We start from the raw sequence: 70,849 nt of genomic DNA, 5'->3' as shown, positions 1-70,849 counted from the left end.
ATCTACTCCTGAAATCATTGTTGCACTATATGGTAACTAATTTGGATATAAATTTTTAAAAATTAAAAAAAAAAGCTAAACTCACCAACGTAATCTTGAGAAAGAAGAACAAAGCTGGAGCTATCAACAATCCCAGATTTCAAGATATACAAAAAGCTGTAGTAATCAAAACAGTATGATACTAGCATAAAAATAGACACATAGATCAATAGACAGAATAGAAAACCCAGAAATAAACCCATGCTTGTATGTTCAGTTAATCCATGACAAAGGAGGAAAGAATATACAATGGGGAAAAGACGTCTTTTTAACAAATGATGTTGGGAAAACTAGACAGTCACATGCAAAAGAATAAAACTGGACTACTTTCTTATACCATACACAAAACTAAATTCAAAATAGATTAAACACCTACATGTGAGACCTGAAACCATAAAACCCCTAAAAGAAAACATAGGCAGTGATCTCTTGGATGTCAGCCTTCGCAACATATTTATCGATATGTTGGCAAAAGAAACAAAGCAAATTAAATTATTGGGACTACACAAAATTAAAAAAAAAAAAACTTTTGCATAGCAAAGGAAACCATCAACAACAGAAAGGCAACCTAGTGAATATATATACACACATATGTATAAACTAAACAACTCAACACCAAAAAAAAAAATTTGACTCAAAAATGGGCAGAAGACCTGAACAAACATTTTTCCAAAGACAGACAGATGGCCAACAGACATGCAAGAAGGTGCTCAGCAAGGCTAATCAGGGAAATGAAGACAAAACCACGGTGAGATATTACCTGACGTCAATCGGAATGACTAGTGTCAAAAGGACAAGAAACAACAAGTGTTGAGAGGATGTGGAGAAAAAGAAAATCTTGTGCATTGTTGGTAGGAATGTAAACTTGTACAGCCATTGTGGGTTGGAGATTCTTCAAAAATTATTGGGCATTTACCCAAAAAAGGCAAAAATGCTCATCTGAAAAGATATATGCACCCCTATGTTAATTGCAGCATTAATTTACAACAGCCACCGTATAGAAGCAACCTAAGTTTCCATCGATAGATGAATGGACAAGCAAGTTGTGGTATATATATAATATATATAATATTCTATATAGAATAGAATATTACTCAGCCACTAAAAAATAATGAGATTTTGCCATTTGCAACAACATGGAGGCCTAGAGGGTATTACGTTAAGTGAAACAAGTCAGAGAAAGACAAATACCATATGATGTCACTTATCCGTACAATCTAAAAACCAAAGCAAATGAACCACAAAAAGCAAACAGACTCTTAAACACAGAGAGTGAACTGGTGGTTGCCAGAGGGAAAGCGGGTTGGGGGATGGATGAAAGAGCTAGAGGACATTAGGAGGTACGAACTTCAGTCATAAAATAAGTCACAGAGATGGCAAAGTACAGCATAGGGAATGTAGTCAATACTATTGTAATATAATACTGACAGATGGTGACTACACTTATCGCGAGCACTAAGTAATGCACAGACTTGCCAAATCAATATATTGTACACTTGAAACGTAATACAACATGGTGTGTCAATTATACCTCAAAAAAATAAGTTAAAAATATTTTAAACCTCAAACTCATAAATTTAGTAAATAAGATTACATTAAGTATTGAAAATTGACTGGAAATGTGTATAAATGGATAAACACCCCAAGTATTTCAGTTAAAATAATTTGTTTACTATGTTAGTTTCTCTCAAATGTCTTTAATATAACGAATATACAAAGCAGTAAAATTATCTTTAAAATTGTTATATTTGCATAAAAATAAATTCATACCAAAAACCCATATCTATTTTTTCATTATATCTGTGTATATTATTATTGGGGTTTTTTTTTGGTACAGTCTCAGGTTTGCAAAATCATTTAATCAACAAAGTAAAAGAAAATCACTATTTCAGACCCAGCACAATAGCTGAGATTATACACTTGGAGTTCTTGGCCAGAGATTTGACACCAATGCTGTGGATTTGAGGTTCTTGGTCATTGCTCAAGGAATTAAAACCTGGATCATGTGACCCAGTACAAAGCATACCCCAAGAAGAGTCAGCTCAGGTGTACAGGGTAAGGCCCTTTTCAAGAGTTCTGCTATGTCAATGGAGAACCCACTGGTATATCAATTTAGTAAATCATATAAGTCCTCGACTTCTTTCCAGTTTCATCCTTACCCAAACTTTTTATCATACCTGCCTGCAACATTTTATTACTCAATTTGGATAGATAAATACTGGAACATATACCCAGATTTCAATCTCTTTACTTCCTGATTGAAATAAATATAGTTGTGCAAGATCGTATATTCCATTGCTTTAGCAATCACCATTATTTCAACTGGGCAAGGCAGCAAGTGAGGATATTAATGGAGTACAGTTCAGTGAAAGCATAAGTATTAGCCTCCTAGGACTGCCATAACAAAGTATCACAAACTGGGCTGCTTATTTGTATCACAGTTCTGAAGGCTCAAAGTCCAAAATCAAGGTGTCAGCAGAGTCATGCTGTCTCTGACGCCTTTAGGGAAGGATCTTCCTTGACTCTTCCTAATTTCTGCTGGTTTCCTGGCCATCTTTGGCATTCTATGACTTGTAAGTGTATCATTCCATCCTCACGTGGAATTCTCCCTGTGTTTCTGTATCTATCCACACATGGCATTCTCTTTATAAGAATACCAGTCATTAGATTAGAGGCCCATCCTGCTCCGGCATGACCCCCTCTTAACTAATTATACCTGCAATGACTTTATCTCCAAACAAGTTCACATTCTGAGGAACCGGAGGTTAGGATTTCAATATGCCCTTTTTACAAAGAAACAATTCAAACCATAAGCCATGGAAGAATCAATATATTGAGGATCCTGGTCACGTTACGCAGAGTTTCTCAACCTTGGCAGTATTGACAGTGGGGACTGGATAATGTTTGGCTGCGGAGGGCTGTCTTGTGCATTGTAGAATGTTTGGCAGAAATCCTGGCTTCTATCTGGTAAATGTTAATAGCATTTAGCATCCAGCTGTGACAACCATACATGTCTTCAAACATTTCCATGTGTCTCCTAGGGTTGGGGTTGAGGGTCAAAAGTGCCTTTGGTCCAGAACAACAGGTAGAGACTAAAGAAAACCACAGATAAAGGTTAGCTGGAGTTGGAGTACTTGAGGAAATAAACAGGAAAAATAGGGAGGTTGCCTTACAGCAGTGAAAAGTGTGAAATGAGATCATGAATGAGTAGAAGTTTCTGTGAGAACAACAATTAGAACATGGGCATAGAAGTAAGTGCGTGAGGTAGGGTGAGGACTAGGATTAGGCTAGTGGAGGGGAAGAGGCAAAGGAATTGAAACACCATCTATGCACATATCACCAAAAATTATGACAGAAGTAGTTTTGGAGATGATAGCAGTTAGTCAGGACTAACATCGTCAAGAAATAAAGATGACCTGGGAAGCTGGGTGACTGTAAGAAAGAGGAGGGGATAGTAAATTATTTGAAGATTTGAGATTCAAAGAAAGGGCTTTTCATGGAGTCAGAAAGGAAAATGGCCTAGAAGTGTCATAAAGGGGCAAAAAAAGTGCCTCCTCATGCCATAACTAGGTACAACCAAACCCCTGCAGGGGCTGCAGGACTCTGTCCTCAGGGGAGCATGGGTTCAGTTATCGCAAAAGATGAACGGAAACATTTAGAAAAAATGTTCAAATAGATAAAGGGAATTAAGAGATATAAACCTGCAGTTATAAAATAGGTAGGTCACAGATGAAAAGTACACCATAAAGAATATAGTCATTAACATTGTAATAACATTATATGGTAACCACACTTAACCATGGTGAGCACTGAGTAATGTATAGAATTGTTCAATCAATATGTTGTGCACCTGAAACTAATATAATATTGTATATAAATTATACTCCAAGCAATAATGTAAAAAAAAAGATAGAAAAAGTTGTGAACACAAGGGAGTTTGCTGATGACTGGCCCTGAATTCCAGGGAATAGAGGCGAAGGATTTCAGGATTTAGGGGTTGGTGGGAGACAGAGTCAGGAAAGGGACCACAGTGCCTGGAGGAATGAGCGCTTTCCTGGGCTTCTTGTAGTGACTGCCATAAACAGGGATAAAGACAAGTTAGATAGTGGTGACAAAGATCGTGTTCTTGAGAAATGTGGGGCGTGAGGTCCTGTGAGGAGTACATAAATGTTTAGGACTTCCTCTTGATCCCTGAGAATGGATATTCAGCATCATTGCTCACAAGGCTCTGACTGGCAGCTCTCAGGAAAGCTTCTGCTTCTTCAGGGAGTCATTTCCATAGCAAGACAGAGAAAAATGAGCTTGGGCTTTGGAGCCTGCTCACCTGGGTTTGTATCCCAGCTCTGCTACTAAGAAAGAGGAGTGACTTTTGTCTCATTGATCTCAGCCTCCATGTGTTTGTCTGTCTTCATTAGCCCCCAGAAGTTGATCGTGTCCATATAATCACCTGGTTACAGGAGGATCTCAACAAGTTATCTGAAATTTCCTAGGGAGAAGGATAGGTGTGTTGGTCAAAAAATGACAGGCACACTTGGATTTTTAACCAAAAAATTACCAAAATAGATGCTAAAAAATATCTGCTGAGTTGTGTGGGTATTAATAACTCAGTCATACTTTAATTCAAGTTTTTCACATCTTCAATTAACACACAAGAAGAAATACATCTAATGCCCTGACCCAGAATTCAGACCCATGAGCATCTAGCCTTATCACATGTGATACATTCTAACAATTTCCTTTTTTGCCCCCATTGTTTCAAAGAGAAACAACTTAAGTCCATTTCATGATCCCAAATGTGAAGCAACTTTAATGTATTTCACATTTACTGAGCACCTTCTATGTGCCTAGTTCTGATGGCCACTGGAGATAAGAAAAATAAGATGTAAATTTTGTTCCACAGGACAGTGAAGAAAAAATATTAATTACTATACTAAAAACTAAAATATAAATCTATAAAAGTGCTATGGGATCTTAGTCTGGGAAATCTGAGAACATTCTTCAAGAGGAGCGGAGCACTTAAACTGTGTCTTGAAGGGGAAGCAGGATTTGTTTAGACAAAGAAAATATACCGTGAAGACTTACATTCTGTTCCAAATGGTTGTTCCAAATTACAGGGTTTGGGATTACATAAACAGCACTTTACCACTTTTCCCAGTCTTGGAATTGTGGGAGAAATATTTTGTTTATGTGGAATTATCTTGTTGTTGGCTACCTAATTGTAGCCCCACTAGCAATCCTCCAAATGGAAACCCAGGAGACAGTAGACTTGACCAAAGAAATGACAAATTAAAGAGCATTCTGGAAGTATACTGTAGCATATGCCAGGAGAGGCACACTCTAAGAGGGTGAGATCTAATCTGCCCGCAGGCATCATTCATCATTTTGTGCTAGAGTCTATGGGAAAGTCTGTTCCTCTGCAAATGAGGAAAGTATCAGATGAATCCACTTCAGGGACATGGTTGCACAGTTATGAAGCTCTGCCAGGTATTCCCAATCTATTTGCCAGGCATGGTCGACATTGGCTTCTTCCTGCCCTGGAAACTAACCTTCCTGTTTGGATCTAACTGTATTATTTTTAACCCAACCAGGGATTTTGGACAATGATGTGAGTAAAATCTGGGGATTTCTGAGAAGTGATTCCAGAAAACTGTAATCAGAAATATGTAAATCTGAGGGAAGAAAAGTGTAAAGGAGTCTTAAACCCTTTCCTCCTGGCCATTCAACCTCGAAACCACTACTCCAATTTCCAGAGGCCCATGATTTCATAACTTAGCCTCTCACAATCTCAAACAATTCCAATAATTAGAAAGTTCTTTTTTTTTGTTTTGTTTTAAACTTTCAACTTATTCTGGTTCTGCTTTCTGGATCTCTGTATTATCTTCCTAGGGCCATCGTAACAAATTACCACAAATTTTATGGCTTTAAACAACAGAAACATATTCTTTACCAGTTCTGGAAGATAGAAGTCCAAAATCAAGGTTGTCCACATGGCTTACCCCCTCTGAAGGCTCTATGGGCAATTGGTCATTTGCCTTGTCTAGTTTTTGGTGGCTCCAGGCCTTCCTTGGCTTGATGTCACAGCACTCAAATCTTTTCTTCCATGGTCACATTACTTTTCCTCTGGGGTGTGTCTTACAAAGACACTTTTCATTGGACTTAGGGCATCCTGTGGAAATCCAGGATGATTTCATCTCAATGTCATTATTTTAAATTACATCTGCACAGACTTATTTTCAGAGAAGATAACATTCTGAGGTTATAGGGATTAAGGTTTATACCTCATTACTCTACAAAAGAGTGAAGTGAACTATTTAATAACTCCAAAGACTGAAATGCTAAAACAGTACCATTTTGTAGGGTTGTTGTGCCGGGAAACATAGCAAAGAACTCAAATAGTGTTAGCTCGTTTTATTATCATTATTTTATAGTACTTTGAAATTTTCAATGTGTAACCGGTGACTCACTTGATATAATCCTCATAATCTCATAGTAAGCAGGTATTGTATCAGGAGACCCAAACTTGACAATAGTTGCCTCATATTGCCACCATATTAGTTTAAGGATAAATTTTTGTTGGCACCTCTTCTTCCCCCAAATGACTTGAAACAGTTTCAACATGCATATACTTAAAAGGTAGGAAATTGAGAAAATCAGAACCAAGTAAAAGGTAAGCACTCATATCAACCCTAATGGTAAATTTAATTCCATTAACTGAGTCTCATATTTGTCTCTTACAAAAAACATTAACAGTGGCTTTTCTGGATGACGGGATCATGGGTTAATTTTTTTATGTCTCTCTTTTCCTTGTTTTTGCTCCTTGGGTATTTTACAACTTTTCTATCATGGGCATGTAATATTTATTATTTTCATAATTGGAAAGTGACTTCTTAATTGGACTTTGCCTTCTTGATAGTCAAGGTAAAAAGGGGAAATCAGTCATTTAGATAATTAGAATCCGAGAGGAGGTAGTAGGTCAATTCCTTCGGGGAAAGTAACAGTTTTTCTAGTACTGGCTTTTACTCAAAACACTAGGTCATACAATGCCCTCATTTCTCACAAATACCTGAAAATGCTTCTTGCAGCCTTGTTCAAAAACAGCAGAAGCTGTAAGTGATATTGTAATGGCCTAAGTTTATGTGGTCTGAGAAGACATGCCCAGTAAAAGAACTATGTGTCCTTAGTCAATTACTCCTAAAGATCGCTGTGAAATGAGCCCATGAGCAAGTAGAAAGGCATGATTCCTGGATCTGGTTCATCAGCACTGAGTTTGGAAGTGTGCTCCGAGCTGGCTGTAACAGCTTTGACTATCTGAGGATGATAAATAAAATATGTGTTTAAAGTTTTGTAATAATACTGTATTAGGATTATATTTTCGTTGATAAAGGCCTAGGGTAATGGAATTCAAGGTTATTGACTGGAAAGATTTTATTTGGAAGACGCATGAAAAGGAGGCAGGAGATGACTAGATTGTGAACATAGAAGAGAGAATGTGCTCACTTATATGAAAGGCCACTCTCAAGCAGCCAGTTAATCGCAAAGTTGGAGCTCAGTTCTTTGTTTTAAAGTTTGAATTAAGAGATTTTCAAACAATACACAAAACTAGAGAGAAGAATGTAACAAACCTCAGTTTCAACACTGACCAACATGCGGCCAGTCTCGTTCCCTCTCGTCCGTATCCAAGACATCCTACCATTACACATGTAATCAAAATATAAACTGAATTATAATAAGCGCATTTCTAAATTTTATTTCCCCTTCGTGACATTACTTCATATTTCACAAGTTGCTTTCAATACACACAGATAGGTTCATTTTCCTGTCATTAAGGGTTAAATTCCTCCAGAAAAAGGATATTTTTGGTGCCTCCCTCTGTAACTATCTCTGGGGACTCAGTGCGGCGGAGCAGCTGGAACAGTACTTGATAAATGCTACCCGCTTTGAGATACGTGCTGATCACCAGAAACGCAACTAGCAGAAGGAAGTATGTAAAATAATAAAAAGAAATGCAATGCCACTTCCTAATAATTGTATGGTCAGAAAGTAATCTATACTTGGAGCGCCTGGGTGGCTGAGTCAGTTAAGTGTCTGGCTCTTGATTTTAGCTCAGGTCATGATCTCAAGGTTGCGAGATCCAGCCTTGAGGTAGGCTTTACACTGACAGTGCTGAGCCCCCTTGGGATCCTCTTTCTCTCTCTGCCCCTCCCCCACTCGTGCCCTCGCGCTTTCTCTCTCTTTCTCAAAATAAACTTAAAAAAGAGAGAACGTATTCTACACTTAATTGTTCTAAAAACCTATTATCACGAACTTCGTCCGATGACATCATTACCTCCATCCCTTTCTTCAAAATGCTAAGCCAAGCGCTTGAATGTGAAATCATTTGTTTTTTTTCTATTCATCTTTCACCGCTGTTGAAATGTTCTCTCTGAAACATTTACCTTTTGAAACTTGATGAAAGTGAATGTAAATTCAAGTCTGGCTTGTAAGTGTTCACTTCATAAGTGACTCTTGGTTTTCTTTGTTTGTTTTAATGTTTATTCATTTTGGAGAGACAGAGAGAGACACAGAATGAGCGAGGGAGGGGCAGAGAGAGAGGGAGACACAGAATCCAAAGCAGGCTCTGGGCTCTGAGTTGTCAGCACAGAGCCCAACATGGGGCTCCAACTCATGAATTGTGAGATCATGACCTGAGCTGAAGTCGGTCGCTTAGCCGACTGAGCCACTCAGGCGCCCCTCTTTGTTTGTTCTTAACCTGATATATATAAACTTTCCTCTCCCTACCCAAGAATGTGCCACCCTCCCACCATTGTCTAGATCCAAGGCAAAAAATATGTTTGCTGAAAGCAATTCAGACTGTGTCAGCCAAGGGAAAGAATTCTCCAGAATTTAAGTGTAAAATCAGAACTGTGTGTAATATCTATCAAGCCAGATGTTTACCTGCTCACTGTGAGAGAAATTGGAAGTACATCAAAAACCAGTGATAGGAACAGCTTTGAACCACATGCAGAAAGAGGCAGTTCAGGAAAATTTTGGGTTCCAGTAAGCCCTGACCTCCTGAAGCTATATTTAAACTTAGGAAATGTTTTTTCTTGGCTGAGTCAGTGCCCCTAACCAGCTTCTATCAGGCCGCAGAAGAGTCTTGCCTGAGCTATGTTGGGAATTTCTACTCCCTCTTTCTTTCCTCTCTCCTGATAAAGGAATGAGTCTTAAGAATTTTCAGTGAGCCACTTGAAATCTCCAGGCCTCAGTTTCCCCATCTCTGAAATCACTTCTAATACTGACTTTTTGTGATTCCTACTCAGTCTTTTGTACAGAGACTCACAGGATGCTGTGTCCCTTTGTATACGGCAGGAAGTTTCAACTCACCCAGAAGCATATGCCAATCAACTCCTGAGATGTTAGGTCTCAAACTGTTGCTGTTATTTTTTATACAACTTGGTGGCTTCTGATGATACTTTGGCGCTAGAACCTGGCCAAGTCAAAAATATTCAAACACAACTTGACAAACATGGAGTTCCCTTGGGGACTACGTTCGGCCTTTGTAAATTAAAGCTAGCTTTAAGATGAAGCAGAGAGAAGCATCTTCTCTCCCCAGGCGGTTCCTACCATGTCTAGGTCGCTGTGGAACCGGCTTGGCTTTCAGAAACCCATGGGGACAAATGGAAAGAGGGAATACAATTCTAGGATCTCTTTTAAGCTATGTGAGTTCTTTGGAACCTTGCAAGTGCTGGCAAGGTCCTTCTGTCACGACACAGTAGCAGATCTGGTGAAGGAACATTAAGTCTAGGGGGGCAATTCAGGGATGTCAATCTGGGCATCCTCTGTAAGCGTTTAGGTGGGCTCTTTGCCATCTCTGATGGAGGGTCCTGGCTGTTAATACCCTGGAGCAAGATGGAAAAACTGTAGTCAGAAAGCCAACACCCCTTCCCTCCTCCACCACCGCCACCTCCTTCTGCTGCTCCTGGTCCCGTTTGTGTGCTTATGCAGTGTGAACCTGGTACCTCTTTTGTGCAGTGGCAGCTGAGGAGACTCCAGTGCTCAGCACGGCCAACAAAAAGCCCAGGAAGTAGCCAAGACTGAGAACAAGAATCGTATTCATTTAAAGGTTGTGGGGCAGGATGGTTCTGTGGTGACATTTAAGATTAAGAGGCCCACAGCACTTAGCCAACTAGTGAAAGCCTCTTGGGAATGCCAGGGTTTGTCAGTGAGGCAGATCAGACACCGTTCAGATATACTGCGTCTATCGGCTCTAAATCCATTATGCTTGTCCCCAGGCTTCATGACCGCCAATTTCTAAAAGGCCTTTTCCTGCTGTCTTGGCCAATCCTGCTTTCCCATAGGGCAGGAGGGATGTTCCAGTGCAAAGTCGTTTGAACTACTCCTCCCTCCCAAAATATATTAGCATAAAGTTAATTTGTCCAAAAACTATTTGTCGACCACCTGTCTGTACTAGGTGCTAGAAAAGAGCAAGCAAGCAAGCAAGCAGATAAAAATCTCCGCTCACCGTCATGAAGCTTACCATATAATGGGAGAAGACGGATAATAAATGAAATAAATAAAGCCCAGCGTGTGCTAGATGGTGGTGTGTGCAGTGGAGACAAATAAAAAGGAGAACGAGATAAAGAGCATTTGTTGGAGAAATCTTCAGATTGTGGCAATCTTGAGAAGAACATTCCAGGCAGAAAAAAAGAGTAGGTGCCAGAGTCCTGTGGCAGAAGCATGCCTGAACAGTGGTGAAATAGTAAGGAGGCTAGTGTAGCTGGCAGGGCATTATCAGGAGAAAGAGGGGTAGATGATTTCAGGGAGTTATCAGGGGGGCCAATCATGGACAGCCTTATAGCCCACGTAAAGACCTTGGCTTCTACTCTAAATAACACCGGAAGTATTTGGACATTTTGTGCAGAATGACATGATTTGTATTGACCCCTATTTTCAAACAGTTCTGAGAATAGACTGAACAGGGGAGAGAGCAGAGCAAGGAGACTAACAAGAAAGCTGCAACAACAGTCTAGGAGACAGTGGTGGTTTGGGGCCAGATGGTAGGAGTTGGACTCTGAATATCTTGGTAGAATAAACAGAATATGCTTATAAATAAAGTGTGGGCTGAATCACGGGGTGAGAGGAGGGGAGAGAGGGCACTGGGCAAGACGCCTGGCCTTCTCAGTTGAGTTTCAGTCCATCTCACATTTACAATGTTACCTGAGCAAAGTCACTGAAAAGCTTGGGGCCTCATTTTTCACCTCTAGAACAATGGCTTTAGCTCCTTCTTGACCACAGGAGTCTCAAATGTATGTGACATCTGTGCAAAAGCAGACTTTCTTAGAAATGAATCACAGTTCTGTGTGACCTCATGCAAGTTCATTAGCCTGAGCAACTGAGGTGGGGAGGCTGTGGTCAAATCTGAAATATCTTGGGAGCAACTATAAAAACCCAAACCCAAGAGATATTACAGTTGTGAGGAATTAATTTAGGGATGTTTACTTTTCAAAAGCTAAATCTCTTTCTTGGTAGGCTAAGGATAGCCAAAGAAGAAAGTCTGTTCAAGGAAACTGTTGTTGTTGTTTTTAACTCATAAGGGGTTTTCTGATTTAATTTTTTTTAATGAGAGAGCACAAGCGGGGCAAGGGCAGAGAGAGAGGGAGACGCAGAATCTGAAGCAGATTCCAAGCTGTCAGCACAGAGCCCGATGCGGGGCTCGAACTCACAAACCATGAGATCATGACCCAAGCCAAAGTCGGACGCTTAACCGACTGAGCCACCCAGGCACCCCTCAAGGAAGCTGTTTTAACCAAAGCTTTATGATCCTTAGTTACTGTATGGATTTTGTATTCTTTGAACCTGTATTTATAAATGTTACCTCGTTGGTGATTAATACATTTTTACATCCTCCCCCAAATTCTCATCTTCAGTTTTAGTTTTATTTTAAACCCAAAAGGCTTCTTTTGCTTTCCCCTATCTCTGAACAGGTTTATCACCACCTTGGAATTTTTCTAAATTTTTACCAACAAGAGAACTATGTGACTGAGTTATTCTAAATGACTCAAGTGCTTACAACTTTCCCAGCATTACTTAAGCATACAAAGCCCAAGCTGCCTCTTTCCAATTCACAAATTCAGAAAAAGCACTCCTAATTGAAACTTTCAGGATAAGTATGGGATGTTGGAGAGCTCCTCCCAGGGGTGACCAGGCAGGAATCAGAGGGCAAGACAGGTGTTCCACATGCATCGGCCTTCTCAGCCACGTGCTCTGGGCTACCCCTTCCTCCTCCTGTCTTCATTGGCTATGACCTTCCTGGGGTTTTTTCCATCACAGCCTACTAGTCTAAGTCCAAGTCCCTCAATATCCTCCAAGGTAACTGATAAGCCACTTTATAAGCCAATTTAATTGAATTACATGGGTACCTTGCTTTATTTCACTTCACAGATACTGTGTTTTTTACAAATTGAAAGTTTGGGGCAACCCTTCCTCACGCAAGTCCATGGGTGTCTTTTTTCCAGAAGCATTTTGTCATTCATGTGTCTGTGTCACATTTTGGTAATTCTTGCAATATTTCAAACGTTTTCATTATTATTCTATTTGTTAGGTGATCTGTGATCAGTGAGTATGACTCGATGAAAGCTCAGAGGATGGTTAGCACTTTTTAGCAATAAAGTATTCTTTAACTGAGATATGCGCATTGTTTTTCAGACATAACGTTAATGCACACTTAATAGATTACAGTATAGTGTCAATGTAACTTTTATAGGTACTGGGAAAACAAGAAATTCATCTGAGCCCTTTTTTAATGATATTTGCTTTTTTGCAGAGGTCTGAAACCAAACCACAATATCTCTGAGGTACTCCTGGATTAGTTACAAAGAAGGATTCGTCCTAGGGTTCTCTGCACTAAGTTATGATGAAATAATAAAATGTTTAGGCACTGTGAAGATACCTGTTTAACAAGGAGTTTCCTTGGGAAAGACTCACAAAATCTTCTCATCAGATGGTCTCCTTCTTTGCATATACTTTACAGGATCAGTCTTTAATATTGTCCCTGAGACCATTTCAGGGGGCCCACAAGGTCAAAACTATTGTCACCATCATACAAAAACATCATTTGCCTATTTCACTTTCATTCTCTCAAATGTGCTGTGGAATTTTCCAGAAGCTACACGATGTGTAATGTTGACATCATTCTGATGGCTAATAGAATACATGCTTGTATATTTTTTTCAAATATGTAAGTTTTAATTTCAAATGTGGTTAACATTGGCAAACACTTCTCTTTACCAGAAAGTTCTTTGGGGTCCTCAATGTTTTTAGGGATGGTCTAAATTTTTGAGAACCGCTGCTTTAGCTCTCCTGCCTGATCTGGCAGTTGAGATACAAAGATACAGTAACGCAACAGAACGAGAGGCAGGGTGGTGGCTCCTATTAAATTCAAAACTGTGTAAGCCAATCAGTTTGCAAAGGTTGGTGTCAAAAGCAAAATCAAAAGAGCACATGCAAGGAAGTGCTCCAAAATTGACCATATCACATCAAATGGACACAGTTACCAAACTGACAGAGCTCCCTCTGGCTAGATCAGGGATATCTGATTTGTGACTTTGTGACTAATCAGAAATGTTAGTGGCATCTTCTAGTGGGTGAGAGATAGATGGGAGGGGAGGGTTTCACACACAGAGGGAAAGTATAAAGATTATCACTAATGTCTACCACAGTCCCCAAGAGTATCATGAACCAAATATTTAGCCTGGACACTTTTACGTTTAACCATTCAGTATTTTAATACAAATATATGAAATAATACAGAATTAAATAACACATGAAAAGCTTAAATATACAAATATCCAATTCAACAGTGAAAACAAGTTACGTTTTAGTCATGGAGTAGAGAGAAGAAAGCAGGCAATACTGAAAAAGTCACTAATTTGGTCTTGTGAGTAATAAGAGTTCAAAATTGTTCCACTAGTTCGAAAAATCTATTTAGGGGTCACGTGGGTGGCTCAGTTGGTTGAGTGTCTGACTCTTGATTTCAGCTTGGGTCATGATCCTAGGGTGGTGGGCATGAAGCCTGCTTGAGCTTCTCTCTCTCTCTATCTCTCTGTCTCTCTCTCTGTCCCATCCCCCCTCAAAATAAATAAATAAAAAGGAAAGGAAAGGAAAGGGAAATATATTTAGACCAAAGGGATCTATAAACCCATACATGCCTTCTCTGCTATTATGAGAAGTTAACTCATGAGAAAAGAAGACAGGAGAGAAAAGCATTTGAATTGACTGACTGTTATTTACAAAACTTCCTAAATGCCTATTCTTATCATATGTTTTCATTACACAAGTTTGAATTCACAACGACTAAAATAGGACTGACATCTTATGAGTCAAATGGGACAGGAAATGCACACTTTTTTAAATATGCGAGCTGTTGGACTAACAATACTTATTCTTCTATAAAAATAGATAAGTAAAGTTAAGGTTGCCGATGTTATTTTGCAATAAATTCAGTCCCACATTCATTGTGGTAAACGTCACAAAAGAACATGAAGTATAGCAGTGAAACCAAGGACTTTAGAAAGACCAGCTATTAACAATGCAGTGAAGAAACACGTGAAAAAACAGACTCATGGACCTAAGAACAATATGGAAGAAGAGAAGGAACATCAACAGAAAGGTTAATTGTAGTCTCAGAAAAGTTCTTTGGTCCTCAACACCTTTCTGTATTCTCCTTTCTCTTTTTCATTTCATTATTCATTTTCTTTCCTGGAATTACATCAGTTTTTAGAGCAGAATGGCAAATTATCTGGTCCAACTTCTTAATTTTCTGGATGCAGATGTGGAAGCTCATTGAGATAAAGTGATGAACGTGGGGCTGCCATCAGCTGGAGCCAGAGTCAGTCTCTGAGTTGTGGCTACTGATCCAGAGTCCATTCAACAGGACAACACTGCCCTACTTCACAAAATCAAGTCCTACAACAGACTTGAGAGGTGAAATGACTTCCTTTTGGAACACTCACCAGCACTGGGTCGCTTACATGGCAGAAGGAAATCTTGAAATTCTTAAGTCTTTTACCCCTACCTCTTTTGTTCTTGGAGAATGACCCTTTTCCTCCTGCCTTTCACATGAATCAGATTCAAGTAGACCAGGACATAATATTCAGGGTTCTGTGTGAGTCTTCTACGGCTCTAGATAAAAGAAAGAACAAGATATTAACTTCAAACATGTATAATTTCTATACATAGTGGTATATATTTCTATAAATAACAAAAGGGTCACTAAACACAGAATACTCCTGTGCATATTTAATTGGCAAAGATAAGGACATTTCTTGATCCAATGTGACACAAGGACACTGTGACTCTTTAAAAGGACATAGGTAGGGACTCCTGGGAGGCTCAGTCGGTTAAGTGACTGACTTTGGCTCAGGTCATGATCTTACAGTTCATGCATTTGAGCCTCGTATCGGTCTCTCTGCTGTCAAAATAGAGCCAGCTTCAGATCCTCTGTCCATCTCTCTCTCCATGCCCTTCCCCCACTGTCTCAAAAATAAACATTAAAAAAAATGTAATTGCTTAAAAATAAAAGGACAGGTAATTCTAGGAAAAAATGTTCTGCAGAATCACTTAAGACTACAAGTGAAAAAAACATTAAAGAATTCCAAATGATCTGGGGCACCTGGGTGGCTCGGTCGGTTAGGCGTCTGACTTCAGCTCAGGTCATGATCTCTCAGTTCGTGAGTTCGAGCCCTGTGTTGGGCTCTGTGCTGACAGCTCAGAGCCTGGGGCCTGCTTCGGACTCTTGGTCTCCCTCTCTCTCTGCCCTCCCCCACTCAAGCTCTCTCTCTCTTTCTCTCTCTCTCTCTCAAAAATAAATAAACATAGAAAAAAAACCTTTTTTTTAAAGAATTTCAAATGATCTATGTGTATTTTATTTATAAGACCTTGAGCTTTGCTTCCTGTGGATATTAACTTGCTAGACATTGGGTGGCATTCATGTGTCACAAAGAAGACACATGGAGGGCCTTTCAAGGGCTATCAGATTTCTAGCACATAAACTGAAAGGATGTGAGCCTCACCTCAAGGTGTGTAGTTAGTGAAGTAAAAGGCCTAGGATTTTATCTTGGTGCCACCTCTCATTCTCTATGTAAATCGTAAGTAACTCTTCACCAGAAACTGCAATGTTTTAAACTTGCCAATATGCCCAGTATCCACTATCTGTGGTAAAAGACGTAAAGCAGCTCAGGCAAGAATGTCCGGGCTTAAGATTCTGTTAGCCAATGACTCTGTAATCAGATCATGCCCTGCCATTTTTTGATACGATGGATGGCATCTGCACCCATTGGAGTGTAAACTTTTGTAGAAAAATCAGTTGGAAGGCAAGATTTCTCCCGGCAGTATTGACCTAAGCAGTTCAGTAAAGGTTGCTTAACACTTCTCTCATAAAAAGTGCCACATCTCTTCTGCTTGGAGCTCTGAGGAAACTGGAGTAGGGGTAAGGAGCACCCCCGCCCCCACAACCACTCTGCATTAGGGAGACATAGGTACAATTATTACACAAAGCAAAGATTTGCATTTGTTTTTGGAAACAAATATTTTTTGTACTGCCCTTACAACTAATCACTATTTCACCATCAAAATTATTGAGCACTTCTGGTATTTGATATAGTACTAAGCGTAAAATAAGAGAAAGCGACATGATTCCACTGAGGACACAGTGTTTCATTAACACCTCCATTGTTATCAATGGAAAGACAGCCTATTTAAAGGTCAGGTTATTATGAAGTGAAGTGAAAGAATTCAAGGTAATTATACAGATAATGTTGGTGAAGGAAAAACCACTTTGTTACAAAATAGCTGGATGATTTGAAGAAAAAGTGAAGTTTGGAATAGGCATTTCCTACGGTTGTGTAAATTTTTTACTGTTTTCCACTTATACTTTGACTCAATCAAACAAAAGAAAACTGCTACTCAAACATTTCAAAAAGTGAGATGATTATCTGTTCAGATCTGCCCCCACGTGAGGTTTTTGTTACTGAGAAGCATGTAATCATTGGTGGGTTGACTAACGAGAAATAAGAGGTTATTTTCAATCCCAAATTTAACTTCATTGTAGTATATGTGGAAGGGAAAAAATTATGACCTCAATTGGGTTTTAATAGAATATTATAGAATAGGGGAAATTTTCCCTAGGAAATTTTATTTTTTTTCACTTTCTATTTCAGTAATAAAGCACTACATTCATGAAAGAAAATAAAAGGGATTTTTTTTTTGAAAACCTATCAGTCTATTATTATCTGATTGTTGTAGTCTCATGGGAAGTAATTGTGATCTGATCCTATCAGGAATGGAACAAAGAGAAACTGCCTCTAACTCACCATACCTTCAGAGGACAACTTTCCTGGTGAAAAGAACAATATTCTCTCTGGCGTTAAACAGGATCACAAGAAAAATAGATCCTAATTTGTACAAAAATAACATCATCATTACAGATTACCCCTCTATCCTGAAACTGTAAGTTTGCTGTGCTTTTGTGAGCAATGAATAAGTGATTTTGGTCTAAAATACGCTTTTTTGTTGCGTTTGTTATGGACCTAACAAAGAGTCAAACCTTACTTAACTAGATTTGTCTTACCACCCAGCAGCTTCTCAGAGATGATTTCTTTGCCCACATTCAACTAGTACAAGAATTAATTCATCCTTTCTCTCCTCTTTCTTTCTCCATGAACTATGAACACACACACACACACACACACACACACACACACACACACATTTAGTTCCCCCTCTTCACTTCCTTATTTCTGAACAGTTGCCATTTTTTCCAGTAACCGGGTCCAGAAATTTGGTGTCATTTTTGACTGATCATCATGTTCCCCTGCCCATCCAAAAGTTTTATGTTTTCAAATGATGGAAAGCAGAAGAGAAAAGGAAAACCCAAAGCAAGGGTAGGAAAAAAGTAGGAAGCAAATGTAGCAGGACTGTTCACTTTCATCACAAATTGATAATCAAAATTTGTTACTTAAAGAAATTTTAAACGTCAGTATCTCCGATGGTTTTCATCCCTTTCTGCTAACTTTTTGTATAACTTAAGTTTTGGTCCTGAGTGTTTAAGTCTCCAGCATAACAAACACTTGGTTTTACTAGCTATTTCAGTGTATGGGACCTATTAACATTTTTGAAACCCACAAAACAATTCAGCCACCCAAAATATGTCACTTCGCATTCAGTGTAATTAACTGAGTTGGCCATATGTCATGAAGATATCATCAGTAAATAGCAATTCTAGTGCTTACAAAATCCTAGAGAGGTGCAAGTGCTTATTTCATAAATGAGAAAAGCCTGGGTACAAAGATAAGCTGACTCCCTTTGCTTCAGGAATTGGAAAAGGCCTTGAACAATTCTTTTTCCCAGAAAACCTAAGACTTAATGAACAAAGGACAATTATTCTTCAAATGCCCCATTCTAGTGGAATTTACCTTGGGCTTGAATAGATTGCATTATAAGATTCTTGTCCAACAGGGACTTTTTAAAACAAATTTGAACACTTCATACTTTTTTTCTTCGTACTTTCCAAAAGAATACAGCAGTAACAGCAAGCTAAGACTAAAATAAATGCAACCCAATAGTGCCTTTCAAGTCAGAACTCCAGGGTATCACAGCTGGAAGAACATTCTGGCAGAGGTCAGGAGACCAAGGCCACGGTTCTCGTCCTAAACCTGTTGTTAACTAGCTGTGTGACCTTAGGAAAAAAGTCAATTTTCCTCTCTGGCTTCAGTTCCTAACTGGAAAAACGAAACGTTTGGATAGAGTCAAACAGCCTTCTGCCTTTGACATTCTGCGGAGCACTAATGAATTCTATGGGCTTATGTTTATATGCAATAAAATTATCTAATATGTAATCCCCTCTCCCCACAGAACACATTCTTTTGACTACTTTTGCAAAGGGGTCACTGGCACTGAAGATTTGTTGTTTTTTTATAAAATGACATTAATCTGGTGTTTATATAAGGTTTATGCAAAATTAAGTGTTTGAAAAACCTAGCACATGATAGCTCATGAGACATAAAAGAAAAAGGGGGAAAAGTAGCACTTAAGTGAAGTTTTTAATAGAAATTTAAAATAACACTCTAAACCAACATTTTCTTCCTTCCCTTACAGTTATCTGAGATGGTGAAAACTCCCATATCAGCCTTTCACCCTTGGAAATCCCCATCAACATGCCATAAACTGCAGCTTTGCATTAACTTTAATAAATTATGCACTGTCTTCAGAAAACAAAAAAATTTAATTCTCTTTCTAGCTGACTCCTCTTGTTTTACAGCGTCTCATTTTATAATATCTCACAATGCTTTAGACTCAGCATTTATGAGGTACTGAAATTACAATAAGAAAAGGAGAATTGAAAACATCACTTTCAAAATCTATCCTTCCACCCAGCCAGCCAGCCATCCACCCATCCATTCATCCACTGATTCATTCACTATTTTAATGATCATCTATTGAGCACCTAATAATATACATAAGATGTTGTGATAGATGTTGTAGGGGACAGAGAGAAAATGTGCAGTCTATAAGGACAGAATGACATAATGTAGTTAGAAGGTTGCCTATATGTTGCCTATAGTGTTTGAGACATAGTAAAAGTATAACAGAGAAAATACTATTTAATTAGTGAGTATATTGGATAATTTCAAAGTCTGTTACATGGAGTAGCTGGCCCTGGGGAGCGCTGTAAAAAGAAAAGAGATTGTCCTTCTCAGTAATAATGGAAGAACATAGTGTGGACGCTGAGACTTCTCTCCCTGGTTTTGCCATCAGCTGATTCAACAATGGTTGGATCAACATTTTCCACATTTCCACTCATCAACCCTTATTCTCAAGTTACAAATAATTAGCCTAAATGATCTTAGGAAACAAAAAGCAGAAGCATCCAGTTTTAACGTCCAATTGCAAGAAAATGATGCTGACGTGTTCTAAAATACCAGAAACATTTAGGTATTTTGGAAACAGCGAACAAAACACATTGTTGCCACCCCTTATTTACATCTTCACGCAACCCCCCCCAAATTGCTATTAAAAAGTCATTTGTTTCCTTCTGTGTATTTCTTGTGATCACTCACCTCGGTCTTGGTTCCGACGACGTTTCCAGTATAATAAGATTGAGATTAAGACCAGGAGAATGACCAGGGAAACAATACTTAACAATAGTGGAACTGAAAACCAAAAGCCTATAGATGTTGAGGGGGGAAAAAGGAGACACAAAGTCATAAGAAGCTGTTGAGGCAAAAAAGGATAGAGAAACAGTTGTGATTAGTTTTTCCTAGAACTGAGTTTAAAATGAAAACTACCCTTAAATATATACCTATTGAAGTTTACATTCATGGCTTTATATTATTTCGATAGCATTTAGTTAACAATAATCTAACCACACGATTTATGTGGTTGCTATCTCTGAAGACCTTTGAATGTGTGGTTTCATTTAGTCCTCAAAACAGCCCAAGAGTTAGGTATTATTATTATTATCTCACATATACAAACAACAACAATAGAACAAAAAACTGAGGCTGAGAGAAGTTAAGCAAGCCCAGAATCAGAGTAGTAAGCAGCAGAACCAGGGCTCGGTCAGAGATTGGTTTGCCTCTAAAGTGCATATTCTTTGCCTTACGGTCCGTGAAAGTCATGTATTTATTGAGGGCGCTTTGGAAAATACAGAGTAATAGAAAGAAAAAAAAATCATGCATCTCATGATTCCGATCCCAGGAGTAACTCATCTCAATGCTTTTACTGTATGTCTTCTAATCTGCATCTTTGTTATTAAAGCTCTTTCCACCGGCCAACAAACAAAGTTCCTCAGCATCACTCTGCAATACAAAGACGGGAGGAAGAGCCTCCTGATTTGGGAGTTTCCAGCATCTTCCCCATACTTCCGTAAAGGGATTTGTTACATCATAATTGAATCGGGCACCTTCAGACAGAGATGTGTCTAAGTTCAACAGTTTCTGTGCTTGACACATGCTCGAAGCACGGGAGACTTTTAGTAAGCATTTGCAGAACAAACAAACATTACAGAGATGATGTTCACACATTATACACGACATAAGTCGATTTTAGCATTCTTGGGAAAGAAGACCAGTTCCTTTTCAACTTCTTGTTTTTCAGGGAAATTGACCCTTTGCCTTGGCTGAAAATGAGGATCTCTTCACAAGTATCCAAATCTAACACTGCATATCTTTTGACCAAATTTACCTAAATGTCGACTTTTTGATTCGTCTGTTTTTTACAAGGACCCCAAAAATGACTACAGGAAATTTTGCTTAGAGGCCACCACGCCAGTAAGGCATACACAGGAAAAAGTTTTTCCAAGCTCTGTTGCTTAAAATCCTCCCTGAAAAAAAAAAAATCAAAACCCATCAATACCTTTTCAGGACGCTTATTACAGACAGCCTCATCCAGAGTTGGTGCCTCAGAACCACAGAGAGAAAGAAAACCGTGACTATTCGCAAAGTGTCTTGCCTCTAAAATGGCCACTCCCTTCATTCTCCCACCCATAACCTTTACTTCTTGTATCCATGAGACCCAGAGATAGCAGTTTAGAGAATAACACAAGAAAGCAAAAGGGGTTTTGAACAGGAGGCAGTTTGTTTCAAAGGGGTGAGGAAAACACCTTCCGATAGGTCTCTTTCTTAAAGCCTCTGTTGCCCCTTTTCCACAGTGTAGATTACCAAAGCCTTTATTGGAGAGGTCACTTCTTCCAGGAAATCTCCTTGATCCCTCCAGATTGAGCTGATGTCCCTCCTCCCCGCCCTCAATCCTCTCAGGGTGCACCGTAGCTTTCTTATTGAAGCATTTAACACGCAGTTTTGTAACTGCCCATTCTGTATTCCCAGCAAACCAGAAGCTTTCTGAGCAAAGGGACTGAGCCTTGCTTGCTGTCACATTTCAACAGTCCCAAAGCCTGGCACAGAACAGATACTCAGTAAATGTCAGCAGTGTGGAAAAATAAATGAATGGATGGATCTCAGCAAAAGCATTTGGTATGTGGGCAACATACCACATTTACCAAAGTAAGATTGGCTTTATTGGCTTCCTCAACCCTGTTTTTCTTTCCCCACTTATGCCATTCTCTCTCTTACTAGCTCCTTTGCTAAGAAACCAACAGGCTCGCAAAACATTCACCACCTTCCAGGTTGTGACACATCTTTGCCCACCTTCTCTTACCTTTGTCCAAAGTTTGCCTGACGCTGGTCATAGTCCCCAGGTGTAGCACCTGGCAGATTACCTCCTTCCCCACCTGGCTCTTGGGGTCTTTGACCTGGAGGACACTCGTGACAGACGTGGTCCCATTGGGGTGTGAGAGAATCTCAGTACTGTTTTCAATTCCTGACCCAGAGACCTTCCAGGAGATCACAGGGGCTGGGCGGGCATTGGCAGAGCAAGTGATATTTACGTGGTCTTCGAAAAATTTATAGTGAAGGAACACTGTGGGCTGTACTGGGACAAAAAAAAAAATGATGGTCTGCCATCAGTTAAGCACCACATTCTCCTCAGAGGATGAAGGAAGATCTGTACAGAAAGACACTGGGGGCTCAAGACATAAGATGGCACATCCAACCCAAACTGGGGCATCTCAGTTCTTCCTGTGTCTAATTCTCTGGCCGGCAGGATGGAAACTGGCCTAGTACAACCCTGCAACAAGAAAAATCCTCTCTGTCGTTTCTCTGCAGGGGAATTAGCTGAATGGATAAAGGGCATCTTCTTTCCCATACAGTCCAAAGCTTAATTATTCTGTTCTCTTTTTCCACGGGCAATGCAGCACCTCTGCCTTCTTCTGGGTATCCCTCTCATAGTCTGACAATAGTCACCAATCAGCACTTCCATACAGGTAGCTTGCACTTCTCAGAAGTACCAGGGCAGTTTCAGAACAGAGAGCCCGTAGAGGGGCTGCTGCTTAGGCATGGCCTTTCTCTGCTTGGAGCTGGACCAGGGAATGAGATGCATGGAGGAGACTTGGAAAGTCCCTGCTTGGAATATCCATAAAAAATGTAAATTAGAAATTCACATGCCCATAACTAGAAAATCACAGAATGACAGTTGGAAAGACCTTGGAGATCACCTGAATGGAGTTAAAACAACTAGTTAATGAGAAAAGGATATTATTTTAGTCCAGCTGTAATCCTGTTCCCTTCCAAAAGTCCCTTGACTGATGAATTCATTGCCATCATATATTTTTCAATGTGCAGTTTATCTCTGCTGAGCAAATGCAGTTTTGCTTTCCTGTGGTTGCTTCAGAGCCCTCAAGATAATTAAAGGGCAGTAACTAAATGAAAGCCTGGTCTGTGCTTAGAGGTTCAAGAGGTGGGAGGGTGACAGTGGGCTGGAGGAAATGGGGCCAAAGGGCTGTGGCTTTTTCCAAAGAGTACCCAGATACTAATGTCAAGGGGCACTGGGGGAAGACAGATAAAAGTGAGGGAAGATGAGTAGGGTTGACATGGTGAGACTGGGTGGCAAGGTGCTCTGGTATATCCAAGGATGACTTAGATGAAGGCTGTAAGGTGTAGCTGGAAAGGGTCAGAATGGAAAAGAATGGGGTTACTACCCGGAAGACTCAGGGGAGTGTGGTTTTCAGGCAAAAACTATTACAAAATATTAAGGGTAAAGTATAGGGGGGAGGAGAAGAAGAAGAAGAAGAAGAAGAAGGAAGAGGAGGAGAAGAAGGAAGAAGGAAGAAGAAGGAAGAGGGAAGAAGGAGGAAGAAGGAGGAGGAGGAGGAGGTGAGGAAGAGGAGGAAGAAGTGGAAGGGAGAGGAGAAGGAGGAGGATGGAGGGAGAAGGGGAACAAGAAAAAGTAACAGAAATGAGAATGACACAAGAAGGAAAAAGATGAAAAGTGATGAGGAAGGGGGAAGGAAGGAAGGAAGGAAGGAAGGAAGGAAGAAGGGAAGGAGGAGAGAGAAAAAAGGAAAGGAAAGAAGGAAGAAAGATTGGAGGCGAGGGGAGAGGAAAAAAGGGTACAAAGAGACAGAACAGAAGACATAGAATCAAGAAGAAAATCTGACATAAGATTCTGCAGAGAGGATTCATTGTAGGCAAAAATAAGTGAAATATATATATATATATATATATATATATATATATATATATATATTTTTTTTTTTTTTTTTTTTTTTTTTTTTTTTTTGGTGTTGCCATATGTCCCTTGCACTCTTGTCTACTGAGCATCCTCTTACCCCAGGTCCAATATTCTTAGTTCAAACTCTCACTTTAACATTCCTGATAACTATGTCTAAATTTGTCTTTTCCCTTCTAAACCTACCACCAACTGTGCTATGCTCCAAAGTTATGCCTCATTCCCACTTCTAAATTCTTGATCTCAGTTATGTGTCAAAGGAGAGGAATCTTGTCAAACTAACCCTATTGGATTGTAAAAGAATGCTTATTATCCAGTTAAATCTCTAGTTGGCCTCAGGTATGAAAGGCCTCTATGGTACATCCCCTTTCAATCCCAAGAGAACTACATTAAGCCAAAATGAGAGGTACCACATAACTGGCTTCAGGTTATCCCAATCTGGCTCTTTCCTTAGATCCAAAAATGTTTATGCTGTTAGGGACTTTACAGATAATCTATTTTATACTTATTGTGTAGATAAAAAAAACTCTGCTTCAGAGAGTGGACGGGACTCTTTCAGGGTCACATGATTGCTAATGGCAAAGCCAGGTCAGAATCATATCACTACTTAGAAGAACCCCATTATCCTCACCATCGTCCTTAATTTACCCTTGTTGACAACACAATTCCTCAGAGCAAAGAGAACTCCAGGCAGAGATTCAATGTGGCCCCACGAACTCTCCCAATAACCATAACTACGTTATGGTAGACATGAGAGGCTAAGTATCTTCTCATAAACCTTTCTGAGGTTAAGATCCTGAAAAATTAGGCACCACCACCATGTTCCAAACATTCTTGAAAACAACATTTCTAGCCAGAGACAATGTATTATCAGAGATTCTCACCAGAGAGGGTGAGGCAGGCTTTTCCTGAGATCTTCCCGGAACCAAAAGTATTGAAGAGGCACTTGTAACACCCTTCATCCTCCAGGGTGGTATTCCAGAACGTAATGGTTGAGTTCTTGAGTTCCAGCTGGGTGATGTTTATCTTGTCCTTATAGGCAGGCTGGACTACAACCCCATGGTTCTTGCTGAAGGTGACCATGTTTTCTGGGCTTACAGCCTTGATTTTCTGCCATGTCACAATCAAGACTTCCTCGGAATTTTGCAGAGAGCATCTTAAGGAAGCAGGTGTGTTCAGCAGCTCTTCTTCATCTTGGGTCACCACTTTTATCATAGAATCATAAAAGAACATTTATATTTTAAAATTTAATACATACAAGTACACATTTTTCTGATTAAAAATGCATGTTCAAAGTTAAATATAGAAAACATAGGGGAAAATGCTGGAGGAAAGGGGATAGTGGAGAAGAAGGGGGATCTGGATTTTCCTTGTCCTTCAAACATAGCCTTATTGAGGTCAGAATACTTGGAACACCCAGGAAATAGATCTGCGGAGCGACAGAAGGATCTCCATGGTTGGAAGGAGACAGCCTGGCAGGATGCATGTGTGTGTGAGTTGTGGGAGATAAAATAGTGCTGTTATGGAGAAGTGAGAACCCCTTCTGTGAAGAGACAAAAGGGAAACAAAGAGGGGTTGTGAAAGCACAGCAGTGAGTTAGCACAAGAGGAAAACCTCTCTGGACCATGGACTAGGGAGCGAAAAGTACTGAGTGTACTAGTTTGTTTTTTCAGTCTTTGGAGGTGAAACTCTCAGGTTCTGGAAGTGCACGAGTTTCTTTGGAGCAGAGCTGTGGCACGCAATCCTGGGGAGGAGGGAGCTGGTCCCAGAGTGCACAGCATGATGTAGTGATCTTTGGGGCACAATGGAAAAGAACAATCCCCTTCCTGGACTACTTTAGAAAGAGAGTTTATTGCCTCCTCAAGGACAAAAGACCCCGCAGGTGTGAGCCAAAGGTCTTTCATCAGCCAGGTGGAAAGGCTCTACTCTGGAGCAGGAGAGCAGATCACTGTCACGCCAGTCCTTTAAGACTTTGGGTTTTGAATCCCAACTGAGTGCCAAGGAGAAGGCACAGAATTGTGGCGCAGGGCAAGCTGACCACCCTCGCTATTCTGTGAGGACTGCCTGAACAGCGTGGGTTGAGATCCCTAGTTGAGATCCCAATCTGAGACCCCTAGATTGGGAGGACATCCTTTTTTCCCCCTAACAACAATGCGGTGGGACTTCAGAGAGCAGCACAGCTGCCCCCAGTGGAGGCTGGACACACTTACACCTAACCCCTCCTCTCCATGCCTAGCAACTGCTTATTTACTGAAACAAGACTGACCCAACACAGCCGGCCTTGCCTCCAGACCAGCACAGCCACCCCCCAAACACACACCAACAGACAACTCTGGGTTTCTTTTTTCATTTTTTTCATCCCTCTTCTTTTTTTCTTTTGGAATCAGGCTCAGACTTTCTGATTTGTTTTTTGTCATTTCTTATTACATATTTTTTATTTGTTTTTTTAAATCCTTTTCTTTTTCCTTCTGCTTTCCTCCCCCCCCCAATTTCTTTTCCTTTCACTTTCCTTGGAATCGGCCTTATAGGTTTTGATATTCTATTTGGTTTTATTTTCTCCCCTTTCTTTTTTCTCTTTTAATGGGATCCGGCTCCCCTCCCCTTCCTTTCTTCCCCCAGGGTTACTTCAACAAACAAATCAAAGCACACCTAGTTAAAGGTCCAAACACTCCCCACTACAAGCAAGGAGGAGCTCTGCGGAGGACTGACCAGTGGCACAAAGCAGCCAAAATGCAAGAGCAGAGTACACTCAACAAAACACCAGAAACACTTCCCGGAGTGCCAGGCCCTCAACAGTGTATGACTCTTTTTTAATATAGCATTACTCTTAGGTATAGGACACATAATATGCTTTTAAAATACACAAAAGACAGAAACTTAGCCAAAATGACAAGATGGAGGAATTCTCTCCAAAGGAAAGATCAAGAAGAAATCACAGCCAGAGACTTGCTCCAAACAGATATAAACAATATAAATATATTCAGAACAACAGTCATAAGCCTAATAGCTGGGCTTGAAAAAAGCATAGAAAACACCAGAGAAACCCTTGCTGTAGAGATCAAAGACCTGAGAACTCGCCAAGATGAATTTTAAAGAATGCTATGGATGAGACACAAAATAAACTAGATATAGTGACAGTGAGGACCGAAGAGGCCGAGGAGAGAATAGGTGAAATAGAAGATAAAATGATGGAATATAATGAAGCTGAAAAAGAGGGAAAGGAAATTACTAGACCATGAGGGGAGAATTAGAGAACTAAGTGATTCTATAAAATGAAATAATATCCATATCATTGAGTCCCAGAAGAAGAAGAGCAAGAAAAGGGGCAAAGGCTTATTTAAATAAATTATAGCTGAGAACTTCCCTAATCTGGGGAAGGAAACAGGAATCCAAGTCCAAGAGGCACAGAGAACTCCCTTCAAAATCAACAAAAACTGGTCAACACCATGATATATCATAAAGTGACTTGCAAAATACAAAGGCAAAGAAAGAATTCTGAAAGCAGCTAGGGACAAAAGGTCCTTAACCTACGAGGGTGGACACATAAGGTTAGAGGCAGACCTGTCCACTGAAACTTGACAGACCAGAAGAGAATGGCAGGAAATATTCAATGTGCTGAATAAGAAAAATATGCAGTCAAGAATCCTTTATCCAATGAGGCTGTCATTCAGAATAGAAGGAGAGATAAAGTTTCCCAGGCAAACAAAAACTAAGGGAAATTGTGACCACTAAACCAGTCCAGCAAAAATTCTAAGGGGGACTCTCTGAGTAGAAAGCAGCAAAGACTACAATGGACCAGAGAACATTACCAGAAACACAAAATCTACAGGTAACACAATGGTGCTAAGTTCGTATCTTTCAATAAGCACTCCGAATGTAAATGAATTAAATGTCCTACTATAAAGACATAGAGTATCAGAATGGATAAAAAAAAAAAAAAAAACCAAAAAAAACAAGATACATCTATATGCTGCCTACAACAGACTCATTTTAGACCTGAGGACACCTGCAGATTGAAAGCGAGGGGATGGAGGGGCGCCTGGGTGTCTCAGTCAGTTGAGCATCTGACTTTAGCTCGGGTCATAATCTCACAGTTGTGAGTTTGAGCCCCACATCAGGCTTTGTGCTGATAGTGCACAGTTTGCTTCAATTCTCTGTCTCCCTCTCTCTCTGCCTCTCCCTTGCTTGCCCTCTCTCTCAAAAATAAATAAACATTAAAAAATTAAAAAAAAAAAGAAAGTGAAGAGATGGAGAACCATTTATCATGCCAATGGATATCAAAAGAAAGCCAGAGTACCACACTTATAACAGACCAACTAGATTTTAAAACAAAGACTGTAACAAGACATGAAGAAGGTCATTATATTATATTTAAGGGGTATATCCATCAAGAAGAGCTAACAATTGTAGCACCCAACATAAAAGCACCCAAATATATAAATCAATTAATCACAACCTAAGCAAACTCACTGCTAATACCATAATAGTAGGAGACTTTAGTACTCCATTTACAACAATGGACAGATCATTTAAGCAGAAAATCAACAAGGAAACAAAGGTGAATGACACACTGGGCCAGATGGACTTAACAGATAAATTCAGAACATCTCATCCTAAAGCAGCAGAATACACATTCTTCTAGAGTGCACATGGAACATTCTCCAGAATAGATCACATATTGGGTCACAAATCAGTCCTCATCAGGTACCAAAAGACTGAGATAACATCATGCATATTTTCAGATCACACTATCAAACTTGAAATCAACCATAAAAGAAAAGGTGGAATGCCCTCAAATACATGGAAGGTAGAGAACATCCTACTAAAGAACGAATGGGATGACCAGAAAATTAAAGACAAAGTTAAAAAATACATGGAAGCAAATTAAAATGAAACACAACAGTCCAAACCTTTTGGGATGCACGAAAGGCAGTCCTAAAAGGAAAATACATTGCAATTCAGGGCTATCTTAAGAAGCAAGAAAGGTAGAAAGGTCCCAAATAAACAACCTAACCTTATACCTATAGGAGCTAGAAAAGGAGCACCAAATAAAGCCCAAAGCTAACAAAAGAAGAGAAATAATAAATCCTACAGCAGAAATAAACAATATAGAATAAAAAAATCCAGTAGATGGGCGCCTGGTGGCTCAGTCGATTAAGTGTCCGACTTCGGCTCAGGTCATGATCTCGAGGTCTGTGAGTTCCAGCCCTGCATTGGGCTCTGAGCTGACAACTTCAGTGCCTGGAGCCTGCTTCAGATTCTGTGTCTTCCTCTCTTTCTGCTCCTTCCCCACTTGTGCTCTCTCTCTCTTGCTCTCAAAAATAAATAAAACATAAAAAAAAAAATACAGTAGAACAGATCAATGAAACTAAGAGCTGGTCTTTTGAAAGAATAAACAAAATTGATAAACCCCCAGTAAGACCTCTCAAAAAGAAAAGAGAGAGGACCCACAGAGATAAAATCAATGAATGAAAGAGGAACGATCACAACCAACACCACAGAAATACAATTATAAATAATACTATGAAAATCATATGCCATAAAACTGGGCTGTCTGGAAGAAATGGACAAATTCCTAGACACACGCTACCAAAACTGAAACAGGAAGAAATAGAAAACTTCAACAGGCCCATAACCAGTAAAGAAATCAAATCTGTAATCAAAAAGCTCCCAACAAACAAGAGTTCTGGGCCAGATAACTTCCCAGGGGAATTCTATTACACATTTAAAGAAGAGTTAATACCTATTCTCCTCAAACTGTTCTAAAAATACAAATGGAAAGAAAGCTTCCAAACTCATTCTTGGAGCCAGCAAAACCTTGATTCCAAAACAAGACAAAGACAGCACTAAAAAGAATTATAGATCAATATCCTTGATGAACCTGGATGCAAAATTTCTCAAGAGATACTGGTAAATCGAATCCAACAGTACATTAAAATAATTATTTACCATGATCAAGTGGGATTCATTCCTGGGTTGCAAGGCTCGTTCAATATTCACAAATCCATCAATGTGATACACCACATTAATAAAAGAGAAGATAAGATCCTTTCAATAGATGTAGAGAAAGCATTTGACAAAATACAGCATCCTTTCTTGATAAAAACTCTCAAGAAAGTAGGGATAGAAGGATCATACCTTAACATCACAAAAGCCATATATGAAAGGCCCACCACTAATATCATCCTGAATGGGAAAGCACTGAGAGATTTCCCCCTAAGACCAGAAACATGACAGGGATGTTCACTGTCACCACTATCGTTCAACATAGCACTGGAAGTCCTAGCCTCAGCTATGAGACAACACAAAGAAATAAAAGGCATCCAAACTGACAAGTTAAAAGTCAAACTTTCACTCCTCATAGATGATATATAAGATACTCTACGTGGAAAACCCAAAAGATTCCACCAAAAAAACTGCTAGAACTGATACATGAATTCAGCAAAGCTGTAGGATATAAAGTCAATGTACAGAAATTGGTTGCATTTCTATACCTCAATAATGAAAAAGCAGAAAGAGAAATCAAGGAATTGAGCCCATTTACAATTGCACCAAAAATCATAAGATACCTGGGAATAAATCTAACCTAATAGGAAAAGAACTGTATGCTATAGAAAACTATAGAAAGCTTATGAAAACAATTGAAAACTATAGAAAGCCTATGAAGGAAACTGAAGCAGACACAAAGAAATGGAAAAACGTTCCATGCTCATGGATTGGAATAACAAATATTGTTAAAATGTTGATACTACCCAAAGCAATCTACAACATTCAATGGAATCCTTATCAAAATAACAGCTGTACTCTTCACAGAGCTAGAAGAAACAATCCTAAAATTTGTATGGAACCAGAAAAGAGCTCTAAAACTCAAATTAATTTGGAAAAGAAAACCAGAGGTGAAGGCATCACAATTTCGGACTTTAAGCTGTATTACAAAGCTGTAATCATCAAGACAGTATAGTATAGGCACAAAAACAGATACATAGATCGATGGAATAGAATAGAGAACCCAAAATTAACCCACAAATATATGGCCAACTATTTTTTGACAAAGTAGGAAAGATTATCCAATGGCAAAAAGACATCTCTTCAGCAAATGTGCTGGGAAAACTGGACAGCGACACACCGAAGAATGAAACTGGACCATTTTCTTACACCATAGACAAAAATAAATTCAAAATGGATGAAAGACCTAAAGGTGAGACAGGAAACCATCAAAATCCTACAGGAGAAAACAGGCAGCAACCTTTTTGACCTCAGCCACAGCAACTTCTTACTAGACATGACTCTGGAGGCAAAGGAAATAAAAGCAAAACTGAACTATTGGGACCTCATCAAGATAAAAATCTTCTGCACAGTGAAGGAAACTGTCAGCAAAACTAAAAGGCAACCGATGGAATGGGAGAAGATATTTGTAAGTGGCATATCAGATAAAGGATTCATGTCCAAAATCTATAAAGAACTTACCAAACTCAACACCCCCCCAACAGATAATAATAATAATAATAATAATCCAGTGAAGAAATGAGAAGAAATGAATAGACACTTTTCCAAAGAAGGCATCCAGATGGCTGACACATGAAAAGATGCTCAACATCACTCAACATCAGGGAAATGCAAATCAAAACCACAATGAGATACCACTTCATACCTTTCAGAATGGCTAACATTAACCAGTCAGCAAACAACAGATGTTGGTGAGGATGTGGAGAAAGGAGAACCCTTTTGCACTGTTGGCGGGAATGCAAACTGGTGCAGCCACTCTGGAAAACAGTAGGGAGGTTTCTCAAAAAGTTAAAAACAGAACTACCCTATGATCCAGCAATTGCACTACTAGGCATTTATCCACGGGATACAGGTGTGCTATTTCGAAGGGATACATGCACCCCAATGTTTATAGCAGCACTATCTACAATAACCAAATTATAGAAAGAGCAAAAATGTCCATCGACTGATGAATAAAGAAGATGTTGTATATATATGCAATGGTATATTACTTGGCAATCAAAATAATGAATTCTTGCCATTTGCAACAATGTGGATGGAACTAGAGTGTATTATGCTAAGTGAAATAAGTCAGAGAAAGATATCATATGATTTCACTCATATGTGGAATTTGAGAAACACAACAGATGAACATAGGGGAAGGGAGGGAAAAATAAGATTAAAACAAAGAGGGAGGCAAACCGTGAGAGACTCTTAAATACAGAGAACAAACTGAGGGTTGCTGGAGGGGAGGGCAGTGGGGGGATGGGCTAAATGGTTGATGGACATTAAGGAGGGCACTTTTTGGGGTGAGCACTGGGTGTCATATGTAAGAGATGAATCACTGGGTTCTGCTCCTGAAGCCAAGACTACACTGTATGTTAACTCTCCTGAATTTAAATTAAATTGAATTAAATAAATAAATAATAAGTAAAATTCTTTTACTAGTGAAAAAAAAGAAAAAATAGAGAAAAATGCAAAGAAAACATTTATGTACATGCCTGATGCTGTTAGAGAAATATACATTCAAATACGTATATTCAATCTTTAAGAGTAACAGAGTAGAAAAACAAGAAAGCAAACTCCCACTGAACAAATATTGTGTAAAGAATCCCTGGAAACTGAAAGTAGGTAGAATGAGGTTGAAGATGAACACTGTCAGATAGAATAGAATGTGTTCGTGCCCAGAGAGGTGGAAGCAGGAAAAGGGCCAATGGACAATTGGCAGAGTGATAGGTTTAAGTGAAGAAGACACAGCAGCCCCATACATTCCACACACACACACCCTGCAAAAGAAGGGGCAGCAACAGTGGCGTCTGCCTCCAGAAAGCAGTGCTGCATACGGGAACGTAAGGTAGAGAAATATTCAGGACAGTGCTTCAGGAGGCTGCATCGTAACAGACGGCTTTGGCAGCCAAATAAGAATCTACGCACCCCCACATTTTTACTTAATGCAATGCAGAGCATAAGGCATGACAATAACTTCTTCCCCCACAATGCTGGCTACTCATGTTGATATGATAGATGATTCCATAAGAAACTGCAATATAAAAACAAACAGGCACAGGTGTGAGAAAGCTGACACAATGAAAGAAGAAAAATGAACTCTACAAAACCTAAGAACTCCTACCAAATGAATAAAGATATCATAAATCAAGAAACACTTTGACATGAATACATGTCATATCTTACGTGTAAAAAGAAGCCAGCATTGTAAATAGTAGAAACTAGAGGTGTAGCAAATGACATCTATAAAATCTTAACTTGGCTCACTTAGCAAAATGGACATTGCTGAAGAGTCAATTAGTTAAGTAGGAAGGCCACGTCATGAAATTCTTTCAGAATATAGCACAAAGGGATAAAGATATGGAAAAAATAAAAGAAAAATTCAAAGACCTAGAATGTTTCACCGGTAGTCCATCAAAACTTTAAAAAAAGGGGAAAAGAAAGAATAGAAGATAAAAACACTGTAAGGGACATTTCAAAATGACAAAAGAAGCAATCTAAAATAAGATATATTAATTATAAACCTTTATATGCCTAACAACATAAGTGAAACATACAAAAGCCAATAGAACTGCAAAGAAAAAAATTTTTTTTAAATTTTTTTTTAATGTTTATTTATTTTTGAGACAGAGAGAGACAGAGCATGAATGGAGGAGGGTCAGAGAGAGAGGGAGACACAGAATCCGAAACAGGCTCCAGGCTCTGAGCAGTCAGCACAGAGACTGACGCGGGGCTTGAACTCACGGACCTCGAGATCACGACCTGAGCGGAAGTCGGACGCTTAACCGACTGAGCCACCCAGGTGCCCCGCAAAGAAAAAATTTTAACCCTCAGAGATAATGGGAGAGTTTCACTTCCATATATTAAAAAATATATATAAAGCAAAAAAGTCAAATATAAGGATAGAGAAGGGACACCTGGGTGCTCAGGTGGTTAAGCATCAGACTCTTGGTTTCAGCTCAGGTCATGATGTCACAGTTTCGTGAGTTCGAGCCCCACATTGGACTCTGTGCTGGCAGTGCGGAGCCTGCTTGGGATTCTCTCTCTCCCTCTCTCTCTGCCCCTTCCCCATATACTCTCTCTGTCTCTCTTGAAATGAATAAAGTTTTTATATATATATATATATATATATATATACACACACACACACACACACACACACATATATATATGGATAGAGACGATTTGAAAACTGAATATTTATATATGAATCATTATATATAAATTATATATGTATATGCATATAGGTATGTATTTATAAACTTTTATCCAAATAGAACATATAGGGGCACCTGGGTAGCTCAGTCAACTGAGCATCCGACTTCAGCTCAGGTCATAATCTCATGGTTCACAAGTTTGAGCCCCACATCAGGCTTGCTGTGGTCAGTGCAGAGCCTACTTAAGATCCTCTGTCCCCCTCTCTCTTTGCCCCTCCCCCACTTGTGTGCACTCTGTTTCTCTCTCTCTCTCTCAAAAATAAATATTTAAGAAAAAACAAAGAGAACATACAATCTCTACAAACATTCTCCAAAATTGAACTTGAAAAAGGACGCAAAAAAAGCTGCTACTTTATGATCCTGAACACTGTCCACAATGCAATAAAACAGGAAATTTACATGCTTCTTTTAACTCTAATTACACCAGAAACCATAGGAAGAATAATCAATTACTATGAGTGACAAGGAGAATATAATGTATTGAAATCCAAAGAAACTGATAAAGCAGTTTTCAGAGGGAAATATTTAATCCTAATTTCATTAGGAAACAAAAGAATGAAAAATGAATACACACATATATCCAGAATCCCACACTGCCTCCCAAAAATAAAAACAGTGAGTTAATATAGATGTTATATATATATAGTTTTAGGGAGGCATATTCTTGGTAGATGTGAAAAGTTCTAGAAGCAATACCTGCCGTTGGGATTGGGGTTTTCTGAAAGTTCCTTGAGATTTTGCAGAGCAGAGATTTGAAGAAACTGCTGCTTTTAGAATGGAGAGTAGAAAAGGAATCAAAGCTACAGTTTTAACTTCTTAGGTGATTTTTCTCTTTTGACTATGGAAGAAATAATTTGGTGAGAACGTTTACGATTCTTTGATGCTTCTATAGAATTCCATTTAGATTCCCCCCGTCAGTTGGTGAAGCCTGTGCTGTGGATGGTGTGAAACCTGCCCTGCCCCCAGCTGTAAAGGCTGTCGTAAGGGCACATCACATGGAAGGTGATAACAGGCCAGCAGCAAAGTGAGGTGTGATTTCCTATGAAAGAGAGCAGACAGGTCTGGCCCAATCAGGAAATTCAGCAGATAAGTGGACAGCACAAGCATGTGTTACATAACAGACTGTGAACCTACGGAACCTCAATATTTCGTTATTTTCCATAGTTTTCTATAAAAAGGGGCAACCCCATTTAAAAAGCTTACTGCTAGAATACCTTCTAAAAAGGGTATATTAATTTATACTCCCCAAGCATTTCCCTATCTTTACAAACAGGGAACTATGTTTAAATGATATTTAGAAGTTACTCGATTTGATAGGTAAAAAACATCTTAAATTAGGAAGAATTTTTTTTTTACGTCTGGTATAATCTATGAAAACAGTTTGCAAGTATCCAATGTCTTTTTCCACTTTGAAAACAAAAATGTGGAAAGCAGAAAGAACCACTCCCATTCCTCCAAGCAAATTACACATTTAAATAATTCACGCAGACAAATGAACTAGCACAGGCCAAACAACAGTGGTCAAATGTTTCCATCCCAGAAATTTTGTTTCCTAGACTCCACACAGGGGAATTGCATAACTTTTTACCTTGGGCCGCCCTGCAGAGCCTCACTGCTGCGAAGAACCAAATCAGTCTGTAGGCAGACAGATGACACAAGAGCCCAACGAACACCTGAAGACAGAAAGCAAAGCAGAGAAATGGGCATTTGAATGTGGACAAAAAGCTCAAGAAGCTTCCATCTCATTGCTATCTCCAGAAATGCTGCAGCTGAAGTTTTAACCACCAGAGAACTTTGGTTCTTTGGATGTAGAACCAGGGACTATAAATGGAAGAAATAAAAGACTGTGCTCAGGATATGGGAAGGGAAAAGCAACCATGTAGCTCATCCATTATGGCAATCCCTAGCAATTGGAAGCCTTGCTCTCAAAGCCACTACTGTAAACAGCAAGGTCTCAAAGATGTAGGATGGTCAGAGGGAAAAAAAAAAAAAACTGCCATAAATACATACAGAAAACACAGAGACTGCAAACATTAGAGAGCATTTACATCCCAAATAATCCACATCTGTTAACATTAAAAATGTAACTCAGGGGTAACCATCTTTCAGAAAGATGTGACTGCCTTGAAGTTTGCTGAAGTATTTTTCCCTGAGAATTCTGCAAATTTTACATGAATTGCACCTTTTGAAAAAACAGTAATGTCCTTTTTTTTTTTTTTCTTCAATGCTTAAAGTGACCGGGCAGAAACCCCTGGCATTTTACATGGTGATATTTAATGAAATGTTATTCTGGGTATCATTTTACTATAAGATGAGAGGATGGGATGTAGACAGATTAACCTCTCTCTACAATAGCCCCATAGATCCATTCATTTGGTCTACATGTGTGTTCATTGTAAGGGGTACAGGCCAGAAATGTAACTTTTCCCTACATTTTTCTATAATAGAGATACATAAGAAATGTGGGTTTCTCTGTATTTTTCTTTAACTAAATTTCATTGTTATTTCACGTTGCCATTCCAACTAGAGGTAGAGACTTCATTGCAGTCAATGTCACATAATCTCTGTCAATTCAGCCCCCTGCCACCCCAGCACTTCACAACTGTTCCAGTCTCTGGCATTGCATTGCATCTCCATTCCTAGAGGCTCACACAATGCCAAGCCACGGGGCAGGGCTGCTAATGCTTGGTTACAACCATCTCTCCACGGTGGCATTCTCTAAGATGGCCGTGTTCCCCTCAAGACATCATGGTCATAGCAATTAAACAATTAAACCTTGTGCTTACAGTGTCTTCTCTTCTTTTGTTCTCCTGATTCCGTGCTCCTGGATTCTCCCTGTGTTCAGCAAAGGGGCGTTCTGCGTGTTCTCTGCCTATCCATCTCTTGTCTTACTGTTCACTTATCATGATGGGGAGGCCGGTCTCTTTCCACAGTTGCCCCCAAGAAAGCAAGGCACAGGTGTTTTCTGTTCTTGGATTTCAACACCTCCCTGTAAGTTCTATTTATCATCCTCCCTGAACTCCCCACTCATGGGCACCAGGCACAGGGCCACCTTTTCAGAGCACAAATTTGTGTCTGAATATAGACTTCAGACAGACCCTCTTTGCTTTCGTAGCCTAGAAAACATTTACTTCCGCTAGGGTTGGGAAAGCTGGTTCCTCCATTACCCTGCGTTTCTCCCAACTGGAATAACACATGTCGTGGGTTTTTCAGCATATTTAGGCTTTTAAAACTCAAACGCTTAGGCTTTTGCTATATCAACACCTTGGCTTCTGAAACCAAAAAGTCTTCTTTGGCATTCTAAGTCCATGGTATTTTTTTAAAAAACCATATGCCCCCCTCTTACGTGGAAACCCAAAAGCAAAGATGATGAGAAATGCAGAATGGATTGGTTCTCGTAGTGAAAATCCGTGTTTTAGGATAACAGAGAAAACAGATGCACACCAAAACGCAGTGTGTAAGCTGGGAGCCGACAATGTTTTTAAGAAGCAAAACACAATGATTGAGACTAGGGAATTCGGAGGAAAGCCTTGCTATTAAATATATACATAATTATCCTGGGTGATAAGTTGGGTTAGCACAAATGCAGGATGCGTGGGCCAGGACAAATGACTCTACCTCTCCAAGATGTGGGCAAAATAACAGCACCGAACTCTTTTATTAAAAAGACTAAACAAAGTAGTACATGTAAGGATCCCAGAATTGTGAGTGACACAGATAAGCGGTGAATGAATATCGTTATTATTTCATCGGGTTGCTGTAAGAACTCAGCATTTAAAATACTTAATATTTTAAGTATTAAGTATTAATTAAGCGCCTAAGATACAGTAAATACCAAGACATGTTAGGTAACTAAAAAAATCCACGAATCACATCATACACAGGGAGTACAAATATTAAATGGAGAAATCCAGGAGCTCTTTGCCGACAAGGCCAAGGTTCACAGAGACCTGTGCCTCTGGCAACCAACTGCTCAGAGCCTCCTTCCCTGAGTGTCTGGGTCCAAATCCTGATCCCATCACATGCAGTCACATGGACATGTAAAAATTAACCTCTCTGCTTGTTTCCTTATTTGTAAAATCAGGGAATTTGTAAAATTCCTTCTCTGAAGGCTGTGAAGATCAGAAGCGTCCAGCGCAAGGAAACACTAGCTCGCAGGCCACCATACTCCTTTGTTAAGATGCCGAATGACTGGCTGTGTGGTGTCGCCAGTAAACTACATCTGAAAAAAATTACCTTGAGGTATTACTTGTATTTGGATTTTAACTGTTTTATTCATTGTTATTATTTCTTTTCATTACGGCAGCGTAAATAAAAAGGCTCCCATTCAGTTAGTAAACAGGTCCTGAATAAACAAAGGGTCTGTCTCTCTTGGATATCCTGGGGTTTAACCCGGATTTATAGGCTCTCAAGGCAAATCCTTTATGGCTCTCAAGACAAAGGGACCGGAGGATGGAAAAAGAGGCCGGTGTATCCCAGGAGGGAGCGAGCTCCCCCGGAGAGAGCGAGCCTTGAATCCTGCAGCCCCACCCCAGCTTTGGGTGCCACGACGGAGCCAGAACAGCACCGCCATCCCCTCCTTGGGACAGGGTACAACAGAACGTGCTCTGCCGCCCTCGAGCCCCGGCCAGTAAGCCAGGCCGCCGGACTGCCCAGAGGGCCCGCCGGCCGCCAGCGCGCCTCCCCGCCCAGCTCCCCTCCGAAAGAGCCCGGGAGAAGCGTCTCCCGGCAGCATCCTTTTTCCAGGACACTGGGACAGGTACCCGGGCCGCCAGGAAAGGCCTGAAGACCTCCCTGCCGGAGGCAAAATCCGCTCCTCCCCAGGTGAAGCGCCGCGGGGCCAGCGCCGACTGACACCGAAGCCACAGACAGCTCTGCCCGCCGCCAGCCCCGGGCCACGCGCGCCGCATCGCCCACCCCGCGCCCGCCGTCCCGCGTCCGGCCCGGCCCGGCTCACCAGCCTCTCCATGGTCGCTCCCTGCCGCGCGGGAAGGCCGGCCTCAGCTGGAAAGCCCGAGGGTTCTCGCTAAAGGAGCTGGAAGCCTAGAAGGCGCGGCCGGTCCCCGCCCCGAGGAGCTGCTGCAATGGCTCTCCTCGCCGCCCCCCGCCTCCCCCGCTGGAGTCCTCACCGCTACACCCACTCGCGGGAGCCAGCGGTTGGGGTTTCCAGTCTCGTGGGTAAATTCCCCATCTGAAACACGGTGCATTTGTCAGAGGTGGCCGTTTTGGAAACACTTTGAGAAAGTGTTGGGAAAAACATACTCTTTCCATTTCCACTCTACAAGGACCCAGAGAAAAAGGAAATGGGGGGAGGTGGGGAGACCTCAATCGTTTGAGCTCTCGCTCAGAGGTATGGCTGTCTGCATTGCTCAGCAGGTGTTAATCCACAGAACGAGGCGAAACTGAAAAAGAACACAGGTTTGTTATTTGGGGTCTCGGAATTGCAATTCGGGGGAGCACAGGTTTCAGGAAACCAAAAAAGTGTTGCTCTGGTAGGGAAAGCAAAGGCGGGGTATGAGAAAGAAGGAAGGGGTAATTGTATGTTGTAGACAAAGAAGATAAGGGAGAAAGATGCTAATCTGGTGCTGACCCGTTGAGCCACTTCTGATAACTATCTTATTATTTTCTTGCTGCCATCAGATTAAACTGCCCCTACTATGTGTTTATTAACTTTACTGTCCTCGTATGGCCTGAACACCAGTTGCTCTGTTGAAATTTAACTGCGTGCAAAACTATTGTCGCTGAATTTCACCAATAGACACTAAAAAACAAATGTACGTGGGGTGCTTGGGTGGCTCAGTTGGTTAAGCATCTGACTTCAGCTCAGGTCACGGTCTTCCACCTCATGGGTTCAAGCCTCGCATCTGGCTCTGTGCTGACAGCTCAGAGCCTGGAGCCTGCTTCGGATTTTGTGTCTCCCTCCGTCTGCCCTTCCCCCACTCTATCTCTAAAAAATAAATAAACACTAAAAAAAATAAAAAACAATTGTACATTTATTTTTTTATCCAGAATCAAATTATATATTCAAGCAATGTATCTAGTATCAAATTATATATTCAAGCAACCAATTCTGTAATGATCTCTTCTTTCATGATGTGATTTTTTTTTTCCACTTGAGTTAATGATGAGGAGTCTTCTTATTTTAACACATTCCAGAGTTCTTGGCTCTTAGGGAGAGAGAGAGAAATCAATGAACTGTTCATCTTCTGAAGCCTTTATGTTTTCCTAGGACCACCCTTTGACAAGGTGCTGGGAAAAAGCTTTTACTTAAGCATCCATGTGGCTGTAAATCTGAGGGCTGTAAATAATAACATAATGACTGGATTTTTCCAGACAAACAGAAAGATATATAGAAAGGATAAATAATTCATAAAAATTGATGAATTGCCCCCATAAAGCAAATTCCCCCAACTTGTATCCCTATATAAAATAATTGAATAATTCAAACCTACATGGAAGGAGGAAAGGAGATCATGGGAGGTAGGTGAGAATTATGGCAAGTTGTATATGTTTAAGAAATTGACATTATAAAATAAATACAAGTATTGTCCTTAGTAAGTTAGGAAAGAACATCAGAAGACTAAGCATGAAATATAACTCAAAGTAACAAAAGAATATTTAACCCAATGACAGACAGTATGGGAGAAAAAAAGACTATCACTAAAGTAAAATATAAATTTAAAAATAAAATGGAAAAATGTCCTATTATATATATCAGTAACTGCAACATATACAACTAGGTTAAAAACACAAAAGATAGAAACTTAGGACACAGAAGAGTGAATGAGGGGAAAAAAATCCCTGCCATTATGAAGCATAAATATTGCTTTAAAAGTTCTTTGGAAAAGAAGAAATGTGCTTACATAAAATTAACATTTTGCAAAAAAAGGGAAATATGACATTTAAAATTCTTGGACAGGGGTGCCTGGGTGACTCAGTGTCAGTTGAGCATCTGACTCTTGATTTCAGCTTAGGTCATGATCCCAAGGTCATGGATTGAGTTCTGTGTTGGGCTCTGCTCTGACAGTGGAGCCTGCTGATAAAACTAAAGACAAAAATCAATTAGAAGGAACAAAATTGAATGAACAAAAAAAGGGCTTTCGTCTAGAAATTAATTGAACAAATCTGTGGCAAAAATTGCTAAGAAAATTAAAAATAAAAAGAAACAATATAGAATGAAAAATGAGAACTAGCATTAATATAACAAATAGAAAAAAATAAGACAATATTATGAACATTCATATCAATTCGAAAACACAAAATGGGCAAAATTCTGAAAGTGCCAAATTGGTCACAAAAAATTTAATAACTGACACTTTAACAATATTAAGGCTTCCAGTACATGAATTTGGGATATTGTCCCATTTGCTGTGTCTTGTCTAATTTTGTTAATTAATGTTTTTTTAATTAATTTATTTTTAGTAATCTCTACACCCAACGTGGGTCTCAAACTCACGATGAGATCAAGAGTCGCATGGTCTTCTGAGTGAGCCAGCCAGACACCCCTCATTAATGTTTTATAGTTATCAGTATACAAGTCTTTTACCTCCTTTGTTAGTTTTATTCCTAAGTATTTTATTTCTTTTGGTGTTACTGTAAATGGAATTGCTTTTCCTAATTTCCTTTTTAGACAGTTCATTGTTAGTGTAGAAACACAACTGATTTTTGTATGTTGGTTTTTTTATATTGTAACTTTCCTGAATTCATTTATATATTCTAAGTTTTTTATGGCGTCTTTGGGATTTTGTATATATAAGATCATGGCATCTGCAAACAAGGACAGTTTTACCTCTTCCTTACTGATTTCTAAGCTTTTTGTTTTTTTCTTCCTGATTAATTCCTCTGGCTAAGACTTCCAGTACTATGTTAGATACAAGTGTTAAGAGTGTGCACTCATGCTTTGTTCCTGATCATAGAGGTCAAGCTTTCAGTGTTTCACTGTTGAGGGTGTTGTTAGCTATGGTTTTTTCAAATATGACATTTATTATGTTGAGATACTTTCCTTCTATTCCTACTTTGTTCAAAATTTTCATCATGAAAGTATCTTGAATTTTTTCAAATGCTTTTTTTACATGTATTGAGATGATCATGTGACTTTTATCCTTTATTGCGTTAATATGGTGTATCACATTAATTAATTTGCAGATGTTGAATTATCCTTGCATCCCAGAGATAAATCCCACTTGGTCATGGTGTGTGTGCCTTTTAATATGCTGCTGGATTCAGTTTGCTAGTATTTTGTTAAAGATTTTTGCATCTATATTTGTAGGAATATTGGCTGAGAGTTTTGTTTTTGTTTTTGTTTTGTTTTTGTTTTCTTGTGATGTCTTTGGCTTTGGTATCAAGGTACCCTTGGCTTCAACAAATGAGTTGGGAAGTGTTCCCTCCCCTTCAATTGTTTAAAGGAGTTTGAGAAGCATTGACATTAACTCTTGTTTAAATTTTTTTTTTTAATATTGTCTTTATTTTTGAGAGAGAGAGACAGAGCACGAGCAGGGGAGGGGCCAAGAGAGAGAGGGAGACACAGAATCTAAAACAGGCTGCAGGCTCTGAGGAGTTAGCACAGAGCCTGAAGCGGGAACAGTGAGATCGTGACCTGAGCTGAAGTCGGATGCATAACTGACTGAGCCACCCAGGCGCCCCAACTCTTGTTTAAGTGTTGGTTGAATTCACTAGTGAAGCCAAATAGTCCTGGCATTTTCTCTGTTGAAAGTTTTTGATTTCTGATTTACTCTCCATACTAGATATAGGTCTGTTCAGACTTTTCTACTTCTTCAAGATTTCATCATGGTGGTTATTGTGTTTCTAGGAATGTATCCATTTCTCAATTTCAGTCACATCATCTGGCCTAATGAGTTGCTAAAACGAGTTTTCATTTTATTTAGGGCATGCTTCCAGGTGTGTTTTTAAATTAATCAGTGCTAGTGATAAAAGACAACCTGACCTCTGGTAAAAAAATAGTTTCAAACCATGTGACTGATAAGAGGTTAATCTCCAAAGCACATAAAGAACTGCAACTCAAGGGGCGCCTGGGTGGCGCAGTCGGTTAAGCGTCCGACTTCAGCCAGGTCACGATCTCACGGTCCATGAGTTCGAGCCCCGCGTCAGGCTCTGGGCTGATGGCTCGGAGCCTGGAGCCTGTTTCCGATTCTGTGTCTCCCTCTCTCTCTGCCCCTCCCCCCGTTCATGCTATGTCTCTCTCTGTCCCAAAAATAAATAAAAAACGTTGAAAAAAAAAATTAAAAAAAAAAAAAAAAAAAAGAACTGCAACTCAATAGCAAAAAAACCCCAATAACCCAGCTGAAAAAAAAATAGACTAAGGATTTGAAATCTGCACAGATATTTCTCAAAGAAGATATAAATGGCCAACAGGCATGTGAAGAAGTGCTCAATGTCGTTAATTGTCAGGGAAATGCAAATCAGTACCTCAGTGAGATATTATTTGACACATGCCAGGATGGCTGTTATCAAGATAATGAGACAGGAAAGTGGGGAAAATGGCAGCATAGAAGGATTTTGAGTTCACCTCCTCCCATGAGCTCACCAAGGCAACAAGTACATGTAATACAGCTCTCTCTGAAAAAAACTTGGGCCTGGTGAACGGATTTTTCACAGCTGAAGACATAAATAGAAGTCCCAGTGAGAAGGGTAGGAAGGGCAGAGATGCAGCCAGGAACCAAACCTCCAACATGGTGACCTACAGGCAGAAGGGATATCACAGGTGCGGAGGTCCTCCCTGAGGAGCAAGGGGACCAAGACCCACATCAGGCACCACTGGCTCTGGGGACCTGAACAGGAAAGGGAACATAAAACCTCACAACATCTGGCCTTGAAAGTCATCAGGGCTTAACTCCAGGAGCTTTTGAAAACGAGAGGGGCTTAATTTGGGGAGATCCAGAGAGCCATAAGAAATTGAGACTCTCAAAGGGCCAGCACAGTATATCACTCCGTCTGAGACCCAGCACAGAAGCAGCCTCTTGGAAAGCACCTGGGCTATCCATGAAGGAGATTTACTGACCAAATTTAGGATATTTGTGAATTAATATTGTTAACATGTCATCTTCCACCTGTCAGAATGGCTAGTATCAAAAAATAAAACGAGTGTCAGAGAGGATATGGAGAAAAGAGAAACCTTATGCACTGTTGGTAGGAATGTAAACTGATGCAGCCACTGTGGAAAACAGTATGGAGGTTCCCCAAAAAATTAAAAATTAGAAATACTGTATGATTAAGTAATTCCACTTCTGGGTATTTACCCAAAGAGAATGGAAACACTAATTCAAAAAGATATATGCACCCCTGTGTTTATTGCTGCACTATTTACAATAACCAAGATATGGAATCAACTTAAGTATCCACCACTAAATGAATGGATAAAGAAGATGTGAGATATATACATTTTTCAGCCACAGGAAAGAATGAAATCTTGCCATTCACAACAACATGAATAGACCTAGAGGGTATTATGCCACGTGAAATAAGTCAGACAGAGAAAGACAAATATCATATGATTGCCGTTATATGTGGAATCTAAAAAACAAAACAAATCAACAAACCAACAAACCAATGAACCAACAAAAAGCAGAAAGACTCATAAATACTGAGAACAAACTAGTGGTTACCGGAGGGGAAGAAGGTGGGGAAATGGACAAAATAGATGAAGGGAATTACGAAGTACAAACTTCCACTTATAAAATAATTAAGTCACAGGGATGAAAAGTACAGCATAGGGAATAGGGTAAATAATATGGTAATAACTTTGTATCATGCCAGATAGTAACTACATTTATTGTGGTGAGCATATGTAACATATATAATTATCAAATCACTATGTTGTACACTTGAAACTAATATATAATATTGTATGTTAACTTACTTCAGTTAAAACAACTTTCTAATAACTAGAAAGAAACAAAAAAAAAACCAAAACTAATAAAACAAGAAACAAAAGACAGCATAGGTTGATGAGGATGTGTAGAAATTGAAACCCTTGCTTGCTATTGGTGGAGTTGCAAAATGGTACAGCCAATGTGGAAAACAGTATGGAGATTTCTTTAAAAATTAAAAATAGGGGCACTTGGGTGGCTCAGTCGGTTAAGCAACCAACTCTTGATTTCAGCTCAGGTCATGATCTCATGGTTGTAAGATCGAGCCCCGTGTTGGGCTCCATACCCACAGAGGGAAAAAGATTTTTTCTCTCTCCCCCTCTTCTGCAACCCCTCCCCACCTCTCAAAAAATAAAAATAAAAGTACATATGATGCAATCCCACTTTTGGGTATTTATGGAAAAGAAGTGAAATCAGAATCTCAAAGAGATATTAGTACTTCCATGTTCCTTGTGGCACTGTGCACAACAGCCAAGATGTAGAAACAACCTAAATGTTGATCAACAGATGAATGGATAAAGAAAATATGGTACACACAAACAACAGAATACTACTCAACTTAAAAAAAAAGGAAATTCTGTGGATAAAAAAGATGTGGTATATATACACAATGGAGTATTACTTGGCAATCAAAAAGAATGAAATCTTGCCATTTGCAACTACGTGGATGGAACTGGAGGGTATTATGCTAAGTGAAATTAGTCAGAGAAAGACAAAAATCACACGACTTCACTCATATGAGGACTTTAAGAGACAAAACAGATGAACATAAGGGAAGGGAAACAAAAAGAATATAAAAACAGGGAGGGACAAAACAGAAGAGACACATAAATACAGAGAACAAACTGAGGGTTACTGGAGGGGTTGTGGGAGGGGGGATGAGCTAAATGGGTAAGGGACACTAAGGAATCCACTCCTTAAATCATTGTTGGACTATATGCTAACTAATTTGGATGTAAATTAAAAAAAGTAAAATTAAAAAAATAAAATTAAATAAAAAGAAGGAAATTCTGGGTGCCTGGGTGGCTCAGGTCATGATCTCATAGTTTGTGAGTTTGAACTCTGATAACAGTGCAGAGTCTTGCTTCAGATCCTCTGTCTCCCTCTCTCTCTGCCCCTCCCCAGCTTGTGTGTGTGCATGCTCTTTCTCTTAAAATAAATAAACATTTAAAAAAATAAGTAGATAAATAAAAATCTAAACATAAAATAGAAAAATATGAAGCCAATAAATATGATCATATTTTTGTGAATTTAGGTGGATAACGACTTCTTAAATAATTCCCCAAACTCAAACTGTTAGGTGAAAATTGATGAATTTAACAACATTAAAGCATTAAATATTTCTGTTCTTTTAATGATGTAACTGAGATACAGTGGTGCCAAATAGGGAGAAGTAATCAATGTCTAGTATGCAAAGAATCTAAAATATAAAGAATTTCTGCAAATATAGACAAACAACCAGGAATTGCATGAAGATGTAGACAAGAACCTCACAGAAGGGGAAACCTGAATGTCTAACAAATACATGAAGACATGCTCATACTTACTAATAATCAGAAAACACACACACACACACACACACACACACACACACACACACACACAATCACACAAATCAAAGAAACCATTCAATTGGTGTTGATTGGAGGGATCCTGAATCAGGAGATGAATAGGAACATTCAAAGTCATTAACATTAATACAATTTCACTTGAACCCACTAGTTCATGCAACTGGATTATATAAACAAATCTTTGTTTCCATTTATTTTTTAAATGATAATTGTTGCTACCAAATGGATGATTTAATATGGAAGGTTAAGTCTTAAATCTGAAGTATACACAGTGACAGCAAAAATCACACACCTGCCAATTTAATTACCTGTGAGCAGGAAAAAACCGGGTTACTAAGGACTCCACCTCAGGATGTCTCAGCTGGGGTGTGGTTTCAGGCACATTCTCTGACCTACAGGTATGATGACATTGATATATTCATTAGAAGAATACAGTCCAAACACTCCCCCTAATGGCAGTATCTCGTGAGAGTATGCTATGAATTTTTTTAAAAAAAAAGCAAAAAAAAAGGGAGATTCAGATCTCTTTAGAGATTGATCAAAATATCTTTTCAATGCTGAGTTCAGCATAAATATAATCCATTAACAGAACTTGCAGGTTATTTCCACTCTATTGTAGTGGAGTCATAACTTAGGATTTGTCCTGTTAAAGAGCATACCTTCTACTCTCCCAAATTTGTACCTCTGGTCCTTATCTGCTCTATAAATTCCAGATTCATATATAGAGATAATTGACATATTCTCTTGGATGTCAAATAAGCATGTAAAAACAAATATGTTCAAAATAGAACTCTTGATCCTCCCTCCAAATTTGTTCTTCCTCTAATAATTCCCCATTTGTAAAAGGTTTCTTCACTCCATGGCAAAACATTTAGAATCATCAAGATAATTTCCCCCATTTACCCTTTATCCACATCTTTTCCAGCAGCAAATCTTGTCATCCTAAACCTATCCCTAATTCCCTCAACTCCCACTGCTACCACCCTAGTCCAGACCACTGTTGATTCCCATTTTGACTATGGCAATCACCTCTTTTAAAAACCTCCTTTCATTCATTCTTGAAGCCTAAAAACTGTTCACATTCAGCCTTTTTCACCACTCAGTGGGTCCCCTCCCACCAGTCACCTGAAGTCCATATGCTCTGTCCTGTCAAAATCTGTCCTCAAGAAAGAATCTTAAAGTCAATTTACCATAGCATAAATTACTAACAGCCTACCTTTGTAACAATCCCAAGTAGGGTGTCATTTTAATAAGAATAAACCCTTGACTGCAAGAATTATTAAATATAGGTAAAAGAGTTTTCCATCATCATTCTTTCCATGATGAATTTTTCCATGAAAAAAAATTTTTTTTAGATTTAAAACTAGACCTATTTTACCCACATTCCCTATCATAGACAGGGAGTAATATAACTTACTTTTTCTTTCTCTGAACAAGATGGAAAATGATAAATACAATACATAGAAAAATTATGAATGAACCAAATGCATACAACAAAATATAAGGAGAACCAGAAGTACCTGAAAGACATAAGCAGAAACATATTCTTTGTGACTATATGTCATTTCTATACATGGTACTTTAAATCTTCAATGCTCTTTTGATTTACCATTGCTTTGTTGATAATCAAATTGATACTTTAATATTATTGTACCATATTCAATTTTGTAAAAGAATATACTAACGCATTTTCAAATTGAAGACAGATAATATTTAATACCATTTTACCACACTCAAGAATAAGAAAAAAAGATATAACCACCAAAAGAACAATCACAAGAAAATGTTTAAGAAAAATATAATGTAGTCACAATGAAATATTATTCAATTATTAAAATGTATCTGCAAAAGCCCCAGAAAATAAATTTATAATGATAATTGATACTTAAGACTAATGTGTTAAGCAATGTGATAAGCATCTTATAAGGATTATTTACATTAACCAGGGGAGTACATTATTAGATACAGATGGGAAAATAGAGGCTCTGAGATGTTAAGAAAATTGGCCAAAGATACATAGTGATTAAGTGGCAAAATTGGGAAGCAAGTTCAGTATTGTCTGATTCCAGAGCCTGCAGTCTTATGAAAAAGAATATTGTAAAACTTTGAGTATCAACACTTTTTTTACATTTTCTTCCAAGATTTTATTTAAATTCAAGTTAGTTAACATATGGTATAGTATTGGTTTCAGGAGTAGAATTTGGTGATTCATCACTTATATATAGCACCCAGTGCTCATCACAAGTACCCTCCTTAATGCCCACCAGCCATTTAGCTCATCACCCCACTAACTGCCCCTCTAGGAACCTTCAGCTTGTTCTCTTTTTAACACTCTCTTGTGGTTTGCCGCCCTCTCTGTTTTTCTTATTTTATTTTTCCTTCCCTTCCCCTATGTTCATCTGTTTTGTTTCTTAAATACCACATATGTGTGAAATCATATGGTGTTTGTCTTTCTCTGATCGACTTTTTTCATTTAGCATAACACACTCTAGTTCCATCCGCATTGATACAAATGGCAAGATTTCATTCTTTTTGATGGCTGAGTAATATTCCTTTGTGTATATATTTATCACATCTTCTTTATCGATTCATCTGTTGATGGATACTTGGACTCTTTCCATAATTTAGCTATTGTTGATAGCGCTGCTGTAAACAATGGGGCATGTGCCCCTTCAAATCAGCATTTTGGTTTCCTTTGGATAAAGACCTAGCAGTGCAATTGCTGGGTCACAGGGTAGATCTATTTTTAATTTTTGAGGAACTTCCCCACTGTTTTCCAGAGTGGCTGCACCAGTTTGCAATCCTACCAACAGTGTAAGAGGGTTTCCCTTTCTCTGCATCTTTGCCAACATCTGTTGATTCCTGAGTTGTTAATGTTAGCCATTCTGACAGGTGTGAGGTGGTATCTCATTGTGGTTTTGATTTGTATTTACCTGATGATGAGTGATGTTGAGCATTTTTTTATGTGTCTGTTAGGCATTTGTATACCTTCTTTGGAGAAATGTCTGTTCATGCATGTCTTCTGACCATTTCTTAACTGGATTAGCTGTTTTTTGAGTGTTGGGTTGGATAAATTCTTTTTTTTTAAGTTTTTTAAAATGCATTTTTAGAGAAAAAGAGCACAAGTAGGGGAGGGGCAGATAGAGAGGGAGTGAGAGAATCCAGTCTCACAAACCATGAGACCATGACCTGAGCCAAAATCAAGAGCCTGACACCTAACCAACTGAGCCACCCAGGTGCCCTATCAACACTCTTTATAGTAACTATTTTGGCCACAGTATTCCTAAATTGTATTACAAATCCACTTCTTTTTTTTTTTTTTTTTTTTAATGTTTATTTATTTTTGAGACAGAGATAAACAGAGCATGAATGGGGGAGGGTCAGAGAGAGAGGGAGACACAGAATCCGAAAAAAGCTCCAGGCTCTGAGCGGTCAGCACAGAGCCCGACGTGGGGCTCAAACTCATGGACCGCAAGATTATGCAGTCAGCACAGAGCCTGACGCGGGGCTCAAACTGATGGACCACAAGATCATGACCTGAGCCGAAGTCGGACGCTTAACTGACTGAGCCACCCAGGCGCCCCTTACAAATCCACTTCTATCTGTGTATAGATATGTATATTCTGTCTTCTGAATATAATTACATTTTTCATTACAACTTAAATTTAACCGAAGATCGTCATGATTATCAATGCTAGTTCTTAGATATAATATAAAAATGAACCAATACACTTTGTGGATGGACCTTGTGAGGAAATTGTGCTTACAGTAAATGACATGAATTATTGTGCATTTTGCATTCTTAGGTCTGCTTGTGGTAGAGTTTTTGAGTCCTTTTTTCGAGAAATTTTTGTTAGCGATTACTTCTTCGTTGATACTGTTAGGAAAATCCATGTGAGAAACTCTGTGCTATTTATTTTTGACTGTTCAGATGTCACTTGGTCTCAGGTTCTAGTTTTAACTATATTCTTTTTCAATGAGATACTACATAGCTCATTCAAACTGGGCAAAGAAGGTTGAATGGGCATAAAATGTGAATACAGCCCTGAAATTGGCACTAAAATGTGAACACAGCGCTAAAGTCAGCAATAATAAAGCATGGGGAAAAAAGGCTTTCTATGAGATTTCAGTAAAACCAGAAATTTATAGGGGGCACCTGGGTGGCTTAGTCGGTTGCAGGTCCGACTCTTGATTTCAGCTCAGGTCATGATCCCAGGATTGTGGGATCGAGCCCCCACATCATGCTCAGTGTGGAGCTTGCTTGAGATTCTCTCCCTCTTTCCCTCTGCCCCTCTCCTGCTGACATGCTTTCTCTCTCTCTAAAAAAAAAAAAAAAAAAAAAAAAAAATCAGGAATTTATATCCCTACTATTTGTTGCAAAGCTAAGCAAGGAAGAATTATCTTCTGAATTGACAAGTTACTTCTTTACAGACATTTACATTTTAGTGAGAAGTGAAATTAACCATAATAATCCAGCCAATAGATTGATGAGAGATATATACATATGCTATTCAATGGGCATGTTCCAATCTCATGATTTAAGGAATTTTTACAGGAAAGAGGACCTGATTAACTTCAGCTTCAAGAAACACATGTAACAAAAATATTTACCTCTACCCTTCCTAAGACTCCATTAAAATTATAGTAACAAAAATACTGATTCAGTGAAAAACAGCAGACAGAAGAATGATCTTCATTGGCAAGAGATTTAAACAAATTTACAACAGATGTGAAGTGGATAGAGGAATGGCCTCTGAAGGTGCAGGGTGAGAGAAGCTGCAGGCTCATGTATGCACAGAACAGACTACACCTGCAGAGAGAGCCCCACAGAAACTGGACAGCATTAGAACTCAGATGACAAAAGAAGGAGGGATTAATCACATAATGAAACTTACACTCAAAAGCACCCATTTCCATATCCGAAAGTTCGGTTCTGGACAGCCAGGTGCTCTGATCCTTCAGGAAGAAGAAGAAGAAGAAGAAGAAGAAGAAGAAGAAGGAGGAGGAGGAGGAGGAGGAGGAGGAGGAGGAGGAGGAGGAGGAGGAGGAGGAGGAGGAGGAGGAGGAGGACAAGGGGAAGAGGAAGAAGGAAGAGTTAAGTAATTCATTGAATATAATGAATATATACTAGGAATACTTAGGGTAGGGGGTCAGACACCTTGAGTATAGGCCCCTCCATTCTGGCTTTTAGAGTCTTCTGCTGCCTCCTTTCTACAAACAAAAGTCTGTCTCTTTACAAGATGTAAAAAAAACACACAAAAAATCTGTAAAGCTGCAGTCAGGGCTCATCAGAGTTTGAATAAAACCTGTAATCAAAGTGAGAAAGATTGAGTAAAGGAAGCATAAATAAAATTAAAATGATGGTAGTGTCCCAAGGGTGGGCAGTGGAGGAGATAATTAAAGAAACAGAAGATAATTACAAGATTTGACAAGATATTACTTTCTTAAAGCAGGAAGAGAAGGGTATGAAAAAATTAAATCAACTTTAATTTATAAAATTAATCTTTAATTATAAAAGCAATTCAAAATTATAAGCCTGATTGTCAAAAAAAGAAAAACTTGAATGAAAAAATTTAAAGATATTTAAGTCTCCCAGATACTATGAAGGGAAGAAAAGACATATTTTTTAAAAGATGAAAATAAGATTCAATGTAAATGTTTTCATGCCCAGTTAATTGAAGTTTATAAAAAGAGAATAAATTAAGTGAACAGGTGGAAATTTTTCAAAGAAAGGAGAGAATATTCAGGGTCTTTTAAAGATTTGAGTCTCCAAATTGAATGAACTCACCAAATGCCAATTACATTAAAGAACTATAAATAAAATACTCTAAAAATAGTAGTAGAAAGTTTCAGAGCTCTAAGGATAATGAGAAGGTTATCATTACCAAAGAGAAGATATGGTAATATTTACTATTACAATTTTCTGATTGACATTTGACTTTTCATCAATCACAATGGACGATCAAAGACAATGGAGGACTACTTTGCAAATTCTGAGGGCAAAAGAGTTGTTAAACTAAAGTTGTGTAACAAGCAAACTATCAATCACATGAAACAGCATTGTAAGACCATAGGAGACACCCTGTGGCCTGTTAGCACGACTATCAGAATCACTAGGGAAATTTCCCACTGTTCTAATTCCACAGCACTGAGGCAACTTTGCTTTAACCAGGTTGTGTTAACCTGGGGGAGTGAGGCATGAAAATGATGGAAGGATAATTTATGTTGGCCTGAGTGTGTTATATTTTGTAGTAGTTTCATTTTGTGCTGGTTATTACCTTGTACTTTATTTAGGTTAGTCTACAGATTGTTTAATTCAGAGATTAATGAGACATCCTAGGTTCAAATGAGGTTATGTTTAGCCCATCTGTACTATGTAGTAGGCTACTTATTCCAATAGTCCAGTAGCTGGTTATGTACCCCAAATTGTTAAACTTCCAAAAAATGTGATGTGTCCTTCACTCATTCAAATTTTATGTACCAATATCATCGATGGCAAGTGATGCTTTTTGTTCTTGAATGAATGTGACAAATTATGGACAAATTTTATCCTCCCCACTTCCTGAGTTTACATTTTTCCAAAAGTGATGAAGGACATTAACTAAAGACTCAAGAACCTTAGGAAAACACAAGCAAGACAAATACAAAGGATGTGACACCAAAGCATTAATAATAAAACTGACATAAAACAAATACAAGGAGAAAATCTTAAAAGCCGCCAGGATGAAAGGGAGATACATTTCAAAGGACCAGCAATAAAATTGATATATATCTTTTCAACAAAAGTAATGAAAGTCTGAAGCCAATAAAATACCTTGTCAAGGTGATGAAAAATACGAAATAACTATCAAACTGGAATCAGAAATCCTGTAAAAATGTTCTTCAAAAGTTAAAACATTTTATGACCAAAAATATTAAAATAATTGGCCATCTATAATTTTCCACTATGAAAAAAACAAAAAAGAATTCTTTAGGCAGAAAGAAAAGTGTGAACATGGACAAAGAAATAAAAAACAATGGAAAGGATAAATATAAAGAATATTATTATAAATAACAGGAACAAAAACGATAACATATTTTGGCATTTAAACATATATAAAGAATTAAAATGTACAAAATATGCGCCCGAAATTAATATAGCATTGTTTGTCAACTATACTCAAATAAATAAATAAATAAATAAATAAATAAATAAATAAAATGCACAAACAAATAGCACAAGGAGTGGGCATTCATATAAGCCCATTGCATTATCTGAAAAGTAGTAAAAATAGTAAATTATATTAGACTTTAATAAGTCAAGATATGTATGTTGCAGTCTCCAAGACAACCCTTAAAGAGGGGTGCAGGAATGTATAGTTAACAAACTAATAGAAGAGGTAAATGAAACAAAAATAAATAATCCAAAAGAATTCAGGGAGAGAAAGGATTATAAAACAGGTCAGAAAATAGAAAACAAATAATAAGGCGGTAAATGAAAACCTAAATATATCAGATTTACACTTAATGTATAGAGACAAAATGGTTTCATGTTGAAAGATTATGCAGGTGAAATATAAAAACAATTATTTAAATTTTGTAGGCAATTATATTATATAAATACAGAACATAAATATATTGAAATTATTATTTAAAGTTTTAAGAAAAATCATACCTTGTTTAACTACGGCTTTGAAACAGAGGGTACAATTGACAGAGCTTGGGTGGAAGACAGGCAAGGAGAAACGGGCAGCTGAGAGAGACTTTCTATGGTGGATGAAACAAAAAATAGGTTTTACCATGCTGCTGACGGCTGCAGAGGTAAGCAGTAAGAGAACTATATTGGGAAGAAAGGAACCATATTGGGAGGAGGAAAGGTTGAAGGAGGTATGAGTGAACCCAGTCTTCACTGCCTGTGGCAGAAATTCAGTGGAAAGCAGTTAAGGGAGATCAATGAAAACTTTGCCCTTTAAGAACAGTTACCATTGGAGACAGAACTGGGGTAGAGAACATTTGCATTGCCTGATTCTTTTAACCATGCAGGAGTACCACAAAGACTTAACATTTCTAAAAATAGATGAGTACACAAACACTTCTGGTATGAATTTTTAAAACATTTCCCCTTGTTGATTATTATTTCTACTTACATTCTTGTTTGACTGACAGAGGAACAATCTTCTCTTCATTCCTTAGAGGATGATCCATGTGCACAATCAGGTGTTGGAGACTTAGGGATCTCACAGTCTCCAAGGAGACATTGTACATTTTCGTGATAGTCACTGTGCCATTTGGGTTCTGAGCAAGGTATTCCTCTGGTGGATTAATCAAGACTTTTGATGGGAAAAGAGATATTTGAGGAACAGGTTTTCCCACAGCTGAGTAAGTAAAACTAAGAAAATCTTCAGAGTCAAAGTTCGACTGGAGCTCAGTTTTTATTTCAGATACAGCTGAGACAAAAAAGGAGACACAAAATTAAATATAAAAATATGTCACACAAGATTTCTGAAGTGTTAAAGATGAACTTCCCCAAATTTTTATATGACAGTGAAATGTTGTAAACATGTCCCTCTCAGATACCTCTCCTCACATTTTGCAAAACTTCACAATTTCATCTCTTATACCCACTATTCCAATTTAAGAGGAACAGTTGGTATCTTCACTTTCATTCAACCTTAAAATTACATTCTATAAATCTCCAACACTTTCAAGTTATAGCAAAATAATGAGGGGACACTATGTCACTATCACTATTCCTTCAACATTTTGTTAATTTGTTAGTAAATTTTTATTCTCTAAGTCTTCTTTCCTCTTTTTTTTTTTCTCTCTACTCTCTCTTTTTCTTTTCCTCTCTTTCCCAGTGAAAATTCTGATGTCATTTATGACTTTTATCTACTGGATTAAAATCAATGCAGTGTAAAATTTAGATGAGAGGTCAGAAGACCTAAATGTTATGCCTGGTCAGGAACCATGTGGAAATCAGAAAGTCATGTAGCCATCATTGGCTTCCACTTTTTTTCTTCTGTATAACAAAAGACTGGTTATGGATGGCCTTTATAATAGTCTTTCCTTCTCTAATATTCTTTCTCTGGACCTTAAACTTCAAAGCTCACATCTCCTTGATTTTGACTCTACATAAAACATTTACATACCTATAATGTTAAGGCAAATTTGTCCACTATGGCTGCCTTGCGGGAACACATTAAATAGACATTTGTAGCAGGCTTCATCTTCAAATGTTACTTCACGGATAGTTATGAATGAGGAATTGGGTTCGATGACCTCACAGTGCAGCCGATCTCTGTATGGTGGAAGAATCTTTTCTCCATATATATTGCTATATGTGCCAATATTTTGTCGCAAAGAACCTTGGATCTTCTGCCAGGTAATTTGCACAACATCTGCTGGAGTTGTCAAATTGCAGAAAATCGTCACATTTTCTCCAAATACAGCTGTCTCATTATTTTTGTATTTTATTCTATGTGGAGAATCTGAAAATAAAGCCCAGTATAAATTAAGAGAAATGTACTTTCATACTACCTTGGAGACTATCCCTATCATAGCACTCCCTTATCTCTCTGTTTTACAATTATCTTTTTATTTGTGTCTTTCCCCATTAGAAAATGAGCTTTCTTATCTTCTTCACCATTGATAGGTAGTTTCTAAAAGTGTTTCTGACATATACTACCTATTGACAAATATTTATTGAAGGCAAAACTTGAAACATAAATTACCAACACAAGTAATGGTAATTTTGATGAATCTCTGGAGGTTGAGGGTGAACTAGCTTGAGGGTGACAAACTCCTCAGGGCTCCAGTATTAGGGAGGACCTAAAATTCATAGTTTCCACCAGCATGAACCTAGCCAGTTTCTCGCAGTGAAGAGCCAGGAAAACTCACTTCATATCTTTGGCAAAGGAAGGAGAAAGTAATCATGTTGAAATAAGCCCAGTGCATTTTCCATAAAAATTTCCCCTTCTCCAGGGGAAAAGACTTTATCAGACCTTATCTCACATGGGTGGAAGGACAATGACCCAGATCTGGTTCCCTTTAGTTTTCCTATCTTATCTAAGGTGGGGAAGGCAGGGGGAAAAGGTACAAAAACTTGTGAAGTCACAGCCAAGGGTCATAGGCCTACCAAGAGTGAAATTTAAACATAAGATTTTAAAATACTTACTTCCTTAAGTCTTCCCCACCACAGCAGTAGGGTTCCAATATAATGACAGTGGATTACAGTTGAAATGGTTGTAACGCTCAGACTTCAATCATCAATAGGAGAGACAAAAACAAAGAAACTACAAGAATTTGAAACCCTTGATACCTTAACCTATAGTAAACAGTAAACACAACCCAACTCCCTGTCAGAGTAACATAAAACCCAAGTTAAAGCTCTATTTACCTTAGTTCTTATCTGACATGTCATGTCTGGATTAAAAAAAAAAAAAAAAAAAAAAAGTTGTAAGGCATGCTAAAAGCCCAGAATAAAAGTTATCGGAAAAGACAAAGCAAGTATCCAAGCCAGACTCAAATACAGTACAGATTTTGTAATTATCAGACAGAAAATTAAAGTCAACTATGATTAATATAGTAACGACTCATGGAAAAGTTTGACACGTGCAAAAACATATGGATAATGTAAGCATAGATACGGAAATGCTAAAAAGAATAAAGAGAAAATGCCAAAGACATTACAAGAAAATAAAACTACAGACCAATATCTCTTATAAACATATATGCAAAAATTCTAAACAAGTTGAATCTAAAAAAGTATTAAAAAAATAAACTCCATGATCAAGTGAGATTTATCCCATGTATACAAAGCTGGTTCAACACTTGAAAATCAACTAATGCAATTTATTACCTCAACAGACTAAAATAGAAAAGTCACAAGATCCTATTAACAGATTTAGAAAAAGTATTTGATAAAATCCATCACCAATTCATAATAAAACCTCACAGTAAACTAGGAATAGAGGGTAACTTCCTTCACCTGAGAAAGAACATCTTCAAAAAAAAAAAAAAAAGAATACCTACAAAAACCCTACAGCTAGTATCACACTTTAATAGTGTAAAACTCGGGGCGCCTGGGTGGCACAAGTCGGTTAAGCATCCGACTTCAGCCAGGTCACGATCTCGCGGTCCATGAGTTCGAGCCCCACTTCAGGCTCTGGGCTGATGGCTCGGAGCCTGGAGCCTGTTTCCGATTCTGTGTCTCCCTCTCTCTCTGCCCCTCCCCCGTTCATGCTCTGTCTCTCTCTGTCCCAAAAATAAATAAAAAAACGTTGAAAAAAAAATTAAAAAAAAAAAAAAATAGTGTAAAACTCAAAGCTTTCCCATTAAGATCAGGTACAAGGCAGGGATGCCCCCTCTCACCACTCCTTTCCAACACATACTGAAAGCTCTTCCTAATGCAATAAGGCAAGAAAAATAAATAAAAGGTATGCAGATTGGGAAGGAATACATAAAACTGTCTTTGTTCATAAATGACATGATCATCTATGTAGAAAAGCAAAAAGAAACAACAAAGAAACTCCTGGAACTAATAAGCAATTATAGCAAAGTTGTAGGATCACACAATATACAAAAGTCAATCGCTTTCCTGTATATCAACAATGAGCAAGTGGAACTTGAAATTAAAAACATAATACCATTTACATAAGCAGCTCCCAAATGAAATACTTAGTTATAAATCTAACAAAATAAGTACAAGATCTATATGAGGGAAATTATAAAACTCTGATGAGCAAATCAGGAAAGAACTAAATAAATGAGAAATATTCCATGTTCGTGAATAGGCAGACTCAATATTGTCAAGATATCAGTTCGTCCCAACCTGATCTGTAGATTCAATGCAATCCCAATTAAAATCTTAACAAGTTATTTACAGACATTGACAAACTGATTCTAAAGTTTATAAAGAGAAGTAGAAGACCCAGAATAGCCAACATAATATGGAAGGACAACAAAGTTTGAGGGCTAACACTATTCAACTTAAAAACTTACTATAACTAGAGTAATCAATACTCTGTGGAATTGGCAAAAAAAAAAAAAAAAAAAAAAAAAAAATAGATCAATGGAACAGAATAGAGAGTCCAGATATGGACTCACACACATAGAGTCAACTGATCTTTGGCAAAGGTGCAAAGAAATTCAACAGAGAAAGGATAGCCTTTTTCTTATTTTATTTTTTTATTACTTCTTTAATTAAACATTTTTAACGTTTATTTTTGAAAGAGAGCTTGTGCAAGCAGGGGAGGGTCAGAGAGAGAGAGGGAGACACAAAATCTGAAGCAGGCTCCAGGCTCTAAGCTGTCAGCACAGAGCCTGACACAGGACTCAAACTCATGAACCTCGAGATCATGACCTGAGCTGAAGTCGGACACTCAACCTACTGAGCCACCCAGGTACCCCAAGGATGGCCTTTTTGACAAATGATGCTGCTGGGACAGTTGGGTGTCTAATTAGTTTCCTAGGTCTGGCATAACAAAGTACCACAAACTTCATGACTTGAAACAATAGAAATTTATTTTTCACAGATCTAGAGGTCTGAAGTCCTAAATCAAGGTGTTTGGGATTCAGGTTTCACCCTAACCCAATGTGATTTCTTCCTGAAATCACCTTAATTGTATCTGCAAAGACCTTATTTCCAAATAAGATCATATTCTACATTCCAGATAGACAAGAATGGGGGTGGGAGCACTATTCAACCCACTACAACAGGCATATGCTTAAAAAAAATGAAGATAGACACCTAACTAACAAAAATTAACTCAACATGGATTATAGACCTAAATGAAAAATACAAAACTATAAAACTTAGAAGAAAACACAGGAGAAAATCTAGGTGATCCTGTGTTTGGTGATAAGTTATTAGATATAATACCAGAAGTATGATTCATAAATGAAAAAAAAATTGATGTTATACTTTATTATAATTAAAGACCTTTGCTTTGTGAAAGACAAAGTAAAGACAATATGACAACAAGCCACAGACTGCAAGAAAGTATTTGTAAAACACATACTTTGTCATAGTTCATTCAGGCTGTTAAAATTAAATACTACAGATTGGGTAGTTTATAAACAACAGAAATTTGTTTCTCACAGTTCTGGAGGTTGGAAATCCAAGATCAAGGGGGCAGCATGGTTGAGTAAGGGCTCTCTTCTGGGTCATAGAATTCTTGTTGTGTCCTCACATGGTGGAAGGAACTAGGAAATTCTGTGGATTTTCATAATCTAATCCCATTTATGAGGGCTCCACACTCATGAGCTAATCACTTCCCAAAGGCCCCACCTACTCATACCATAACCGTTGAGTGTTAAAATTTTAACATATGAATTTTGAGGGGTCATAAAGATTCAGGCCATAGCAGACTTGTATCCAAATATACAAAAAAAAAAAAAAAAAAAAAAAAAAAAAAAACCAATATGAAAGCAAACAATACAATGTAAAAACAGGCAAAAAATCCAAATGGACACCTCACCAAAAAAAGATATATAATTGGCAAATAAGCACATGAAAGGATGCACAAAATCTCTTGTTGTTAGAAAATTGCCAATTAAAATAATAATGAGCTTCCACGACACACCTATTAGAATGGCTAATATTTAAAATATGTATATACAATACTAAACGCCGGTGAGGGTATGGAGCAGCAGGAATTCTCATTCATTGTTGATTGGAATGCAAAATGATAGAGCCACTTTGGAAGAGAGTTGGCAGTTTCTTAACAAACCTACACATATTCTTACCATGGGATCCAGCGCTTGTGCTCTTAGGTATTCACCCAGCTGATTTGAAAACTTATATCTACATAAAAATCTACAGGTAAATGTTTAGAGCAGCATATTCATCATCACCAAAAACTGAAAGCACCAATATGACTTCAATAGGTAAATGAGTAAACTGTAGTATCTACACAACAGAATATGATCCAGCGATAAAAAGAAACGAACTATCAAATCGTGCACACACATACAAACCATGGATAAATATGGAATACAGATTGCTAAGTGAAAGAATCCAAACTAAGAAGGCTACACACTGTGTGATTCCAAGTATATACCATTTTGGAAAAGGTAAAACCATAGAGACAGTAGAAATATCAGTGGTGTCCAGGGGTTCAGGAGTAGCCAGGAGAGTTGAACAGGTGAGACACAGGGGATTTTTAGGGCAATGAAACTATTCTGTATGATACTGTAATGGTTGCTAAGTGACCTTACACATTTGTCAAAATGTATAGAGATTTATAGCACATAAAGTGAATCTTCAAGTACACAATTTAAGAAATTATTGGGGCACCTGGGTAGCTCGCTCTGTTGGTTAATCGTCCAACCCTTGATATTGGCTCAGGTCAATATCTCATGGTTTGTGAGATCAAGCCCCTTGGGCTCTGTGCTGACAGGACAGTGCAGAGCCTGCTTGGGATTCTCTCTCTGCCCCTCTCTTACTTGTACATGCGCTCTCTCTCAAAATAAATAAACATTTAAGAAAAAAAATTATTTAGGAGACAGAGGTTGCCAAGGAGTGCAGTCTGAAACCTTAAAATCTAACTGTATTACAAATGTATCCTATGTAGACATAAGAGTTCATAGTATGTACACTTGATATGACATAATTAAAATAGCATTTTACCTCTGTGGCCTTCCTCCCCTAAACCTGTAAGGCACTCTAGTCATGAGAAAAATACCAGACAAATTCTGATAGAGGGTAATTCTACAACATACTTGACCAGTCCCCTCAAAACAGTCAATGTCATAAAAAATATGGAAATTCTGAGATAACGGTCAGTTAAGAGAAGCTTAAGGAGACAACACAAAGAAATGTAATGGGATAACCGGGGTGGGATCCTTAAAAAAAAAAAAAAGTTAAAAATCAAGAAATGCGAATAAACTGTGGACTTTAGTTATGAAAAATACATAAAATGTAATTTGTTAATTAAAACAAATGTGCCATACTGACATAAGATGTTAATAGTAGGGAAAGCTGGGTAAGGGATATATGGGAACATTGTACTATTTTCTCAGTTTTTCTGTAAGCCTAAAACTGTTCTAAAAAATAAAGTCTGTTTAAGGAATCAATTATATTTCTATATATCTTCAATAAGTAAATGGAAAAAAATTAAAAATACCATATAAAATATCTTCCCAAGTAAAAAAGAAAGAAATATATAGTAATAAAAACTTATTGGACGATATATAAGACCTCTTTACTGAAATATGCAAAATAACATCTAAAAAAAATAAAGAAGACTTAAATAAATGGAAAGATACATCATACTGTAAATAAGGAAAAAAAATAATGATGTTAATTCTTTTCAAGCTAATTTTTAGACTCAATGCAAATCTAATAAAATTTAAAGCAGTTTTTAAAAAAGATTTTTTAATGTTTAGTTATTTTTGAGAAAGAGAGAGAGAGAGAGAGACAAGTGTGAGCAGGGGAGGGACAGAGAGAGGGAAACATAGAATCTGAAGCAGACTCCAGGCTCGGAGCTGTCAGCAAAGGCTCTGAGCACGTGGGGCTTGAACCCAAAAACTGAGAGATCATGTCCTGAGCTGAAGTTGGACACTTAACTGACTGAGCCACCCAGGTGCCCCCAAGCAGTTTTTTTTTTTTTTTAATTCTGCATTTGACAAGCTGAGTCTAAAAAAGCCAAGGGCATAAACAAGACCTACTATCTGAATGTAAAGCTAAAGTAATACAATGTTATTTTTATTCAAGGATAAGGAAATGGATGAAACACAATGAAGTAGAGTCAGAAACAGTCCCACACATATATGTGCATCTGATATATATCACAAATGGAACAGACAGTGCATAGATTTGGCAAAAAGATTATCTTCCCAATAAATGATGATGTGTAAATTAGATATCCATATAGAAAAATTATATATTGGCTCTCATCTAAGACTAAAGACAAAAATCTATTTCAAATGCATTGACTCCCATCTAAAAGTAGAAACAAAAATCCATTTCAAATGCATTAAAAATGTAAATGTGAAAATAAAACACTGTTTTAAAAATAAAGTATTATAGAAAGTCTACTTGGCTGGAGTAGCCGATTTCTTAAGTAGGGCATACATCAACAGTTATATGATGCTTTATTCCTTTTTTAGAAATATGAAATTATAAAAAATTAGAAGTGAGTGATTGACCTATTTTAATATTAATTAACTGCAGTCTATCAAAAGATACATATTCAGCAGTAAAAAGGCAACCCATGAAGTAAGAGAAGATACTTGCTATATATATATATATATGAGTAAGGATTTGTATTCTACAAAGCAATAAGACAAAGACAGGCAACTCTATAGAAAATGGAGCAAAATATATGACTATGCACGTCATAAAAGAGAATGTTTAAATGGCCAATAGACAAGATGCTCAACTTCTTTAGTCATCAAAGAAATGCAAATTAAAACCTGGACTATACATGACTAGAATGGCTAGCTTGAAAGACAGACAATACCAAGTTTAGTGAAAATATGTAAAAAACCCAATTCATACTTTGATGGGAGTGGAAACTGGAAAATCTTTTGGCTTCATGGTCGATGGTACTGTAACAATGTGTGGACAAATAGTAGCTACACTTGTGGTGAGCATAGCATAATATCTAGACTTATCACATCACCATGCTGTACTCCTGAAATTAATGTAGCATTGTGTATCAACTATATTTTAATTTAAAAAATGTGGAACATAGGCATATCCTGTGATCAGAAAATCTACTCCTAGGTATATATCTAATAGAAATGCCTACTTATATTCTTCAAAACACACGTACATAAATGTTCATAGAAGCATGATTTGTAAAAGTCAAAACAGAAATTACCCAAATGCAAATCAACAGTAGAATTGATAAATAAGTTATGGTATTTACACAATGGGATTTAATAAAATGCAATGAGATTTAATAAATTACATCTACTCTCAACAATACGGATAAAACTCACCAGTGTATTGTTGAGCCAAAGAAATTACACACAAATGAATAAATGCTAAATGATTATGTTTCTATATATATAATATATATAACATATATATTTATAACATATATATTAACATACATAATATATATAATCAATATATGTATTATATATCAACAACAGATAAAATGAATCTATGGTATAAGAAATTTGGATAGTGGCATTTGTAGGAAAGAAAGGAAGGGGGCATGAATAAAGCTTTGGGATGCTGTTAATGTTCTGTTCTTGATCTTTGCTAGATATGTTGGTCTAATCATTAAAAAAATTAATCAAACTGCATACTTATGTTTATACACATTCCTGTATGTCTGCCTTACTTAAATGCAAAGGTTAAAAAAAAAACCTCATGTACCTTACTCCACTTACCTCAGACTATATCTGGTTTTCATTCACTTCTCTTGGCTTTTATATTCAAATTATAAAAAAAATTTTTTGCAAATATTTTTCAAAAATTCATTGGTCTGCAACTATACTCAGCATCGGAGAACATTTAAATACATAGAACATGTTTGTTTTATAAAGAGTGTTTCATTTGTGAACAAGAGAGCTGTAATGATGTCTTACCTGTGCTAATTTCAAGAAGTAAGGTTTTAGAGCAATCATTTACTTTGCCGAGCCTCAGGTTTTTCATCTGAAAAATGAGCTTAGGATACCTGATTTACAGCGTATTGTGAGTATCCGAAAAGAATATGTAAATATAACGACAGTTCTAAATCACCAAGATATTTCAGGTGTCATGGGTGATGTAGTCCCTGTCCCCAAACAAAGACCCCTAACAGGTTTCCCTCACTATCTGAAACTAGTGTGTTCCTATAAAACCTTTCATAAACCGAAGTGGCTTAAAGTGAAGAGTGGTTCCCTGCTTTCTGAAAGTCGCAGTTCCACCATTTTGCTTTTATGAAGAACCTACATTAGCACAGGAGGGCTTTTTTGTAAAAGCAAAGTCCTCTTCAAATTTTTTTTTTAGCTAGCAACAACAGGTACTAATGCAGATCCTTCAGAAAAGCAAAGTGATGTGATATGAACCTTCAGAAAGCAGGGGACACCTATAATACCTAATGAAAGTCTAAAGGGAACAAAGAAGCTATCACTATTACTGTAATAACTTCTCTCATTGTGCTTGCCACATCTCTTTATCATTATTTGCCCACAGGCTGTCTGCCCTACTGGATTTTGAGTTATCTGATATCAGAACCAGTGTTCTCCATTTTGTAGTTTAGATGATTAAGTTAAGAAGTAACATGGGACATACTGGTTTCCTCTTCTGTCACATCATTTTGTTCTCAGCATATGTCACTCCTCATTCAACTTTTGATCGGATTATCTAATTGAATTCAAATGATACTTCTTGAGGAAAAAAACTCCCTAACTGGAAGTAATCATGATTTATTTTCTCAACTGAATTCCTACAGAACGTTAGTTATTGCCCTTACCATGAACCCAAGAGATTTAAGATGGAATTGAGTTAAATATCTTTAACCAAATAATGTTAATGACTAGAAAATATTAGTACTTGAATATTTAGTAAATCCCTAACATCTCAGGAGTACTTCAGTTTGTAATGATAAGCAAACCCATGAAGGAAACAATGAACAAATTTGACAATTTAAAAATGATAAACCTTTTAGTGACCAAGGAGAGCCTCAAAACAAGTCAAATTCAGACTTAAAAGGCAAATGGGCTGCAGGAAATACTGCATAACTAGCTAACTAACTAACTGACGGACTAACTAACTAACTTGCAGAGAGCCCATTTGCTTCCAGCAGGTTTGTGGCCTCTAATCTGAACTACTCGGGCTTACTTCAGAAGCAAGGCTTCCTTAATACCTTTCTTTCATTCTCTGCTTACTAAGTCACTGTTTCAATATGCTCATCTTAAAACTGCTAGTTGCCAACCACCTGGATAGCTACATGGTTAACATGCAGACCCAAACATAATGCTCTGCTCCCCTAACTTTATAAAAGTGAAAAGACTCCATCCTGGTATTTATTTACCATTCATTTCCAGCCACAAAACAATTGCGAGAAAAGGTGAAGAGTTACCTGATCCTTGTGCCCAGATGGAAAGCAAGAGGGGCTGGAGAATGAGGTAGAGTGGAAAGCCCATGAAATTTGATGATAAAACCATCACTAACATGTGGAGTGTTTTATTCTCTAACAACTTTCACATGAAAATGGCAATATCTTCCAATATATCCGCCAAAATCTGTTATTCATTAACCACTTGCTCAGAAAGTCCGTTAAGACTTTCCTAACCTTGTGGCATTTCGACTTCCTTCTCTGCCTAGGCTCCAAATTTGTTAGAATCTCAGGTCTATATAATTTTTGTCACCGTATGTGCCTGCTATTCTGCAGCTGTCGCAGGATTCATGCACAGGTTCTGAAAACCTGCCTGCTAACTTGCAAGAAAGTTTCGTGAGTCCTTCTTTGGGGCCTGCTACTAACTTTTCCCAGTCTTTCATGTCCTGTTATTTATGTACAAAATAAAATTCAAACTAGTTTATCCACAAGGAGTGAGGTCAAGTGAAAAGACCTCTCTCCACAGAGGTATGCTAGGTTTCTAAAAATCATTCCTCTTGGCATCTACATCCCCACGATCACCTCCTCAAATTGGAATAGGAAATTTAAAAAAATATATGTTTTAAGTAAAATCATCAAATAGTTTCAAATTATACACACTGTATTAAAATTAAAAAAAAAAAAACACAGATCACTTTCATCTTTCTATAAACTCCTCCTCTACATAGTATTTTAAATAGAGGGAAAGGGGCACCTGGGTGGCTCAGTCAGTTAAGCATCAGAGTCTTGGTTTTGGCTCAGGCCATGATCTCATGGTTCATGGGTTCGAGCCCCACATCGGGCTCCACGCTGGCAGCACAGAGCCTGCTTGGGGTTCTCTGTCTCCCTCTCTGTCCCTCCCCTGCTTGAGCTTTCTCTCACTCTCTCAAAATAAATAAATAAACATTTTTTAAACAAATAAATAAGTAAATAAGTAAACAAAGGGAAAGCCCTCCCTGCCTGATGCTTTGGGTTTGTGTTTTCCTCCTTTAAATTCCAACCCAGCCACTTACTTGTCCCTTGGCATTTTATGTTCACAAACTCATACAAGATTCCCCAGAATGTCTTTCTCCTGCTAGGATTGTGGAAAAGTAGTGCTCACTCACTACCACCTCCCAGCATACTTTAACAATGAACATTTGAAAGTAAGAATTTTTTTTCCCTCCTGTACTTCTGTCATTGATGGCTTCATTTGGTTCAATGTAATTTTTGATTTCCCTTGATTTCCTTTTTGACTCGAGGATAATTAAAGTTTTTTTTTCTTAATGTTTTCTGTGTTTCTTAATGTTTTCTGTTATTTTTCTATTATTGATTTGTGTCTCATTCTATGTGATCAGGGAATATATCCTCTTTTTATGAGGTTTGTTTTATGCCAGGATATGGTTGATCTTGGTATATATTCCATAGGCGCTTGGAAAAAAAAAAAACATATTTTTTTTTTTGTATTTTGCTGTTATGAGGTGGCATGTCCTATACATATTAATTGGATCTTGTTGTTGGATAGTGTTGTTGAATTCTTCTATGTACTTGCTGATTTTCTGTTTCATTGTTCACTTAGGCTTTTTTTGTTTATTTGTTTTTGTTGTCCTATCAATTTTTGAGACAGAGGGAGTTGAAGTCCTCAACTATAATTGTGGATGTGTCTATTTCTCCTTTCAGTTCTATCAGTTTTACTCAACATATTTTGCAGTACTGTTGTTTTGTGAATACACATTTAGGAATGTTATATCTTCTTAGTATATTGACCAATTCACCTTCATGTGTTTTCTCTTTCTGTCTCTGGTAAGTTATTTTGTTGTTGTTCTGAAGCATATTTAATACAGCTGATCCTGCTTCCTCTTAATTACTTTGCAGAGTGTATCTTTTTCCCTAAGTTTATTCCAACCTACCTATATTTCTATAATTGAAGTGAGTCTCTTGTAGGTAGCATATAGCTGGGTCATTTTTTTTTTTAACCCGTTCTACCAATCTCAATCCTTTGGTATCTATAGATCATTTACATATAATTTTTACATTTTTTAAGACTTAAGTTTGCCATTTTATTTTTTAATATTCTGTTTGTTCTGTTTCCCCCTCTATTTTGCTTTTCTGCCTTTTTGTAGGATACTTGAACACTTTTTATTTCATCTTAATTTATCAATGGTGTTTTGAGTGTACCTTCTTTATAGCTTTATTAATAGTTATTCTAAATATTACATTATATATATGTATGTGTATATATGTATAATGTAATGCATGAGATGTATTTGGGTTTATGTGTGTGTGTGTGTGTGTGCGTGCGCGCGTGTGTGTGTGTACAGTTTATCACTGTTTACAGGTGTCAACACTTTACCAATTCTAGTGAGGTGTACAAAGCTTACCTCTCTTTGCATTCCTTTATCCTCCTCTATTAACGATGTATTATTTTTTTTTTTTTACCCATTGCCTCTACATACATTGAGATCCACATTTGACAGTGTCACGGTTTTGCTTCAATCATCAAATGTAATTCATAAAACTCTCAAGGAGAAAGAAAGTCTTTTGTATTTACCCATAAGTTTGCTTACATATTCTTTCTTACCTGCTGATGTTCCAAGATTTCTTATTTTATTATATTTTTTCTGCTTAGAGAACTTCCTGTAGTCATTCGTTTAGGGGTCGTTTAGGGTGACAAATTGCCGGTTTTCCTTCATCTGCTAGTCTTGATTTCTCTTTCATTTGTGGAGAATATTTTCCTCTGGAGATAGCTATAGGAGACATAAGTTCATTATTTTTTAGCACTTGAAAATGATATGCAACTTCTTTCTGGCCTCCAAGGTTTATAATAAAAATTCTGCTATTATTTGACTAGTCTCCCCCCCCCCCAAGTAATACGTCACTTCTCTACAACAGCTTTCAAGACTTTTTTCTTCATCTTTAGCTTTCTGAAGTTTAACTTGTGTCTTGGCATGGATTTATTTGGATTTATCCTGTTTGGAGTTAACTCTTCTTCTTGATCCTGTAGGTCTGTCTTTTCCCAAATTTGGGAAACTTTCAATCATTATTTCTTTGAATATTTTTTCTGTACCACCCTCTTTATCCTCTTCTTCTGGAATTCTAAAGACCCAAATGTTAGTTAGATCTTTTGTTTTAGTCTGACATGTTCCTGAAGGTGTGTTCATTTTTTTTTTCAGTGAATTTTTTTCTGTGTTTTTCAGAATTGGTCATTTCTATTGTTCTCTCCTCAAGTTCAATGACTCTTTCCCTTGTCTTCTCCATTCTGCTATTGAGCCCATTTGTTGCTTTTTAATTTTTTTCATTTGCTATATCTTATTTTTGAAATTCCCATTTAATTTTTCTCTATATCACCTTTTTGTCTTTCTGCAACTTTTTATTTCTTTGCCCAGAGTTCATATTTTTTTCATTAGTCTTAATTGTACTTATAACCACTCATTGAAGTATTTTTATAATGGTTATGTTAAATTCTATTCGGGTAATGCTAAAATTTGTGTCGTGTTGGATTTGGCAACTGTTTATTGTCTAAGTTTGAATCCATCTTGAGTCTTGGAGCACAATGGACTTTTTTAAAAATATAATTTATTGTCAAATTGGTTTCCATACAACACCCAGTGCTCATCCCAACAGGTCCCCTCCTCATTGCCCATCACCTACTTTCCCCTCTTCCCCACCCCCATCAACCCTCAGTTTGTTTTCAGTATCCAAGAATCTTTTATAGTTTGCCTCCCTTCCTCTCCGTAACTTTTTTTCCCCTTCCCCTCCCCATGGTCTTCTGTTAAGTTTCTCAGGATCCACATAAGAGTGAAACCATATGGTATCTTTCTCTGACTGACTTATTTCACTTAGCATAATACCCTCCACATTGCTGCAAATGGCCAGATTTCATTCTTTCTTGTTGCCAAGTAGTATTCCATTGTGTACATAAACAGCATCTTCTTTATCCATTTGTCAGTTGATAGACATTTAAGCTCTTTCCATAATTTGGCTATTGTTGAAAGTGCTGCTACAGGGGTGCCTGGGTGGCTCAGTCGGTTAAGCGGCCGACTTCGGCTCAGGTCATGATCTCGCGGTCCGTGAGTTCGAGCCCCGCATCAGGCTCTGTGCTGACCGCTCAGAGCCTGGAGCCTGTTTCGGATTCTGTGTCTCCCTCTCTCTCTGACCCTCCCCCGTTCATGCTCGCTCTCTCTCTGTCTCAAAAATAAATAAACGTTAAAAAAAATTAAAAAAAAAAAGAAAGTGCTGCTACAAACATTGGGGTACATGTGCCCCTATGCATCAGCACTCCTGTATCCCTTGGGTAAATTCCTAGCAGTGCTATTGCTGGGTCATAGGGTAGTTCTATTTTTAATTTTTTGAGACACCTTCACACTGTTTTCCAGGCCAGCTGCACCAGTTTGCATTCCCACCAACAGTGCAAGAGGGTTCCCGTTTCTCCACATCCTCTCCAGCATCTATAGTCTCCTGATTTGTTCATTTTAACCACTCTGACCAGCATGAGGTGGTTGCTCAGTGTGGTTTTGATTTGTCACAATGGATAATTTTTAACTGACAACTGAACATTGTGAATATTATAAGACTGGACCATATTTAAATCCCATGTTTTAGCAGGCCTTCGCTAACACTGCTCTAGCAAAAGTGAGGTTACTATCTTGTTACTGGCAGGGTAGAATGGAAGCTCAAGTTCTATACTCAGTCTTCATTAACACAGAGCTAGGGAAAATTGTCTCTTTATTGCTAAGAAGTAGTCATGGCACCCTTCTTCTTGATGTTCCTCCACTTATACCATGAGAAGTAACCTTTTTATAGCTGAATGGCGATGAATGTCCAAACTTTCTATTTGTCCTCCTCTGACATCACCCCAGTAAGGAGGACAAGGGGTACCCGATTTGACTGGTTGGGAGTGGAAGTCCAGGCTCCAATATGGTCTCCATGGAGTCATGGGGGCCTGAGGCACCTCTTTACTGCAAGGTGGGTATACAATTCCTAGCTCCCACTAGACCTTTTCTGATGCTACCCTCTTCTGTAGGGATGGGAGTGGGGGCAGGTTTCTGGCA

The 70,849-nt window shown here is 38.1% G+C and overlaps 2 protein-coding genes across 6 annotated transcripts; both read right to left on the bottom strand.

The window, feature by feature from the left end:
* Positions 1-13,783: 13,783 nt before the first annotated feature.
* Positions 13,784-39,624, bottom strand: CD200 (CD200 molecule). Of its 5 annotated transcripts, XM_060640023.3 has the most exons (8): positions 39,304-39,624; positions 38,399-38,568; positions 35,935-36,019; positions 31,790-31,901; positions 25,023-25,343; positions 22,231-22,503; positions 20,133-20,240; positions 13,784-15,198 (listed from the first exon to the last, which is right to left on the bottom strand). In XM_060640023.3, the coding sequence occupies exons 4-8, from the start codon at positions 31,806-31,808 to the stop codon at positions 15,191-15,193; spliced, it is 729 nt and encodes a 242-aa protein (XP_060496006.1). In that variant the 5' UTR covers positions 31,809-31,901; positions 35,935-36,019; positions 38,399-38,568; positions 39,304-39,624; the 3' UTR covers positions 13,784-15,190. The 5 variants fall into 5 exon arrangements, with proteins under 5 accessions (XP_060496006.1, XP_081652705.1, XP_060496005.1 ...); XM_081796579.1 differs by lacking the exon at positions 39,304-39,624 and having other exon boundaries at positions 38,399-39,292; XM_060640022.3 differs by lacking the exons at positions 31,790-31,901; positions 38,399-38,568.
* A 697-nt stretch (positions 39,625-40,321) lies between these two features.
* On the bottom strand, positions 40,322-65,938 carry LOC132683723 (OX-2 membrane glycoprotein-like). The gene is made up of 6 exons (XM_060640020.2): positions 65,805-65,938; positions 55,932-56,270; positions 54,930-55,229; positions 48,221-48,323; positions 47,112-47,195; positions 40,322-40,513 (listed from the first exon to the last, which is right to left on the bottom strand). Exons 1-6 carry the CDS (start codon positions 65,896-65,898, stop codon positions 40,489-40,491), a joined length of 945 nt encoding a protein of 314 aa, XP_060496003.1. The 5' UTR covers positions 65,899-65,938; the 3' UTR covers positions 40,322-40,488.
* Between the last annotated feature and the right edge of the window lie 4,911 nt (positions 65,939-70,849).

Source organism: Panthera onca, chromosome C2, assembly GCF_046562875.1.
Source record: "Panthera onca isolate mPanOnc1 chromosome C2, mPanOnc1 haplotype 2, whole genome shotgun sequence".
Taxonomy (NCBI): Eukaryota; Metazoa; Chordata; class Mammalia; order Carnivora; family Felidae; genus Panthera; species Panthera onca.
This window is presented reverse-complemented; position numbering and strand designations above follow the sequence as displayed.

Excerpts from the sequence above, each read along its gene's own strand:
- CD200 (XM_060640022.3), bottom strand. Across the intron at positions 22,504-25,022 it reads AGCCTGCCTCACCCTCTCTG|TACAGCCCACAGTGTTCCTT; the intron begins GTGAGAATCTCT and ends TTTTTGTCCCAG. Across the intron at positions 20,241-22,230 it reads CAGGCAAACTTTGGACAAAG|GCTTTTGGTTTTCAGTTCCA; the intron begins GTAAGAGAAGGT and ends CAACATCTATAG.
- LOC132683723 (XM_060640020.2), bottom strand. The coding sequence starts at position 65,898 with ATGTTAGTGATGGTTTTATCATCAAATTTCATGGGCTTTCCACTCTAC. Across the intron at positions 55,230-55,931 it reads AATTTGCCTTAACATTATAG|CTGTATCTGAAATAAAAACT; the intron begins GTATGTAAATGT and ends TTTTTGTCTCAG. Across the intron at positions 48,324-54,929 it reads TCTGTCAGTCAAACAAGAAT|GTACTTCTGGTTCTCCTTAT; the intron begins GTAAGTAGAAAT and ends TATGTCTTTCAG.